Consider the following 72,089-nt stretch of genomic DNA (forward strand, 5'->3'; position numbering starts at 1 on the left):
CTACCTGTACAAACGATAACACATCTTAAGTTATGACAGGCAGGAATTTACACACACCAATTTGCAGCTGAGTCTAATACATTCAGCTACTTTCTTTTTCAAAATTCTTAATCCCAAACAAATCTATCTGTGATCTGCTTCCTATTCACTGCTCTCTCTGAGGGCCCTGTTGCCAGCTTGTCTCTTGCAGCTTGTCAGTGTTTGCTTCTCTAGAGCAGATAACGTAATGTCCAGTCTCTCCTGACTACAGGGACTAATCTGTCTGTAAGGAAGCCTTATGTATTGTATACCAACCAGGCTGTATTGACTTCAGTGCTGTTAGATTAGTCTATGGCACCAGATGGCCTTCTGTCTTTTTGGCACTCTCACAAAATGGCCAATCTTACTCTCCTCCTCCTGGGATGGTGAGTATTTGCACATGGAAGATGATGGCTGCACTCAGAAGTCTTTCCTTCTCTGCTAGATGGTTTTGGATTTAGAGCAGAGAGTCCTGGTAGCATTCTCTGACTCGGTCTGACCCTTTCAAATAAAACAAATATCCTTCATACTACAGTGGAACAATCTAACTTGACTTTTCCACTGCATCTGGAAATGAGGTTGTAAAGAGATCTTTCTCTTCTGGATGAGTACCTACTTATCCAGAGTACCTACTGGAGCTCGGAACGAGCAAAGAATTTGGGAATGTGCAGTTAGCAAAACAAGGAGTAAAACTAGGAAGAAGTTGTTGCAGACAGCTGAGATTTGTTCAGCTTTGTGTGATTTGGCCTGATGGTTAATTACTAGCCAAGACAAATCCGCTGTTGAAAAGCGACTCCAGAATAAGTAGATTCATCCTCCTGGAGATCCTACCAGAAAGGCTGCTCCTATGACAGCTCCCACAGAACTCTAATTGCAACCTCTGTCCAGGAAGATAGAAGCACAGCTCATGACATTGTCCCCTGTGGCTGTCCAGTTGCAGCAGCAGCTCTTTGCAGTTACACCAGCAGGTTACAGCAACTTTGGGCATCTCTATTCCGCAGAAGAAAATGAATTTAGCTCTGAAGAGGACAATAACTCTGCAATTATATGTGACAATTATGGTCTGTCATGGATGTGTTCTTCCTACATTTCTCTAGTGACAACTGCATGTTCTTTTGCAAATGCTGGACATTTCTCCCTAGCCGCCAAACTGGCGAGAGATGAACTCTAGCAAAGAAGATAAATGGGCTAAAAAGGTGGAGATATGACAAGGAATTTGTAAAAATGTAAAAATCAGAGTGCAAACTTCAGTTTTCCCAGGAGGCAAGATCCTGAACTCTTGCACCTTGCCTCTTAAATGACCCTTACCTCAAGAGTCCTCCTTTTTCCAAAATGACCTCACACTCGTTGTCTGGTCACTTTCTGTAGAACCAAAGTGAGAAAATAAGATGGCATTAGATCTATTAACACATTTGCTCAAGTGAAACAGAGAGATGAGGAGTCAAGGCCTTGTTATGTTCTGTGCTGACCTGATGCAACAGGCTCTGCTGGGGCGCTGAGGTCTGGAGCAGTACCTGGCCAGGAACAGTTAAAAGTTTGTTGTCCCTATTTTTGTGCACTGCAGCTAATACAGATCATTTTGTGGCTTCCACAGCATATGACAAGACAAATTATTTGCAGTGAGCTCCTACTGTACAAGTGGTCAACACTTATTTCCTTACAGAACCAACAACTAGCATATCAAAAGTGAAGACCTGGTACTTCATTAATTCACTTTCCTTCATGTTTTTTCTAGCTGTTCTTTTTTCAATATTTAGTCAAATAAATCTCTTTTCTGATTTTACGGAGAGATACCTAAGAAGGGATTCTTGGTCTAAGTGCTCAGTATATTAGTAGGTGACTCATCTTTGGCCTAAGTGTACGGCGTTAGTGGATGACAGTCCTTGTGAGCTTCGCCTCTCCATTTCTGAATGATCTTGAAGAGTTTATGCCAGAAAACCTAACTTGTGGATTTCCAAACCTAGCTCATGGATCTCCTTCTTTAAGATTTTGAGGGAAAAGACTTAAAAAGAAAATCAGATTTTTAGAATAATTTTCATATCACATAGGAGGCAGTAGCTGATTTCTCAGATGAGTTGTCAGAGATAATTCAAATGCTTTTGGAAGGAAAACAGTGAATCCAGAGGACTGTCTAGCCAAATTCATCCATCATCATGCATGGGAACTTCAAAGTGCCCATGGGGTATTCAACACCCAAGTAGAGGGAAGTAACTGTTTAAATCAGCCTTAAGGCTTTCTTAAAAACTGCAGTCTACACACAGTCAATGTCATTAGAACATTTTTTCCTTGAGGGAAAGAGCTAAGCAGAGAGACTGGTGTTCCAATGTTCTGAAAAGTTCACTGAGTTATTTTCCCTCTGCAGGGGCAAAGGTGCTGAAATAACTTTAATTTCCCAATGGTGTTTTCAAGTTCATTTGAACATAAATATTGCTGTTTGCCTTTCTTTCTTTCTTTCTTTCTTTCTTTCTTTCTTTCTTTCTTTCTTTCTTTCTTTCTTTCTTTCTTTCTTTCTTTCTTTCTTTCTTCGTTTCTTTCTTTCTCTTTCTTTCTTTCTCTTTCTTTCTTTCCTTCTTTCTTTCCTTCTTTCTTTCTTTCTTTCTTTCTTTCTTTCTTTCTTTCTTTCTTTCTTTCTTTCTTTCTTTCTTAATGCATGGTAGATCTAATTTCTGTACAACCTGGAAATTCTGCTTTTTCTAATGTGCAAAATTAACTGTTTGAAACTCATTATTACATGGCCTTAGTTTTGGTAGTGTTCCTGAAGAACACACAAAAATAATATGGAGCACTCTTCTGACCATGAGATCTTCAAAAATGGCCAAAAACTTCTCCTATGAAGGAGAACTGCTCATCCACAAATGAAACTTCAGGCTACAGAGAAGGGTAATCCTAATTCTCTTGATTATATGTTTGAATGTGCTCTAAACAAGTCTCTTTCTTCAGCTGTATGTAGAAATAAAAAGATTTTTAGCGACAACAATCTCAAAACAAACAAACAAACAAAACCACTTTCCAAAAATTCCCATTTGTTGCAAAGATTATTTTCAGTTTATTTCCAATTCAGCATATGCTTAATTCAACTCTGGAAGGCAACTTCCCTGCTTATAAGCAAGGATGTTGTTGTGTACTGGACATTTTGGTGGGGAGAGAGGTGGGTTGATACTATGAAGCAGGGATACCGTGTGAAACTGATGTCCTGCATCATTACTGTGAAAATTTACTCCCAGCAAGCTACGCAAGAAATTCAATAAAGATACAGATAGGTTTACACTTAAAATCTGTGGAATAAAGAAATAACTTATTCTTCTGTCAATCAAGTTCTTCCCAGTAAATGCTCCTCTTGACTGACTGAAAGATAAAAGGGAACATGTTACCACGGCCTTCAAATCCCTGTTGCTTAGCTAAAGCATAGTACTGAGTAGAGAGGACAGTGTTTGTGTGTTGTAAGATTATGGAAACTGTGTACAGTGGAAGGCTGGATGTTAACTGGATGAGTGAGTAGACTGAACAATAAAGCATTGGTGTATGACGGTAGAACACAACACCGAAGGGGTATCGTATCACATGGGCTTCTCTAGACCGGAAAGGCATTGTAGGTTAGATAAAGCCAAACAGACAATGTTCTTTGCTTATTGTAGCCTCAGAGGGAAGCTGCTGTTTGAAGAGATTTTTCTGAAATACTCACAACCCGAGTTATTGATTAATGCTAGGTATTCACCTCTTCAGATAAAAGCCCAATTTGTTTTGCCTAATAGTAAGGAAAAATTAAATAAAAAGCCACTTTACCCAAATCTAGATAAATAAATATTTTTTAAACTAAATTAATAATGTTCCTATGCCAAAATTTTCCTTGTTCTTTTGAGCATTATGGCCAGCCAAGGATCACCGTCAATAAGACGACTATCCCTATTTAGATCAACTGGCAAACATAAAACCCATCTGTGTGTTGTTTAACAGGTGCCATTTTAGATCCATGGGGAGCAAAGCAAGCTTTGTACAGATGGACAGTTATTCATTGGACCCTTGCTAGCGGTAGAATATTTATTCAGCCACTGCCTGCTTACAAGCTCAATATGTGAAAGAGACAGTGAAAAATGTTTCTGGTGGAATATATTTTGAGAGGCAAATAGGAGGATAAATAAGAGGAAATTCCACTAAAAATAGTTGTCTTACATTCACCATTTTGATCAAGAAATGCAAGTTCTGGTGAGTGTTCTGGGAGTCACTTGCTGCTACCCAAAGGCTTTATTTAATACCAGAAATACTATTAAACAGTATACTTTTAACGGAAAGGAAGGGAGTTCCTTCTTCTGGCAGCAGTTGTATAAATTGGAATGGAAACAGGCAACTTCCATCCACTGTGCCAGGTAGTGAAGGATCCTTTTCTCCACTTAAGTTATCACTTCTTTTTTTTTCTTTTTTTAATTTTACAGACAGTCTACAGAACTGAGAGAAAGCTATATGAAAGTTTTCATTTATATAAATAATAAAAAATATGTGAAGGAAATTTCCAAAATGTATTCTTCTAGGTCTAGCAAAAAACCAGTTTGCCAGGCTGACTTGCAGAAAAGAGGAATGCCCTTTGCTGTGGAAAATGCTGCAGAAATCCTGAGAGTTACTGTGAGTATTCTGTGCATGCACTGAAGCAATCCTCTTGTCTGCAGACTCACAGAAATGACTGAGTGACTAATGTAGTTTGCAATAGCAGTCTGCTATCTATGAGTTTTTATGGCCATACATACATTTTATGCTGCTTAATCTTAGTAAAGGCATCTCCATGTAAGTGACACTAAGTCTCCAGTACGGCAAGGCAAGCAGTAAGACCTTGGATTAAGACAGCTGAACCTGAAGCTGTTATTAGCACTACCTGCAGTTGGGTGAATAGTGATTCAACCAGAAAGAAACAGTCATTGTGGTTTGGATGTTAAATATAACACCCTTGATGCTAAACAATGTATAGACTCACAAAACCTAACATCATTTGTTGCAAGATACACTTGCAGACCTGCTAACTCTCAAGCACTGTGTTGAGCTTCCTGACCATGGCCACTACTTCTTCTTCCACCACAGCTTCTAACTCAGGTAAAAAAAAGGAGTGCAAGTGCCTTATATATTTGATATTAAAAACTGGCTTATGAGACCTTGGCAACATAACAAGGTATTTATGTTGTCTATTATTGCTTTCAAGCCATAATTGCTTACATAATTGTCATAATTGCTTCAGGTTGACTAAATTTTGAGATGTGGTGAAAAAAAACCATGATGACAGCAATTAAACTTTAAAAAAAGCCAATTGCACTGGACAAAAATACCATTTCTGTTACTACTATCACTAAAGTCTAAATTTTACCAAAGAAGGAAAAAATCAAGTCCTTAGATAAAACAAAAAGAAGAACACTTTCCAATTTTATACTCTTTCTCTAGAATCATAGAATGGTTGAGTTGGAAGAAACCTTTAAAGATCATCTAATCCAACGCCCTGCCAGGGGCAGGGACATCTTTCACTAGATTCAATTCTTTAAAGGTCTATTCAACCTGACCTTGAACATTTGCAAGCATGGAGCATCCACAGCTTCTATGGTTGGCCTGCTCCAGCATCTCACCACACTCTCAGAAAATATTTCTTCCTTATGTCCAATCTAAATCTAACCTCTTTAAACTGTTGCCCCTTGTCATATCACTACATGCCTTGGTAAAAATTCTCTGTCCATCTTTCTTATAAGCCCCCTTTATATACTGAAAGACCACAATAAGGTCTTCCCAGAGCCCTCTCTTCAGATAGGGCAAACTCAGCTCTTTCAGCCTTTCTGCACAGCCATCTGAGCACTTCCATGGCCCTTCTCTGGACCCTCTCCAGAAGGTCAATGCTGCTCCAGTGCTGAGGACCCTGGAGATGGATGCAGGTAAAGTCTCATTAGAGCAGAGTAGAGCAGGAGAATCACCTCCCTAGACCTGTTTGCCACCTTCTGATGGAGCTTAGGATGCAATTGGCTTTCTGCGCTGTAAGTGCACATTGTCAGCTCATGTCCAATTTTTCTCAGAACTTTTTTTTGTGCAAAAATAGGATCCTGATGATTTGGAAAAGAAATATTCTGTATCTACATCAAGCTGGACACAGTTTATAGGGATAGGTAAAGAAAGAGTAAAGAAAAAACCAAATAAACCCAAAAACCCACTTTCTGGCTGCTTAAAAAAAAAGGTAGGAAAAAAATGGTAGCGTATAGTTCCTCATTTAACTTAAAAGAGGTGTTTAGGAAGAGCAAAATATTCATTCTCAGAAGAAAAAATTCAGGACTGAGTTTTGAAAGTGTTCAAGAAAACAGTTCTCACTATGTCATGAAGAGTTGCTTATACTAAAGTCATCATCCAGTCCAGTCACTGGTGTGCATGGAGGGAGTAGACTTTTAGCAGGATGAGCAAATTTTGCCTATGCTTTATTCCAGAGTTTTGAAGAAGACCTTGGTAAGAATTATAGCTGTTTATGTAGGTGGAGCTGTTAAGAAAAGAATGTGAATCAGGTTTTCTTATAGGCCAGCAACTCAGAGCAAGAAGTGGAAAATCAGGTGCAACCAGAGGCATTCGTATTACATTTTAGCAAATTTCTCAAAGTGTCTATAAAGGCCTGGGCTGTTGCTATCATGCTTCTAAAATGAGCCCAGTGGGCTTTTTTAAAACATATGCATTCACTGGTCAGAGACAGAGAGGGGAAAGTTTAACAGCACTAAATCAACACTGTAGCTACAACAGTTGAGTTTTGATGGTGTTAGTCATTACTTTTACTTACATGCTTCTCTATGGCATTCTGATCTGCCAAGGATCATGCCTACAATGCAGATAAAAGGTAAAGATAAATATACAAAAAGTATATTTTCAGGTAGTTCTGTCTTCCTTAATAGAAGGAAGATTGTTGTTTCAGATCAGCAACAGCATCAGCACCAGGTAGCTTGGCTGTGCTCTCACCTTGCTTTTAGTGGCTGCCTCCCCTACTCAGTTCTTCTCTTGTGTCCTAGTGAATATCATCCATGCAATCCTTTTTCTTTGCTGTTTGACAGTCAGACATATCTCTCTGTGTATGCGCTGGGGGAGGTCCTTCTCCTGCTCCCCCTCCTGGAAAGTGTGAGAGAGCCTTGATCTGCTAAATGTTGCTCTTAACTTCTTTTTTCCAGGGCCTACTCCACTTCCTTTTCCTTTGGAGAGTGTATGGAGTCTTTCTCAATATGTTCTATTGTATTTTATATCTAAGTTCACTTCTTGTATTATGAATTCCTTTGTTTTCTTTGGGTTTGCTAAGTGCAGCTAGTCTATGCATGGCTCATTAAGTTACTTCTAAACAGTCACAGCCAAATCTCAGCCAGAAGCCACTCTTGAAGTGGTGGTTTTTTTGCTTGTTCTCTCTGCTCAAGGAAAGTAATTGAGTCTGTATAATTCATGTTTTAAGTTCATCCAATAAAAAAAGAGATTCTTCAACCTGTTTTTTTTATTCCCCAAGTGTGAAAATTAGATTTATCAGTTATTAACTTGTTTATTTTTTTAAGGTATCTAGCTTTGTGTCACTGTTGATTTCACTATTTGCAAACTGGCTTTGTCATTTTATTGATAGCACTTGAGTGAAGAACTCTCTGATAATATATGCAAACTCACAGCTCTCAACAAGCTTTACAGCTCCGTTAATGAGGGGATTAACAAGAGCACTGCAATGTATTTAACCTGCGGCACTAGCTCTGTTTCAATAAGATTTCAACAGGCTATTAAATGGAGTGGGGGCTCAATTAACCCAGACAAAGGCCACTCTACAGAACATGGCAGGGAGGACCACAGTTAGCATCTGCCTAAGCAGCTTGTTCCGAGCTGGAAATAAAGAGGGTGACATGTTCTCGCCCCGAGCTATGATATAACTGAAATGGTGATTCTAGTTCATCTGCGCTGACTGAATAGGTGGCGGCATTGAAACCCACCACTATCTCACCATATGACAGTCTGTAAAATCAGAGTGCACTCAACGGTCACCAGGAGCCTCCTGCCTGGTAGGACCAAGGTATTGTTCTGGTAGAGGTCGGTGGGAGCTTCCACTAGCACGAGGATGCAGTGCCGGCATGGTGTTACGTTTGGACAGTCAGGGAACATCACGTCAGTAGATGTTTCAGGGAATGTTTTAACAATCCCCTGCTGGAGAAGGATTCGGCATAGAGGTGTTACTGGTCTTTGTGTAATCCGATATTTCATTGGAGGTTAAAATAGGAACAGAAAAATGACACTTAAGTAGGGTGGGAGAGAAACAAAATTTTTTTAAAATTCAAATTGTACTACAGCAGCATACCTACACTTCTCAGTTCTTTTTTAAATTTTGAGCGTTTTAAAAGGTGCTACTCATGGTTAAACTTTAGTGGTTAAAGATCCAACTCTTCTCTTGTTTTTGGGATGAGAAGAAACGATCTTGCTATTACCTAGGAAAGACTATCTGCAGAAGTTAGCTAGTTTGTGAATACTGGCTATTATTTTATTTGGTAAGTCTAGGTTCAGGTTTCTCAGTAGACATTGTTACAGACCACATGTCTTTATCAAGAAACGGTCACTGATGAAAGAATAGCATTAAGGTAGCGTTATGTGTCCTGGTGTAAGAATCTAGAGGCCGTGTTGTAATCATTTGTAAGATAATTGAAAATAATAGAAAACAGCTTTTATTTTTTCTATTTGAAAACGTAGAAAATAATGAAAATTTCTAGCTAACAACCAATCAAAACCACAAGAATAATAATATCTACTGAAGAATATGTTAGAAAGACAAAAAAACAGATAGGCGATACGCATTCATAACTAGATTAATTGTAAATTCTTTCAGAAAACACACCTTTTTTTTTTTAACATGTAATGATCTGTAGCACAACTACAGGGTGAGATGGTTTTCTATTAGTGTCCTCTTTTCCTTGAGGAATGCTACATGTTCATTAGAAAAACGTGCTCATGAATGTATACCAAGCAGCAAGCCTTTTAAGGGCACATGCCATCATCTGGTGACATGGGCCAATAAATAAACTTGCATTTTTAGAAAAATAGATGAAGGAGTAAGGTCTACCAAAATAATTTGGAAAAACTGTACAGGCTCTGTAGAGTGAGTAAATGAGTGTCAAGCCCATGGCTTACCTGAGAATAAACGTATATAAATCATTTATCTACCTTGTGTATAGTGATAAGCATGCATCTGCTTTTTCCCATGACCATTTATTCTAGTGTTCTGCACATTTGTTTTCGTGTGAAATTCAAGGCCAAAGAAACATAAGAATCCTTCACTTTTATGCAAGTTGCTTCCAGGTTTATGACTCTTGTGAAGTCTTAGATCTCAAGTCTTCCAAGGCAGAAAACATCTGCATTTCTAATGCAGAAAACAAACAAAAGACAACTTTTTGTATCCCCTCCAGAGATAATTAAGAGACACAAAAGGGCAGAAACCCAATTATTTTTGCTTTGAGGTCAAATTTAAGTATTTCTGATTATCATAGTACAGACACGTGCTGCTAATTTTACGTTTTTATATAGAGGGCAATTTTCCTTCCTTGGATCTGTATGTTATTATGGTTTGAGGATAAAATACGTGATTTACCATTGCAAAGTATTGACTTCCAGCAGAGAAAAATAAAAGGAAGTTATTAAACGGACACTGGTGTTCTGTTGGGATGTATTTGCTTTACCTTTTTAAGTTTAACCTGAGGGTTATAGGGCATTATCACCTCTAATCACATCTAACTCAACATGCCTCATTGGTAGAATACATACATTATAGAAAGTTCTAGATGCAAAGTTGCTGTATTTTAAAAGAGGGGAGAAAATTGGAAGAAATTATGTTGTCAAATAATTAGGAAGTGCATTATGCCTTCAGCAAGCATGTTGTGTAGTTTCTGTAGACTTGTGTGTACCTTCCTAAAGTTTATTTTGATTCCATGAGCGTTTGGCACAGAGAGGTCCCTGGTGTGCTAGGAATGTTACAAGCATATAGAAATTAGGACACAGGTTGAGCATAGAGGATGGTGGGAGAGGTGGTCTAAGCCAAAAGGGCGATTTTTGATCTCCTTTTCCTATCCAATGTATTCTCCCCCATAGTGACAGTAGTAGTTGCTATTTGGGAACACCATGCTATACTAGCTACTCTCTGCAGTCATTTCCTCAGAATTTCCCCAGCATCCACAACTGCTTCATTAAAGATGTTAGGGAATGCATCCCTGCCTATTTATTTCAGTGTCTGCTCATGGATCTGTTGTCCGTGAATTCTCTAGACCTCTTCGAACCTCTTGATATCTTCTGTATATAATTGTCTGTGGCAATAGAGTCCAGAGATTCATTTCTGTTGTTTAAAACCAAACTAATTACTTAAAAAATAATTTCTAGGTGGGTCTCCTGTTTGTTGTCTCCCTTGTTGTTGAATAACCACTCACCTTGTCTATTGCCATCATAAGTTTCTAAACCTGTCCTCTAGTCCTCACCCATCTGCTGTTTAACTTGAGGAATTCCATCCTGTTTAGCCTCACACAAAGGAGTAGCTCCCTCTACTTAATTATTTTATTTGCTGTTCTCCATATTTCCTTAACTTTGCTCTGTCTTTTTTAGGTGTGTAACTGAAAACAGTACTTAGAGAAGTTCCACAGCTACAACAAATTCTTGCCTATCACGTGCATCATTTTCTACCCATTCTTCCCTTTTAAATCATGGTCATTGAATAATTATTTAATCATAAGACAATAATGCATTAGGCAAAGTGATATAATAGGAGAAAAAAATTACTTAGCACACATTGCTATTGATCCTCTTCCAAACCACCTTTTGTCATTAGGATAAGCATATGCAGTATATAAGTAGTGCATAGATCTTTGCTCCCTTACTAGATATACTGGCTTCCAGCCAGGCCAAGTTAAATGGAACTCAATTAGCATCTTTAACACTTTTAAGCAGTTATTTTTTCTACTTTTATTGGCAACTGATTTCCTGTGAGTTTCGCTGCACAAGAATGAAGATGTCTGTTAATTTTTTCAGCTTAATGCATGGTTTTCAGGAGAGGACAAAAATCAGCGTGGTATTGGACATTGATGTGCGAACAGATAATGGATGAGTTTGTGTATAACAAACAGCAATATTTCAAAATGTCAGTAATATACAAATTTTAAAAAGTCTAAATCATAGGAATAGCCATTAGGAAATCCATCAGATTCACTGCTAAGGAAAACTATCAACAGTGTTTGTCTTAAATTCTTACCAATTTGTCTTAAATTCATACCCTGTCAGAGAACAGTGATGCATTGGAGTGTGGGCATTTGAGTGAGGCAAAAAAAGAAAGAGGTGAAAGCAAATGGAGAATGATAGCTGAAAGGAAGTACACAAAAAAACCATAGTCCCTGAGCATTTATCTTACAGACAATTTATCCATACAATTAAGAATTATGTTTTGTGGAATCAAAACCACATCCCCTTATTTGTGTACCTTACGCTGAAAATTGTCTCCTAACAAATCACCAGAACTGGTGAGAGGTTAGATTGTGAGGCTTTTGACTGTCACAATAAACCAGGAGCTCAGGAAGAGACGGGGAAGCATCTGAGCAAAGAAAATGAACATCTTTCTGGGATACTTGGATAGCTGCCAGCTCACACATTAAGCTCTGTTTTCCAAATCAATTGTTCTGTTGTTCCAAGTGAAAATAGTCTTCATCCTCTGCCTGGACTTCTTGCTTTTCACAAGTGAATTTGGCAGCCTAAACATATGGGTTTTTTTTCTATAGCTTCCTGATATATAAGCATATACCATGGTATATGCATTCATATAATTTATATAAATAGGAGAGAAATATGATAGGTAAGCATTACAGAGCTACTGAAAGATACTCAGGAAATGCTGTTTGATCATGTTTTTTGCTTTGTTGTTGTTGTTTATTAAACATTACAATGAACAAAACAGCTATTAATTACTAGCTAATGCTTATAACACTTCAATCTGTTTCAAGGCTAAATACTGCTAAATCTACAATACAAATGTCTGCCCAGAATTAAAGCTATTAGCCAACATGAAAGCTGTAATTATACCATTAATTGTTCATCTCCTGAAAAATATTTGCAACAGATGCCAAAGGTGGGATTAGGTATGTGCCAGTAAAGCCTCACTTACGGATGGTTTTCAAATGCTGTAAATTGCTTTATGATTATCAAAAGGATACACATATGAGAAAATGTGTGAATGAGCTTGAGTTTTTCAGCCAAGTAAAAAATACAGAAATTGCTTTACTAGATCAGACCTACAGTTAGATCACAACATACAGTATCTGACAGTGAATGACACTAAGGTGTATCTTATCCTCTAATAATTAAGTTCTGGTGAATGAGGTTTATAACTCGTTATGATATACATGGATTCTCTTGATGTCAGTATAATAAAGTCCCATCCACTATTGCATCTTCTTGTGGTCTTGCTTTGTTGGCTTCCTGTGACAGTTCCACAGTCCAGCCAAAACCTGTGTGGAAAAAAAAATTGCTCCATTTTTTTTAACTTTTAATATCTTCCAATGTAAATGAATGTTCAACTTGTCTTTGTAGAGTGGAACTTTACCATAATGTGCATTTTTTAAATAGACTTCCACTTTTATTCTATCTTTTCCTGGTTTCTCCAGTAGCAAGGACCTGAATGTCAAATAGATATCTTTCTGCTGGTAAGGAGGATATGTGGCTTGGGCGAGTGTCTTACGCTTGTTTCTGTGATTCTAATCACAGACTTTACTTAGAATTTTATCAATTACTCTTGGAGTTATAGAGAGTTTATGTCAACAGGAGCTAGAATGATAATCATTGACCTTTGCTTTTGTGCTTTTATTTGAGCTGAAAAACTGAGATGGAAGAGGACCGAGAAATATGTTTTTCCTCCTAGCTTCATCAAACTACTTATGATCTTTTGTCCTCATTGAACCTCTATCCAGTTTTTGTTCAGAAAGTTTTCTGAGTATTTCAAAACATGCCAGTTCTGAATGACTATGAAAAGAGACATGAGGTCTGTTGTACTTATGATCACATAAGTGATTTTAATTCTTTTAGCCACTTATCTATTGAATGTGAGAATAGATGCTAGCCTATGTACGTTCAAATTAATACCTTAATTAAGCTTGGGAGCACTGAACATAGTAACAATAAAAACTAATAGCTCACAGCTAGCAATTATCTCAGGTAATCTGATGGAGCCGTGGTAAAATGATCCACTGGGTTTTAATGTTTTCTACATGCTTCATAAATCTGCAGAAGGTGATGTTCATTCTGCAACAGTTATCATGTAAAACAGCACAGCAGGCCCAAGTCTTTTGGTTCCCTCTTCTCTTGTGAGTGTCATGTCATGGCCCAGTTACAGATAAGCATGACTTGCTGGAACCAGCTCCGACTCGGTTAGGCTAAATCAAAGTCTCCCACTGTTTTTAGGTTCACACACTCAACTGCAGTTTGAGATCAGGGTAAAAGGGAGCCGAGACAAGCAACTGCAGGAGGGAAGATGAGAGATGGAAACATTCTGTGATGAAACTGCTGGGCTCAGTCTGGAGAGAGGAATTTGTTCAGATCTGGTACATTTTATTTTGTTTTGGCTTAACTGGTTTGCACTGTTACTACGTATATTGCTGCATTCTCTGCCTTTCTGTGTTGCATGCAACACTGGTGAGAAGTGGAATCTTGTTTTTTTCAAAAGGCTGTCCTGTGGGTCGTATCTGTGCATGGGCTTTTAGAAGCAAAATCTTATCACTTGGATTTAAACTGAGAAAATACAACTGCTACTTCTTTCATTTGAGATAAATTTTCTTGACTCCTGCAGCGAGATTTTGTGGTAACTGTTTTAAAGGTAGTTGCACATATAATGCTACCTCCAATTATTTCTTTCTGGGGAAGATGGATTTGTCCATCCATATTGGCCCCAGAGGCCCTTCTCAGTCCATCTGGAGCTGCTGCCTGACAGTGTAATTTTAAGTGAAATGTCAGAAAGTTAGTCTGCAAGTTCTTGAATTTCAGGCCTAGGGATTTTTTGGTGGAGTTGTTTTGGGGGGTTTTTTTGTTTGTTTGGGGGTTTTTTTGTTTGTTTGGGGTTATTTTGGTGGTTTGTGTTTGTTTGGTTTTGTTTGTTTGGGGGTTTGTGTGTACAAGTTTTTGGTTTTGTTTTTATATAGATATATATATTCACTCTTTTTTTTACCATGGAACATCTGTCCCTGTAAACATCTCAGCAAGGCAGGGTTATCACTGATGCCAGTAGTTCCTTTAATAGAATATGGTTAAAGATCTGTCTGGGGAACTTTGTACTAGGCTTCAACTCATGTTAAAACAGGGGGTTTATTCTTTTTTTAAAAACACTAAATTCATCCCTGTGGACAGCACTTCATAACCTGATACAATAAAGGGGGCTTGTTTTGGATACAGCCTCTACTTCATGCCCCAGCTTTTAGCTCTCTGAACACAAAATGCTGCTTTTCTCTGTCTGTCTTTTGCTACCCTCAGTCCTTTCAGTCAGCTGTAAACAAAGGAAGAAAGGACTTTTCTAGATACTGTTTTAATCAAAAGTGTTAACTGTAGCACTGTTTCTGCTAAGGGGAAATTGTAGTATTCATTTGGCTCAAAGGGGAAAGATAAAGACATAAAGTAAACAGAGTTGCTTTTATTTCCCTTTGCATTTGTGACAACAGAAATGACTGGACCATTGTGATCCTGAAAACACTGAAATACTGACCACAACAGTAGTTTTCATACCCTTTTAGCCTTATTGGGCGGAGAAATGCAGATGTTATTTCTCTGTCATCAAGGGAAAAGAGACTGACACTTCATAATGTTAAGACAAGACTGTCAGACACCACTGGAAATAATGAAGCTTGACAGTTCCTGGGTTAATACTGCAAGTACCAATCCTGTAAATTTCAATTAGTCCTGACAGCAGTAGGGCTTAACGTGATATTTATGTGAAGTGGTATGTTGGTAGCTTTCCTTCACACTTACGAGGAAAAGGATCTCTCTCCTCCTTTCTCTCTCTCCCTCTCTTCTTCCCTTCCTCCCTCTCTCTCTCTCACATACACATACACACACACAGAGTAGGGTTCAGCCTCCAACCTATTCATCTTATTTATTTCCTGAGATGTCATGAAGATACTTTAAGTATCTCAGACTATCTCTGTGTGGATAAACTTGGGAATCCAGCTATTCAGAACATATATATATATCAAACATAGGTGTCTAAAACTTGTCACAAAATATTCCAGTTTCAACTTTCACAAGTGCTCCACTACCTCAGCTCTGTGGAGTTCTGGTAATGGCAAGATATCAAAACCGAGGCCCAATTTCCTGCATAAACCTGATTCTGGTGTAGTCCTACTGTTGCCTTCCCCCCTGGAAGATACAGCTTTGACCAGGAGTAGCTTTGCCAGCAGGATTAACAATGCTTTGTCTCTCCTGTCCTTTCCTCTGCAGTATGAACCGTCCAAGACATGCACCTCTGTGATACAATGTGATCACAGCTGTGCACTCACTTGGTAGAGATCACTATTATGTTCACCCCAACTTCTATCAGCAAAACACCTTTTGCTACATTTTGTATTAGTTCCCTGAATGAAATAAGCTTTTACAGGCAAGAAGTAGTTTTTTAACTGTGTTCGTGCTAGCACTCCTGCTGACGTTAGCGATGCTGCACTAAAATCACACCTCTAACCAACTCTCCGCTACACATTGCTTTACCAGCAGAAGTTTCTAGTGCTGTCCTGCTGTCATGTAGTCCTCCATGTCAATTTGGTGCTAAATATAGGTGATATGTGCAAAGATTTTAGCCTACCTGCTGTGTATAAGAGAAGTCAACAAAAAGCCTCAGTTGGGCAGAGATTCCTCCAACAAAGTGCAAACATGTTACCAACAAACCCCAGCCATATCCACGCTTGAGATGACCACGGGTATTATTTTTTTAAACAACAAGCAAACATGAGACATATAAAAGTGTGGGACAAATAGCACGTAGATGGGCTTAGAAGGCACCAAGCAGTGTACTTCTGTCAGTGGCTTCCCTGTTTACTGTCAGTACAGACATCCTATGCATGCAATCTCAGAGTCCTTGCCAGCACTGACTTCCCTCTGCTCCCACTGAGACTAGAGGGAGATGAAGGTGTTGAGTACATTGGATAAAGGAAAAACAGGTCTGGGGCTGAGTCCTCTCTTAACAATTAAAGATAGCAAAAATATGTATTAAAGATAGCAAGAGCCTAAAAAAGACACCTTATTTTTAAGATATATGATACCACTGAAGCTACCCTATTGGCATACTTTCCACTCTGCACCACCTTTGGTGATCTCCTGATCCCGTAGTGCACCAGCTGAACTCGCTGAACCAACAGATCATTATGCAGCAAAAGTATGAATAGTTTAGTGCTGAATTTGTAAATCTAATTAGCTTCAGAGCTCCTGCCACAGCATGAGAGTGTAAGGCTGGAAGAGGTGACATAGTGTTGGGATGTATTGTTAGTAGTAGAGAAAGGGGGAAGCAGATCTTTTCTTTCAAGTGATGGCAAGCTATTAGAGCATCTCAGACATGAGATTTGCCCATATTTCCAGCAATCTTGCAGTTCCTCTTAAAGCTTATTTCAGCATTCAGTCTTATCAGTCACAAAACCTAGGCTACGTTAGGGAAGTTCCTGCTTTTTCATAGGTCTTGGGCACCAAATGCAGCTGTCAGAGGAAACATATTTGGGTAGTTCAGCAAGTTGAATCCTTATTTAAGTGAAAAGCTTGCCATTCTAGAATGACTTCTGCATGGATGTAAGATAATCAGAATGAGATACTGCTAAGGAATAAATTCTGAATACACACAAATTTGAATAAGTGGGAGATTTAAAACTTTTGGATTTGAAATGAGATTATCTCATATTAAAAGAGAAACTAATTGTAAGACTAATACGGAGCACTTTCTCATTTCAATCAACTGAGCTGCTGGAAAGGTGGAAAGGTTAATCAAAATCACTGCTGCCTTTGGAAACTGTGAAAGAAATACATTCTTCTAGTGGGAAAAGAAAACCCAAATAGCTTAAATATTATTGTACATATTCATTGTGGCATTCTGTGTATGCTTTAATTTATCCTATAGTCTGTCTGTCTTGTATTCTTCCGTTCTTCCTCTTCCCACCTCTCTTGTTACTTGTTGGGTGATTTAGTTAACACTTTGCAAGTGCCTCTTCTGTGCTATGCATATTCAATTTATCAGAGCTTCTCAGAATACGTGTTTTCAGGAGAGGAAGTCTTTTTCTTCCTGGCCACACTTTCTCTACACAAACAGCAAACTGCAGTCATTGTCTCAAAAATTTAGAGAGTCAGACAGCAAAGGCAAAGATCCTCTTTTTTGCCTTGCCTAGTAAATGTGCTGATTCACTGCCATTACCTACTTCAGAGAGCTAATTCCTCTTCAGAAGTAAGAAAATAAAAGTTCCACACTGGCAGTAAGAAAGAGTCTGTTTTTCCTTGCTCTTTGACTGGGGACTCCTACTGCCCTGGCAGTCTCTAATTTGGATTTCTTTTAAGAATCAAATTTTTGGAAGGACACAGTCCTGTTGCAGCTTTGCTCTGCTGAATTAATGGGGGTTTTATAAGAGCTTCAGTGGGATGAAATCAAACCAAAAATGGATACAGTGCAAAATCCAATCCTGTATCTTTTGTATTTTTACTCTTTTTTTCCTGTCTCTCTCATCCCAACCCCATTTCTGCAGACTGTTTTTAGGAAGAGACAGCCATCAGGCAGTGAAGTCATTATTATGTGAGATAAGTCAGAAAGAAATTTTCCTCTCTTTGCTTTTACCAGTTCAAATATATTTTGGTTTTCCAGCCTCTTGCATCAGCACTGTGCTGCTTTGCAGTGCCAGTGTTTTTGCTTTACTCTTTCATGTTTGTGCTTTAGCTTCTGTCTTTGGCACAGCATAATGTAATAAGTGGCAAAATAACTCCTGTAGGTTCCTGATTCAGAAAAGCTTGATCTTCCATCATTTGATTCCTAAGAGTCCAGTGAGTCATTTCATATGAAAACAAAAATCTCTGTTGCTTACTCAGGAGTTTTTGATATGTTTCAACTTTAGATTCCACTGTGGTGTCAAAACTTTGGTACCTGCAGAAATTTGCGTAGAATGGGAGTTCATTGTTTCTCTCCTTTCCTTTTTTTTTCCTTCATTAATTCTTTTTCATCTTTTTTGCACATTGAAAGCAAAGGAATAAAGGTAAATTAAAAGCTAGCATGATGGGAATTAGTTGTGAGTTTTTCACTGCAGTATTTTAATGCAAGAATATTTTTGTAAAAATAGAACTAACAGGAGGAAGACAAGCCTGGAATTTCTTATGTTGGATCATTTTATAAGAAGTCCCTGGTACGTCACAGCCCCCATGTACCCTCTTTCCAAATCATTTCAGGTACTTGCTAGTACGCCATAGTTAGCCTCATGAGATGTCCTTTTGTTCGTGTAACTCATAGTTAGAATGTCCCCTCAGCTTAGTCATAGAAAAAGCAGACACTAAACAATGCTGCTTTGAGAACACACTATAGTGCAAAATATGTGTGTGTGCTTAGCTTGGCACAGTGTGAGTTTGATTCTGCAGAGCAATGAATGCTGCTCCTGATCTAATAAGCCCTGTTCTTAAGCATGTGTATTAATAACATACTTGTTACATACGTGTAGGCTGAGGGCTTAATTCTGGGTGGATGTCTGGACTGAAAATGGGACATGGCAAACAATAGGATTTATATAGCTAGTGGTTCTTCTCAGAGCTACAGTGCACGAGCAGCTTTGAGAAACTAGTCTCCATTTCCACATCTGGGCATACAAAAATTTAGTCACCAAAAATCAGAGATCATTTCTGAAATCATGAACCTTTGCAATGCTGTGGTTTTCAGTGTGCTATCAGAGACGACTGGAAAAACACAAGTTGCATACTGAAAAAGAAATCAGATGTTTCCAAACTCACTGAAACTACTGAAGGGATTTGCCTATCATTACCAGACAAATGTTTAAAGTAAAAATTGGTTGCATTTTCTGTTAGTGATGACCTTTACTAAGAAACAAATACTGAAAGTAACATAACTTGAAGGCAATGAAGCTGTTAAGAAAGGAGGGGATATGGGAAAAGTTTGAGACCTTTTGAGAGGTGGGCTCTGATGGATTTATTTACAGTGATTTAAGACACTATTGACCCAAACACCTATTTGACTCTTTGGCTGGAGTTTGTATCTTCATTTGTAGGTGATAGATAGGAGTCCTTGCTGGTACATCAGCTCTCCTGGGTCTCATTTCAGCGTATGTGTGCCAGCCCACCTTTTCTGGTAAGAGAGTAAATGAGAAAGAATAGGGGAAAATTGAGAAAGAGGTGAGAGGTATGAAGGAAAGCAATTTAAGTCAGTACTATCCTACATCTGTCAAAAAGAAATAGAACAATTATGTGCTGTGAAGATAAACTAAAATGTGTACTTAGTAGTTTTCTTTCAGCATTCAGGGTCAATATCCTTCAAAGTGTAAATGAGCAGTTTAATGGAGAGAATTAAATGAAAGGCCAAGTCCTGTAACATGGCATTATTCTTTCACTCCACCACAGTCCCTTTTTAAAGGTGCTGAATCAATCCCACACAAATCTACTGACTGTTATCAACCTCTATCAGTAAGGAATCAACTTGGTAGTTTCTGTTGCATTCAGTAATTCCCAGCCTTAGAGCAAGGAGGAACTGGTGTGACTGGGGATCAAGACAGTTCCTGCAGTGACTGTCAGCCCCATGTCTGGCCCCTGTGGCTGTAGAAGCAGGGCAAAAATCTCACCAGGACTGTAAATTGTCATGGAAAGAGTTCTGCACGAGAAGCACCCAAAATCAAGTCAAGTGGCATGAGCTTTATCTCCTCTTGAAATGTATGGTTCACTATCTGTTCATTGAGTTTTGGTGGAAGTTTTACTGGAGTTGAGAAGGTGGAAACTGGCTTCTTGAGCCCAATCCTGGTTTGGGGAACACATCTACCTTCACACCATTGCAAAAATTCTTTGTTTCGATTGACCCTGGTGACATTTGTCACATGTGAGTCTTGCAGAATTAATGACAGTAATTTTTTATTGACTTGTCTGTCTTTACCTTGAGTTCTGTTTTTACTGCAGCACAAGCCATGATGAAGTGGCAGGGCTATGAAGCTTTCACCTTTATTTCATGGTGGGACAGAAGAACAGAGAAAGAGATAAAGAGAACACCTGTGGCAAGAGACATTGTGTGGGAGAGAGTGCTTGTGCTAAATGAGGTTTCCCCAGTTGTGTATTTGCTCAGGGTGGAATATCTTCTCTTACACATTTTTCTCATTTGCTTAAGCTCATAAAATGTAATTGGAGTTTCTTCTTTTTTTTTTTTCAGTAAATATTTGGTAAAATGACAGGTTTTGCAATAACCTTCCGTGTCATTACTTCAAAATGTGCCGATTTGGTTTTGAACTGGCCATCTCCTGCCACATATTCATTGTGGTACTTCTCAGTATGATGCTGAAGCCACAGAGTGGCTGCCATGATAGAGTAGCTAGACTACCCTTACTCTTCTCTTACTACTTCTCTTGGTCCATGCCCCTTCCATTATTCCAGCTGTAGCTGTCATTGGGCTTTCCCATGAGCCAATTTAATTCTCTGTATCTATAGAAAACTATCTTGGTGTTTTTACCTATTTTTTTCCTATTTTAGTGAATTAGACTTGCTTACATCAAGTAAGCAAGGATCTGTTGGGTCTGTTCAGAATATCTGGTATAAAGTCATTCCTGTCTCGTAAAACCAAGCCCTAAGAGTGTGTCCTCCTATAACTATCAATGAAATTATGTGCATTATTTTAAGTGGTGGAGTGGGTGTTTTCTAAGTGTGTGAGAGTTAACCCTAATTATTTCAGGTCAAATTTGTTACCACCTCAAGAGCCTTCAAATAAACCCATTCTGCCCTAACAAGGACATTAGAGAGACCTAAGACAAAAGGAAGATAAAGGGACTTACACTGATGTTTCTAATTCCAAACGGCAACATTAACCATCTTGTAGATAGGTCAGTGCCCACTTTTGGCAGTAATCAATTGCCAGTTGGCCAGACAAGTGATCACTGCATACATGCAGAGAAGCATCTGTGGCTTTTCAACATGTCTCAGACACTGGGGATTCAGGGCACATGTGGAACAGTGTGATCTGAGCATGAAGAGCATGTGTGAGAGTGTCAGAGTTCATGCATGCATGCAGCAAAGCTGATCCATGGAAAGCAAAGTAAATCCAGAAAAGTTTTCACCTTAACGAGCAAATCAACAGAGCATGCCTAGTAGCCCTGTGCTGGATGTGGTCAGATTCCCATCACTTTGTTCATGATAGATGTTGGCATGTATGAGTGAGCTCACTCACTCAAATGAAGCTCCAGTTTGACTGTATTTATCTGTACCTGTTATTGACATCCAGGACTAGGGTTACTCTTGGGTGGTGACAAAGTCTTAGTTATCCTCTTACCTCAAGAGACTGTTAGTGAACAAGGAGTGGGAATTAATTGCAACACATTTTCCTGCCATTGGGACAGCTAGGCAATTTGGTTTGTTGGTAATAATGATCAAATGTCCTTTGAAAAATATTTTGTAAAAAAGTGAATGAAAGTTCCCACCGGAGGAGCACATCTAGGTATTTATTCATTGAGAAACAATCAGATGCAGTACGGTGCCTATTTCATTACACAACTGTTGACTACAACAAAAATTTAGGAATTATTCCTCAGCCAGTATTCTGTAGAGACAGACTGAAGGAGAAAGAGCTAAGAATGGGTTGGAAAGTGAGTGACCTGAAATTTCACATTACTGTGAAAACCAACCTTTATTCTGTACAAAAGAAGAACAAAGGAATAGGAACACTGAGGTTAATTTAGGTAATCACCCAGAGAGCTTTAAAAAGCTCAGAATCCTTTCTCTGGATCACTATCTCAAAACCCAGTACTTAAGACCTTGCAAGCCTAGAAAATAGGCAAACATTGGTCCTTTCTCAGTTTGAGATTTTTTTAAAACACAGAATCATAGAATTGCTAATGCTGGAAAAGACCCCTAGATAATCACGTCCAACCTTCTCCCTTTAATTTGTTCAAACTTAAGTAGGTTACAGCACTACCACTATTTTTTTTCTGTTAATGTTTTCTTCCTTTTATGTAGGCAGCTTTTCAGTAGGAAAGAAGGAGAATCATAGAGTCACAGGATGGTTTAGGTTGGAAAAGACCTTTGAGGTCATGAACTACAACCACCAACCCAGCACTGCCAAGTCCACCACTAAACCAGGTCCCCAAGTGCTACATCTGCACATCTTTTAAATACCCCCAGGGACTGTGACTGCACCATTCCCCTGAGCAGCCTGTTCCACTGCTTGGCAACTCTTTCAGTAAAGAAATTTTTCCTAATATTCAATCTAAACTTCCCCTGGCACAACTTGAGGACATTTCCTCTTGTCCTATCCCTTGGTACCTGGGGGAGGAGATTGATTCCCACCTGGCTAAAACCTCCTTTCACATAGAGAGTGATAAGATCCCCCCTGAGCCTCCTTTTCTCCAGGCTAAACTACCCCAGCTCCCTCAGATGCTCCTCATAACACTTGTGTTCCAGACCCTTCACCAGCTCCATTGCCCTTCTTTGAACACATTCTAGTGCCTCAATGTGTTTGCTGTAGTGAGGGGACCAAAACTGAACACAGGATTTGAAGTGCAGCAATTTTATCTTTTTTTTTTTTTCACTTTAGTTCAAGACCCTTCAAATCAGCTCCTATGATGGGAATGGAAACGTCCACATCACCCTTTACTTTGGTGCCATTCAGGTTCAGATCAACATGTGGCATGGAGACCTTTGGAGCTGTGATATGCAACTCGTGCATCTTTGCCTTGAGCTCCTTCATTTTTCCCTCTGGCCCTTTGATGAAGATGTCATAAAGATGACACCTTTATATAAAAGTTGTGCAAGTCTCTCTGAATTTCAGAATCAGGTAACTCAAGGATAATTATTTGTTTATGCAAGTTAAATAAAAAAGCCTGTTCTTGGGCAGTAAGTTTGTCCCACCCACAAATGCCTGTCAGTTTATGTCCTGATCTGTGAGTCTTGTTTCCACACTGCAAACATGTTGATGCAAAAGTTCCTCCTGACACTATTCAGTCCTGCTTGTTTCAGTCTGTGCTGCATGAAAGAGACATTTTCCAGCACCTGTCTTCTCACTGGTGCCTTCAGCAAAGCCCTGCAGATGAACCATTAGAAATACATGCTGACCTTAACAAAGAAGGAGCCGACATACTTCACTCACAAGACCCAGAGAGCAATCAGACGGCATCCCAGTGACATTCATCACAGCTGCTGGCAACAGCCTTTAATTCATCTGGTATTTAACCAGGGTGAAATACCCTGTAGCTATATCATGTTTGTTGGTGTTAGATGAACCCAGCTCATCGCCCGCTCACTAAAGTTCAGGATTTAACACCAATCTATGGTCTGCAGGCAGTTCATCTGCTGCACAAAATACTTGTCTCCTCTTTGTCCTTTGTTATATTTCTTGTTCACCACAGCCTATTTTCTAAACTCCTCTCCGCTCACCTCCAACATGCAATTGAATACTGTTTGCAGTATTCAATTTGAGAGCTATGTTACATTCTGACATGAGTCAGGGATGCAGTTCACCAGTGATATAATTAAGCCCCGTGATTACAGGCAAATTTTCCAGCATTCGTTGTTAAAAATTAAGAATATTCAAGAGCTGAAAACTGCAAGTGGGTTTGCAATATCGAACAGTGAAGTGATGTGGCTGTGGCATCCTTTTAAAAAGACGGATAGGAATAGAAATATTTAGGAACATTCAGATAATGAATAGCTTTATGTCTCATGCACATTGATTCTGAGTCTTTAAATAAATGAATTGGGCTTCTTTCAGTGTGAATCTGATCCAAAGTCAACAGAAACTAATACAGTCATTGAGGGCTAAAGCAAATCTAGTGGGTGTTAAACATGGCCTGTTGGAATCCTATAGGATTATCTCCCCGGATTTTATGAGACTTATGTCCTTCTGTATGTAGGATGTGTTCTAACTGAATGGTCTAATGCCATAAAGCTGAAGAAGTAAAACTTTCTGGACCTATTGAAGTCTAAATACTCCTACTGATTTTAATGAGGCTGGTTTCATGCCCCGTATAAGTCTAGGTACAAACCACACAGTTCACTTATACAGTTTCATCTGCTTTGAATCTCATTTAGCTTTCGATATATCTAACAGACTGTAAAAATACTTTTTTTCTTAAAATTAACCATCTGTATAAAAAAATTATCTCTAAAGACTTCTCCTTCCTCCAAAGGCCAGCTTCATCAACTTCATTAGACAAACTGGGAGCCCTAGACAAGTGGTCCTCTTGACCTAGGGAACAAGAATAGGGACACAATAACTGCATGGAAAACCAAAGGAGGGAGTTGTGAATCTTCCATGAATGATGCCAGAGGCAGAAAAAAATCTGCATCACTCAGAGACAGATCAGTTATTCCAGGCTATCTAGAAAGTTAAAATTAGTGAAGTATATTTCTATGGTTCCCAACATTCAAAAAGCATGAGTGAAGTTTCCCAAATAACTAGATTTTAAATGGTATATCTTGAGTACTTTTTAGGGCAATGGCAAGACTTGGTTTCTGTTTTAGAATTTGTCATCAATTTTCATCACAGTGTTGAAGGGTGGAAATGTTCTTTTGTTCCCTTTCCTTTTTTTTTTTTTTAAGATTAAAGAATACTGAGATTCCCAGATGATCATTTGACACTGGGAATTCAGTACATAGATAGAACACCAGGTACAGTGAAATTTGTGTTAAGTCCATAACAGGTAGCACAAATTAACAGCAGAATTAACTCTGGCAAAGTGCCAAGGAAATACAAAGTGTGAGGTAAAGAGAATAAGCAAATATATCTTTGAATTGACAATGACACTCAACTTAAAATTATTGAACCCGTAGAACTGAGTTTATGAAGATCATGCCCAACTTATTATTCCTAACAAGTTACTGTTCAGAAATTTAGCCCTTTTACCACTTATGCATTGACAGAAAAATTGATTTTCCCAGTTCTGTTTTTTTGGGTTTTTTTTGTTTTTTTTTTTATTTGCTGTGCTGTCCAGCTAAGTGCATTCCTTCTGATGAATGAGTCTTAAACCACACTTCACCTTTACATTTCAGATATATCTTGTGGTTGATTCACTATGTAAGTGTTTGGGGGACTTTAAGAGTCTTGATTATTAAAGGAAGGATCCACAATTGCAAGCTGTGCTCTTTAAATAACTTAAGGAAAGGTGATCAACTTCCAGGACATCTTATAGAAGCATTTCCTCCCTGAAATTGGAAAGCTCTGCATTTGAAACCTCACAGAATGACTTAGGTTCTTTCTGTTTATGGAACTGAGCTTCAGTCTCACTTGCACAGGAAAGCTCAAAGAAGACACATGTCTGCTGCAGTGCAGATTGTTGGCTTCACTGCTGCCACACACTGCTGTTTAGCATAGCTGTGTCTGCTTGTGGTGCAGTTACTTCCAGCATAGACACACAGCCAAGCTTTAACATGGTGCAAAGAGTGTATTTCTGTGTTCACTAACACTGAGTGATCACCTGACAGTGCTGAATCAGGCATTCTCACTTCTGTGTTGAATTAAATGGTGTGCAAGATGTGGACTTGATGCTACTCACAGACATGCAGGATTTAGTTATACTGGGGGCACTGGAATCCCATGTATTGCTTTCTATATTCACTTGGACTGTGTTGAGGCTAAGGGATCTCCAGTGGTTAGCTGGTCTCTGTATACAGCAATATAACCAAGGCCAGGACAAGCAATTAATAAACTGCTACCCCAGGTGAAATACTTACCTGAATATACCATCATTATCAGTAAAACTCTGGTGGTGTAAATGGCCCCTTCTATAGTGCTAAAGGCACAGATTGACACCCCCAAACTGAGTCAGTTGTCATGGGTGAAAGTGTTGTTACCTTTCCCTTTCTATCTGTCTGCTGGATATTGTGACCCAGAGCAGGAAGAGCAAAACAGGGCTTGCTCCTCAGCCTGATTCACAGCCTGGTTGTTAGCCTAAAGCAAAACCAAGAGTGCATTACAGAGTAGCTGATCCACCAGAGATGGAGCAAAATCTTTCAGGCTTCTGCCCTTCAGCTGGAGCGCTCACTCTACCCCTACACTCTGCAAACCCAGATCACTCAACACATCCATAATAAGGAAAGATGGCGCTGTTGCAGGCAAACTCCCTGCATCTATGGATTTGTGCGTTCAAAGAGTCCTGTGCATGACACCCACACAGACAAGTTCAAGCTGATTTGAGTCATGAGATGTGACTATGTAACATTGTGAACATAGAACACATAAAACAGCTTCTTTGCTAGTATCAACCCTCCACTGTCTGTGTGTTGACACTTCTCACACTCCAGGATCAGTGTTTTATTACTGTGATTTCTTCTCAGTCTTGCTGTTCTGTAATTACCCTTTTAAAGCTGATAGGTGCTGCATAAAACAGTAGTGAAAGTATCATGGATTTGAAATACACACACATTTATTCTTTTGTGTGTCTGATAGGTAAATTCAGGATGAGAAAGACCTTCTCAAAATATCTTAAAGTGCACATGTGAAAACTATGTCCAGAACATTGTCCTACAGTGTTTCCTAGGTATTTGATACCATATTCTGAAGGCATCACATAAATGGGTGGGATGTGACTGCAATGAAAGATGCAGTTTTCATGGAGATTTACTGTAGGTACTGTAGGTAAAGTGATGAGTGAAACAATGAAAAACCCCTAAATGTCAGAGCACCTGTCTGGAGTTTCTGAAGCTGTATCTGGTATTTAAAATCGGTGTTGGAGTTCCATTTTTAAGAACCCGAAAATGTTAGGAGTTTGTGTAGGTGGTTCATTGGAAGTTCATGTTAAGATCAACTTCACAACTGTCCTGCTTCATTTTTGTACTGAAAGGTGAATTGTGTGGGTTTGCAATACCAAGAATTATGGATGATCTCTTAGTTTGGAGGATATTACAGGGGATATCAACAGAAAAGATAATAATTATATTTGTCATTCTTATTGTGATTACAGTAATAAAATTTATTCCATGTTATGATAGATTGACACATATTATTTGCCAGTAATTGCTTCTCTTTCACCATTTTTCAGCTTGACTGCTGTAGCTGCTTTAAGTTTTCTCCCATATAGGTCATTATGTAGGTCCAATCATTGCAATGGTACAGAAAAGCTTATGGTCCCCACTCCCACCAAGCACACACACAGATCCAGTTAAATTCAGTGATGACCAGGGATGTTTCCCCTCTGTCTGTCTGCTCAGGTGCAAAATATTGAACGATGCCAGCCCCCATTTCAATATGCAGCCACACAGTCCAGCTTGGCAGTGTGCATCCCGCTGCGGCTGGCCCTGAGCAGGCAGTGCTGTCACTGCTGCCACATCAGTTCTGATCTAGTCTGATTCAGCCTGCTGCTACAGAGTCACTTGAGGGGATCCTTGTGGGGATACCAAAGCAAAAGCACTTTTTGCTTCTAGGATGAATATTTCTATTTTGGACACAAGGATCTCTCCTTTCCTCTTGCGGGATTTGGAGCAAAGACCACTGGCAGTTGTACCACCTGCTGGATGGAGGTGCTGGAGGGTGTCATCTCCCCAAATCCCCTTTTGTGCAGTTCTACTTACAGTCTGGTATAACATATAGACACCAGATGTGTTCTCACAAAACCACAAAATACTAGCTATAATCGTGGGAAAGCAACATTTTACTTCATGCAAAGAAGGTTGGCCAGGTTGTTCCATTATTGAGGAAGCAGTCTTTTTAACCCAGATGTGGCACGTGAATAAATTTTGCTCAAATGCCAGATACATGATGCCTCCTGCATTCTTGCAAGATATCCTGCATTTCTTCCCGGTGTACTGGAGTGCTGAGCCACAGCAGCAGCAGCACAAAGCTACGAAGGCAAAAATGACCCAACAAAGCTGAAGCAAACACGCTACAGCTGCTTCCCAATATTGAAACTTAGGTATTTATACATTAAATAACTTAATCTATAGATTAAGTTAATCTATAGATTAAGTTGCCTAAATTTCCTAATTTTTGATGCAGACTTCATTCCTGGGGCTACATCAGTTGTGCATTTTATAATGGCAGAAAAAAATGTGGGGACATGACACTTCAAAAATTAGTAATTTGTAAGGTTAAACTTCAGGTACTCTCCTTTAAATTGTGATCCTCTTAAAATATCAGGGCTTGGGGTTTTTTTGGTGGTAAACAAGTTAACATTTGTGACTTGACTGCTCAAAGTTTGTTTTTCCCAGATGAATATGCCTCCAAGGGTGGACATTGCCTTTGAGTTAGATTTCGCAATTGTCATTTCTTGATTACTGAAATTAAGAATGGCTCAGACCCTTATCTAAGAAGTACAGGGCGGAGAGGTAGGTAAATGTTTCTTCTCTTGGCCTATCTCCATGATGGGACAGGGAGGGGTTTGTTTGCCTAATCAGCCTGTGATCTGAGGGTTTGTTTTGTAAAGGAGCAGTGTGGGGCTGGTTTCCTTGGGTTCCTGAGCCTGAGGCAGTAGTGCTGGGAAAAATGTAATTGGGGCCCATTCTTAATATTCATAAAGGACATAGACTTTTCTTTTTCTAAGCAAAGCAAGTCATGCAGAAAAGCAAAAGTATGTCAGAAATTATAATTTAAATTTTATTTAAAATTCAGTGCATTAAAACCCAACCAAACAACCCTAAATATAGTCCAGTTATACCTTTGTTTTATGTCACTATGTTGTACTTGCTCTTCCTCTTCTCAAAATGACAGTTCTGGGATCTTGATGTCGACCTGTGGAAGAGTGATTCCCAGACAGAGCATCTGGCTCCTTGTACGAGTCCTGAGGCAGTCAGTTGTGTTGGGGGCCATGGAGTCGCCTCTGGCTCTGACACGTGGTTGTGTGAGTTGCTTGATGGGGCTCTGTGGAGGCTCTGCCCTGCTGAATGCTGCCTTGTTTTGACTTTGCCATCTGAGTCAGTTTGCACTTCTTAATTATTTTTGTAGTGACCATTCCCTTTAGGAGGTATTGCCCTTCCCTCCTAGCCTTTTCTATTCCTATGGCTGGGTGCAGTAAGAGAAATGCTGTAAACAGCGGACTCAGCCTGCTGAGGGGCACAGCCTTTCCCAGTGTTGTGTTCCTGAGCTCGTCTGATAGACAGAATTACTTTGTTTTACCTTCACTTTGTAACTTAAAGCACAATACTTAATGGTACCTTCTTATACGATGAACTTTGAGAAACTACACACAGGAGTAAGGATGTGGATGTTAAAGGCATGAGGGGGGGAGCTTTGTGCAAGTAATGCAAGGAGGATTTAAGGATTTGACCCCTGAAGAGGCTTTAATAACTAGTAAGGCCAGAGGAGGAAAATGCACACTGGGTGCTTTGTGCCCTGACTTCTGCTGCTTCTATGTGGGAGTGGTACACAGCACTGTGCAGAACAGAACCCCTCTGGTTACAGGGCTGGGTACGGCAGATAAATCCACACTGGCACAGAATTAAACACAGACCTTCCCTTTAGTAACTGACATACAACAGTTTTATGTACTCATTAGATTCATGTCAACAGTTTGTCTTTTAGTTATAGATGGGTTCTAGACCAACCCGAAGAACATGAACTTTAATCTCCTTCCCCATCCAGCCTTAGCCAATTTTATAGATCACAGCCATTAAAACTGCAAGTGCACAAGGAGGGTATGTAACTCAGTTACAGGTGAGAAGACTATAACCAGCTGCAACTGAGGTGGAAATTGGGTATGGCTACTGCAAATCACTGTGGAATTATACAAGCTGGCGTTAAACAAGCAACAGGGTAAATTAGCCCTGCACTGAGCTGCATGCTGCTGTGCTTACAGAGCTACTGAGTTAACATGTTTAAATGCAGCACAGTGTCTCTACATATTGCTGCATTTTGCTCGTAGCTATATCCAGTGGGGACCAAAGACTAGGAACTGCTTAAAGTTACCTGTCTGCAATTCTGGAAGTTTAGAATCTTCTCTCGTCTCAAAGCCCCAGAGCCTATTCTGAAGCAGGGGAATATCCTCTTTGCTATTAACCAGCCCTGGCTTGTCTCCCCAAGGCCACTCTTCTGCAGCCTGCTTCCCTGGAGCTAGAGCCAAACAGTGCTGCATTTGTACTTTTAGATAGGGCACACTGTGGTTGCAAATCCTGTATTTTTGTTTGCTAGAGGCCATGCAGCACTGCCCCAGGAGTAGTTGTATGGGACTCAGGAAGAGGCAAGAATTTCTTGGCTGCAGAAAGAGCATAAGAGATATGCGAGAGGTAGCTGGAGAAAGTCTGGTGAGGGATGCAGAAGAGAAAAAGAGTTTACAGGTAAAAGCACCTTTATAAAAATAAGCAAAATACCAGTGTAAAACATTATCATAGGTACTTTTAGCAAGAAGTACATAGACTAACAGAACACCCATTTTCCTCAAGAGAGTACTTACCTTTTGCATAATGCATAGACTTGATGTCTCTTTTTGGCAGTGCAACAGAGATGTACTGAACATTTGTTTTTAGTTATACGCAAAACACCGAGAGTTGGATCTTCCAATTAGGTGTAGACCAGCACAGCCTGTTTGGTGGAAGTTACAACTAATTATTAACTAGTTAATAGCAAAGCTTCTTGCCCTGCTGTAATTAGCACTGTGTGGTTTTCCCTTTTGCTCCTTTCTCAAAAATCAGTTATTTCATAAATAGTTGTAAAAGGTAAAATATAAAAGAAGGGCTAAGGGCCTTTCTGTATGATAATAATTACTGGCACACAAAGACTTTGTCAGGCAGCTACTCTGTGTTGGGCTTGAAAAATGTATTTTGCAAAAGCTTACAAATTCTTTGTCAAATGCTTCATTTTCATACCATTTTTGACTGAGCAGAGAAAGACCATCTTTAAGGGGCTGGATTGCCCACTTGGGGTCAGTGCAAAAGAATGGAACAGATTTTTTTTATAATTATTTATAAGATGTCTGTTTTCATAACGCTGATCCTTGAGTGTCAGACAACCTCGGGGGCCCTTGGCCACCCCCCTCCATGTGTTGGTCATCAGTAATGATTCATTCCTTGAAAAGCATGGAGCAACTCTTAAATCCATGTAGGTTCCCCTCCCTCCCCAAGGACATGGAATTTAAGGCTTGAGGGTATAAGAAGCACAGCATTTCTTCAGGTCTCCCTACAACTTGGATGCTGTTTTTAATGGAAACATCATTTGCAATGTATTTGTATTGTTTCTTTTGATCCTACAGCCTCACCCTGCCAAAAAGCTCTTCAGAGGTGCACTCTGGGCACTGATCCTACCTCACACATAGTCTTGTGACTGCTCCCTTCTCATATAATTCTTATTCATAGTTTGATAACTCTAGTGGCCCCAATCATTGCGCAAGTTGCTGCACAAATCTTTAGGGTTTATCTAGAAAAGATTTTATGTTCCTAGTTTAAATGGCTTGGCTGATTGACTGATAATGTAACAATATCCTGGGCTGGATAGACCATTGATCCTCATTCCAGGATTCAAATGTTATTGGCTCTCTTTACATTTACTGTAAGTGCTCCAGAAATGATTGTGTTCTGGGACAAGAAAAAAAGTGCAGTGTCTACCTCTTTCAAATATATTGGGAACAACAACCTCAGCTGAAAATGTAATCTGAACTGCCAACTTAGCTGTATCTTTGAAGAACTGATAAGGTTTATAGTCTAAGACCATAGTTAAGGCTACCTGAAGTAGTATAAGGCATCACCACCCCATCTCTTTGTTAAAACCCTGTGAATTTGAACAAGCAACTGCACTAACTCTCCTGTTTCACAGTGCCAGCTGAGTCAGGTTCATTTGAAGTGCCTCCATCCTCATTAACTTCTTGAACTGCTACAGCTATACTTGCAAGAGAACACCTCACTATGGTTGGGATAGACAAGACAGGATCAGAAACAGCCACGGAATGACTGGTGGTTTTGTCCTTGGGTTTTAACCATGGTTCCTAAAATTAGTAATTAAGATATTCCAAGAGTCTAAAGCAGCTTCCCTGTAAGGGATGGAAAAGTTGCTTCCTGAACATGTGTTGGTCAATGGAACCTGCCTATAGTAGGTGGAGGAGAGTGGGATTTTTGGCATTTTATCCACTATCATGAAGTGGTAACAAGTTAAATAATGCATCAGATTGGTCTATATATGCCTTTGTGGATAGAACTGTAAATATGTTAAACTACAGTCTGCTCTCTGTTGCTTGGAGTGGATAAATACATTGCTTTGGTTATACTGTTTTCCATATGCTCTACAGGAAAATAGGGACAGACAATAATCCCACCCAGGGGCTGACCTGTAACAAGGACCTGTTGAAAATTTTCCATCAAGTTCCCATCTCTTTTATTAATGCTGTTTGGGCTGGTTGGCATTGTCTGAAGATCTCGAGACCTGTCTTTTTCACAGGGCGGAATGGCTTGTTCCCAATTCTTGGCAAAGTTAGCACCCTCTGGCAGCTAATTGTTGGAGAGTGCTTCTTCTCATGGAGAACCTGTCTGAGGATGGATGTCAATATTAGAAAGAAATGGAATAGGCGAAGGCTTATCCGGGAAGACTGAGATTGACAGGAAAATGCATCCTTTTCTGAGACCTGTAGATGATGTCACATTTGGCGAAGTTGGATGCACTTTTTATATCAGGAGGCCTACTGATCTGAAAGGTCAGCAAGTCTGGAACAGGGCTGTCTGATTCAGTGTCATGCCACAACCTGGGTTTACACACAATTGAGGTTATACATGCTATCTTCTTTCTTTTCCAGCTGCACTGTGATTTGGCTCCCTTACACAGAGAGAGCACTGCAGAGGAGGGCACACGGTGTTCAGTGTGGGAGCACTTTTAGGGTGCAGCAGCAGAAATTTAAAATAAATACACCACTAGAGGGCATCTGCACGTTCTCACAGCTGTAATGTAATCCTGTTCACAACTGCAAAATGTCAGTGAAGCATTTACAGCCAAAGCTGTAAGGTCCCGGAGCTCAGAGCCTGCTGTATATGATATTTTTTTTTTTAAATGAATACATCCTTGTATTTTGTGTCCTCAAAAGAAGAATGCAATGAGATGCATTAATCAGCAAAGCTTAAGATGGTATATCAAGCTCTGAAGGTGACCAAGGTATAAGATTTGACAAAAATCATCCTGAATGGAAAAAAAAATGGATCTTGGCTTATTTTCACTGTGGGTTGAGAGAGAGAAAACGGCCTTTGAGAGAGAAAGAGGGAGGAACTAGGCTTGTCCAGGTCCCCCATGACTACGCCTAGAATTCATCTACACAGAGATGCTGAGGGAAGTTGGGAGAATGTTCTCACTCTCTGATACAGTGGCTTTTTTTGCTATGCATTAATTCTTCCTGAGAGCTAAAGAGTTATATAATTTGCAAATTGTAATTTAGGTGCCCTCACTTCACAGGTTTTCTTGATTTGCCTTTGCTTTTCCAAGTACCAAATGTAGCTGTGGCTTTGCCAGGGTATGCTAGGTTTTAAGAGCTCTGGGGAGCTCATCTGTTAGCTGCAGAGCAATCTCTGAGCCACACTGCTGCAGGAAGACCTACACACAACTGGCCAGAGCTTAGTCGGACACAGCCCACAACACATCAGTGTGGCTATTGATTCATCCACTTTGAGTTGTTTTCCCCTGTGTGTAGACCTTTTCTCCTCCTCTCTGAAAGAGGTCCCAGCACAGGGCACCTCAGTCCTTCTCTTCAACACTACCACCTCCAAAGAGGAGGGAAAGGATTTCGTTTTGACTGTAAAATAAAACTCCAATGGTGTCCACTTGTCAGATCTGATTCCAGGTTAAAGCTGATCCAAACTTTCATGTCCAGACCTCCCCAGGCTTGCTTTCTGCAGCTAAGAGATGATGGAGTCCCACACTAACACAGGCTAAGCCTCCTCCCTCCCTCCACCCATTCTGAGCAGAAATCCTTAGACATGCCATACTGTGCCAAATCCTTTACAGTGGTTTTGTGATGTGAGCTAGTATCTGCTGGAAATGCTGAGCTGAGACGTGAACTCGTTTCACAGAGGGCTTGACCTGAATTCCCTGAAGTGGGAGTCTAGTCCTTTTACTCACTGAGCTCCCTCTTTTTGTACTTAATCAAATCCTAAATCCTCTGAAGTGAAAAAATGCACATTTTGTTTCCAATGACTTGCTGAAGCTGAATGCTTCTCACAACCAGCAAGGCCTATGAAACTAGTATTTATTAAGGATGAGTGATTTCTCACACTTATTCTGTTTCTATCCAAGACTGCCGACTTGGTCCACCTGGGTTTCAGAACTGAGATATCACATTTCCCACGTCTCATGCCTTCTCTATACTTGCCCTGCATTATTTATTAAGGCACTGAGTGCTCCTGGGGTTCACTGTCAGGCAGGGTCAGACTCCTTTGGGCTCACCTCTGCTGCGGCAGCGTAGGAAGACTGCTGCACCAGGCAGTTTGTTGAGCAGGCTGGTCCTGCACCTGATATTGCAAATGAGAACTTAAAAGCTACTCAGTGGAGAAACTCAGAGGAAACTGGGAATCAAAGCAGCAGTGAGGACTTGGAATTCCTACTGACTCGTAGGAAGATAAGTGGGAGATTAATTGGTGTCTCCCTTAGAGCTGTTTTGGCTATTGATTCTTTCAGGGCGGGCAAGGGTGCAACATCCCTGCTTGCAGTAACACCCTTAATGAGTTGATCAAATCAGTGTCATCCATTTGGACCTTCCTTGCCAGGTTGGGAATGCCACTTTTAAAAGAGTTTTGGCAACTTTTCACTTGAGGGGCTTCCCAAACTGGCTCAGAGGGGGAAAAAATGCCATTTAATACTAAAGATTTATTGTCATTTCTAAACTGCTAATTGGATGCCCCCTCTGAATCATTTCAAATCAAACATGTATGTGGTTATTTAAAGCTCTAATTTGGAAATTTGTCGTACCATCTTTTGTCCCTGTGAAACAATATTTGTAGTGGCAGGGCCTGCATGGACACATGTTTTCCCTACACCTGTGATACTTCTGGAACTTGGGAGGAACAGTGGGTGATTACAATAGAAGGAAAAGGTAAACTAAAAGCTCTAGAAAAGATTACAGAGCTGTTAATTTTCATAGTGTTTATTTCAGAATCGTTCTAAGAAATAAGCAGTGTAACCCAAATCTACCTGAGATGGTGAGGAGTGTGATTTGCTCCATTAAAGTTGGTGTTTGGATAAGATATAAAACTATTGCTAGCAGCAAAAAAACATGGGTAGATGTGGCTCACCCTTGGACTTCAGAAGAGGGACAGACACTTACCAGATCTTGCAAGGCAAGTTTCATATTTTAAAATTCTGGGTCACTTCTCTAGTTATACTTTTTGAATTGTGTCTAGTCAAATGCACTGTGGCACGAGGAGTTGCAGTGGTTTTTTTGTCTGAAGCCTGTATCATCTATCAAAACGTGCTTCATGAAAACAGCTGGATCTTGTGTTTGAGTTTTCATAACTGAACTGAATGCTTAGACTGTCTTTTTCCATCAAGTGTGTGATTTAACAGTGCAGCAGTGGATGAATCTAGGACAGTTTCTGAATTGCAGATTTCTGTACTAGCCGTCTGCAAAGCAGGAAGAAAAAGAAATGACAGGCTGCTGGCAGAAAAGTACAATGCTACTACAATAAGCATACACCACATTTTTTCTGATGGACAGCAGTGCCTATTCCCATAGAAAAGGTCTGGGATTCATGTGGATTAGTTTCTCGTGAAATGTGCATAGAAATCCAAATACTCTCTTCTCAAACATGTTGGTTCCCATTCTGTTTTCTTCTGGTCACTTACTAATATTAGAAGCAACAAACTGTGAAACCAAAGTTGCAGGACAGGCATTGTATGTCTGCAAAAAAAAAAAAAAAAGCCTATGTGGGTCCATCCTGTAGTCTTTCCTCCTGCAAAGCCTCCCATAGTCCTGTGTGTCTCTGTGTGCATGCCCACGCACGTGGGTTCCCGTTTGCGACAAATGGCTCTGTCCCTTTTCTTCAGGATCTGTCAGAATGAGCGTCTGTACAATGTTCAGCTCTGCGCTTGACTGAAAGCTTGAGAAGTTAAAAGCTTTTAGAAGAGTCTCAAAAAAAGTCAACAACATGCACACATAACTGAAAACACATGAGAGATGAGAAAAAGGGAAATAATGCGGCATGCAATAACATTTGGAACCTTTCTCTCTTTTTAGCAGTATCAGAGAGGCTGAGTAAGAAAGGGACCCCTGTAATCCACAGGGTGTCTCTCAGAAACACAGCAACAGCTGAACAGTGCATGAGAGCTGAGGCTTCAGGGACAACCTCCATGAAAATTAAAGGAAGGGAAAGAAAAAGAAAAAAAAAACAAGTTTGTTTTTTTTAAACTCTGTACAGATGTGATGACAATTTGATGAGTCCTTCTGGTTTTTTTGCTTTCATGCAAATTGAAAGCCTGCTCTTGGGAAAGGTCTACAGCGGTTGTGAGCATCTTATTGTTTGCTTGAAGTTACAAGCTGACTGAATAAGCTAAGAAAGGCAGCATTGTGGACAAGGGAAAAGGTGTTTGGCAGTGTCAGGAATTATATGTTGCTGGTGGCACATGCACTCAGAAGTAAGGCTCATAGGCAAGTTCACAGTGTTAAGCAAAACTGCAGTGGAAGCTATGTAGTGCCAGTGCCAAGCACTCAAAAGACACTAAGTTTTGCCTCCCAGGTCATGAGACTATTATAATACTGCGTGGCTTTTTCAGGCAATGATATGCTGTTGTGATTTGCTTTCTGGTTTCTTAGCTGCTGTGGGTTGTGTTCTCACGGTTTGCCCTGCAACCACAGGGTTACTTTTTGTATTCTTTAGATGAAAGCTGTTCCTTCAGCTTCTTCAAGAAGAAAATTGAGAGTGTGGCCTTTAAGAAAATGATCAAATGTGACAAGTGTTACAGTAAAGTCACAAACAGTGAAACCATTTTTATTATGATGATTTGGATTCTTATGGATAAGAAGACTCTTTTGCACTTTTGTTTTGCTTGCTTTCTAAGGCCTTGCGTATATAAACCTTTCCTTCCTCTGTCTTTTCAGCTCTTCTCTGACCCCAAAGAGGACAGCTAAACTAGTCAGGCAAGATGTAGCTAGTGTTGCCTCTGTTGTCTTACTGCCTGTCAATATGGGAACAGATTCACTGCAGCATTAATGTGGATGAACATCTGAGCTTAAGCTGTTGCAGGGGGTGAGCAGTCAAAGTGCAAAACTAGTCACAGGCACTGCGTGCATTGCAAGGGCGTATGAGGATTTGTCCCCTGAAATTTATGAGTGTGGTAAGCTGGAGTGTTCTGTGATCCTTTCTTAGTCCGTTGTGAAAGGATTTATCTTTCTTTCCTATCTCATCACAAAATGCTGCAGAAGATGTTGGAGGACTACTGGTCACATTGAACAGTTTTGTGTTCATTGCAAAGTGAGGGGGGTAGGAGACCCCTCACTGAAGCTTTTACTCAGGTGTTCACACCCTAAGGTAGATCAGGGAGGTTGAACTGAGTTACCCCGAGTGTAACGTGGTAGTAACTTTCTTGGCAAGGGAAGATGCAAAATTAGAGAGTGTAGTTAATTCTACAGCTAATCAGTGTGCCTGCAAAAAGTGGTGGTGACCATATTTTACACTTTATTTATGTGGCTTCTTTGTTGGGGAATAACTGTATTAGTAGCAGAATGGTGGGAAATTTATAGAGAAAAACTTTGGTAGGTTGGACTTGAGTACTTTGAGCCTGGCTGTAGAACAAAGTACCGTCACCCGTGTGTTTTGGTCCAGAGCATGTCGGATCTGAACCTCTACTGTCCTGAAACAAACACAGTTTTTTACACCTATGACAAGAAAATAAAAGAGGGCGTAAGACGGGACTGCTCTAATGTGGTAGCATTTCACACCCACAGGTGTATCAGGTATAAGTGACTGTACAAGGTGCAGGACCAGGAAAAACCATGCTGGTTGTTATTAGGTTGAAGCCATGACTTTTGTCAAGCTTGTCTGAGCTTATCTCCTCTTGAAAACCTTCATTGCTAGAAGTATACAATAAAGCCTCAGCTGATATTAGCAAAACAGTTCCTTTACAAAACAACCTCTTTGTAAGAGTTCAGTTTTACAGATAAAAAAGTAAGAATGAGTTTGGTTTGGGGGCCTGAGTGATGGCCCATCCTGATGAAATAAAATCATTTGAGGCTATCAGTTAATCTGCTACTAGGTTTCTCCTATAAGCACTCTAGAGGTAGGGAGTATGAACTATAGTTTTCTAGCACAGAAGATAGATGAAGTATAGATAATATTTTCAAGAGAGTTCCTTCAGGTTTGTAGATGCCCACATTAAATTAAATAAGCTATGGTGGCAAAAGGTGGGGAGTTCTGCTCTTTTATTTTCTAGCTTTTTACCAGCATGGTTTTTCAACTCTGAGCCAGCACAGCTATGCCAGGAAAGCCTTTCAGAGGAACCCAGACATGTTTTCTTAGCCTCTGTAGATAAGACATCAGAGTAAGTCTTGCAGTCTTTTGATCAGCAGTACAGCAATCTGAAATTTCAAAAGGTGAGGAGCACTTCTCACCAAGAACATACACTGCAAACTGTATTTAGAAGTAACATTTTTAATTAAAAACAGCATTTCTGATCCTGTTGGCAGTAGCTATGGGGCATAAGTGAGGATATATATTCTGACAGGAGATGTTTGGAATCTTGATGCAAGAGACTGCAAACCAGTCTCAAGCCTGCTTGAATAATCAAATTAAGAACTTCCCTTCTTAGGCATACATTTTTAAAGTGGCACGTGCAGGTCTGGCACAGAACACTCATTATTGCCGATAACAGCTGACATCAAGGGCTTTCCTATGTTATGGAAATTTGCAAAGATGCAAATACAGACCTTTTGTGTAGATCCTGGCTTTAGTTTCACAATATGCTATTTTTGGTGGCACAACCAGCTTTAAAAGTTCTGATTCCTTCTGGTTCTTAGAGCTTGTTCCTGTCCTTGTGCTGCACTTATCCCTCTGCTGTGCTGCCACACTGCTTTAGGATTCAGGCAAAAAACAAACCAAACACTTTTATTTTGAGTTGGGATGATTTTACTGATCTACTTTGTAGTGCAACCCCCTAAATAATGATAAGGCACGTGTGATAGGTGGTGAACTGAGGCATGAAGGTGGCAATACATCATTAGGAGTGGGGTAGGATGTGGAGGGGATCATCTTTCACCAGCTTTGTGACAGAGGCAGGGTCTTGTGAGACTGCATATTATTGGGGAAACCCACCATGAGATCTCTGCCCTGGGACTTGTGATCCCAGCCCTGAAAACTACTGCACAGAAGTGCCTTACTTGGCCATCCCCAACTGCAAGCCAATTTTATCCAATCTGAGAAACTGGATCTTGGATCCATTGCTTCTCCATGCTCTTTTTGTGAATTCAAGGACCATGGACTACCAGGCCTTTCCCTGTGTAGCTCCTGCTTCTGCTGGGCTCACAGCATCACCTCCAGTGGAAGCAATGGCACTCCTGCTACAGCCACCACATGGTCATCTCTGCCTTGTAGTGTTGCAGCCCAGCTTGGGGCATTGCCTGCACTGAAGTTACTACACAAAGCCGCACACTGTAAAAAACAGAGGACCTACATGGAATCTGAGACAGACTCATTCATGTAGAAGCAGATGGGCCCATGGCCAGGACTTGAGTCTCTGGTAGTGACCAGTGAAAAGCAACAGACCAGGGGCAAGAATCTCTGCACCATCCACAGAGGCATGTGGCTCATCATCTTCCTGTGCTCCAGGGAGATTTGTATAGGAGGCAGAGGGGTATCTCTCAGGCACAATGCAACACTAGAGGAAGGGACAATTCTGGGGAACAGCGCTTGTCCCAGCCCCACTCACTTACCCCACACGTCCCAGCCAGTGCAGAGGAGCACGGAGGCAGCAGCAGGACTGCTCCACCCATGCCACTTGGCAAACACAGATGCTACAGCATTAGCCCTTGCTCCCCCCCACATACCCTGTTTGATGAGGGGACCTTTGTTTGCTCACCCTCCCAACGTTTGGAGGCCCACTTGGTGACTTCACTCCCCTGGTACCCAAGTACCTGGAAGCAGGCACAGCCCCTCTGGCCTGCGCCCCAAGAAAGGGCCATCCAGACCTCCCTGTACATCAGGTGGCAGCTCTGGAAGGAAAAGGCATTATACATCCTTGCCAGTGTGACTTCAGCTTATTTTTACGCTGCTGTTTCATCTCATCCCTTGTCACTCACCACGTAGCACAGTGAAAACTAGAAATTAGGCTGAGTGCAGTAAGTAAAGGCAGTAAAGCAGGATCTTGCACATTGAACTTGCTTCCTCATTGATCTTAGTGCTTCTTGCCTTGACAAAACTAAAGCAAAGCACAATGCAGTGTGGCTCTGAACAAGCTACCAGCATTTTGCCTGTACAGAGGTTTTAATCTCTAATGGGACATCCAGCATTAGGAAGGGGTAATGGAAATGGTCCCCAGTCTAAAGGCATTTTTGGTTCTTTTTTTCATCTCTTACTCCAGCACAGTCACCAGTGGAACAACTGGGTCTGCTGCTTTCATTCAGTGTCACCATCTTTGCTGAGAATTCATCTCACTTCTGTCACTGTAAATTAGAGACAGGTTTATTCCATTCAGCTTCCTATGCCTGATTCAGAAAAGCTACAAGAGTCACAGAGAAACCTGAAGCTCTCGTTGCTCCTTTGGAGTGTGTCACCATAAATCATCCCAACTAAAAGGCCATATGCCACTTTGTGCTACACTCTCTCAGTTAATAAAATGTGTTAGATCTTAATGCCTTGGGGCAAAAAGATGAGTCTAATGGATCATCCTTTATCTATTTCAAGATACCAGGTAAATGGGTAGTTCTGCATTAATGATGATTCCTTTAACTTAGTTCACACTAAAGAGCCACTGAAGAAACAGTTACAATATTTTGATTGCTGTTCAATACCTTCAGTCACTAGCTCAAAAATTTACAGCAGAGGAGGATACTCAGTTAAAAATCATGACGTCTTGCAAATGCATAAGCAGACATATTCCACACAGACACATATCTACAAACTTCAAAGGAGTCTTTCCCTTGGTTTTGTTTTTTTTTTTTTAAGCCTTTCGCATTCACCTTTTCTAGCTACCCTGGGAAAAGGTAGAAAAGTTATTTAATTGAAAAGATAAAAAAAAGGACCAAAATCTTCATTTAATCACAAGACTTGAAAAATCAATAGTAACAAATAACTTTTAAAATCATCCAATAATACTAAAACTATTATAAAAATTGCAAGGTTTGGCAATGCTGATATTGCCAAAATTTTTACATTTTCATTTTGAAAGTCAGTCATGGCAGACCTCATTTGTGTTGGATGCTATAGAAATTTAGAAGAGGGCTGTTGACAATTTAAAAGATTCTCCTAAAAGAGGTAGAAAATGTTATTTTGGCATGATTTAAGGAAAAACAGAAACTCTCTATTAGCTCAAGAAAGGCAATCCAGGGTACAGGAGTGTCACAGATAAGACTTCTCTTTCAGTTATACACTAGTACATAAGGCAAAGTGAAAATTAATGTAGGTTCTCCTGACAGGTTTAAACAATTTTCTTTCTTATAGCAATAGGCTTCTTTTATCCCTGAACTATTAACCAAAATAAGTGACAGAGAACAATTAAACCATTCATCTCAATTTAGGATCCCAATGCACATCCATGGTCAGAAGAGCCCAAGTTCTTCATTTTCATCAGCATTCATTTTCAAATGGTTTAATGCTGCCTCTGATTGTCAAGTGCTAAAATATGAATCTTCACACTTGTGAGTCACTGATGTAACTAAACTGTGACTTCGGCATCAGAGAGTTTCCTGGGAGTAATGCAAGCTGGGGCTATGAAAACATCTGAGTCACGATTTCCAGGGTAATTCAAGCCCACCTTTGTCAAAACTGAACAACCTCCCACGTTCTCCCTCTTTGCCTCACCAGTAACCCCCAGCAGCTCCCTTTGGTGGTGGCTGGGTGGTTAACAACTCGATTCTGGGCTTTTTGTGAGCCTGAAAATTACTCACTGCTCTTGCCTCTTCTGACAGCATTGACACTGGCTTCCACAGAGGCGTTAAAATACATGTATTCCTTAGATAAGCAAATGCCTCTTGACAGAACTTCCTCAACCAATGGATGTACAGGTGAGCGAGTGGTAATAGGAGCAGGTACGGTTTTGCTTCAGGTCTTCAGCCTGATAGCTGTAAACACCTTGTGTCTCACACTCCTCCAGCTAGATGTGTGATGCAAAGGGCTGTAGCTACATCCTCAACTAAACATTTTTAGAAGTAGAAGGGTCTGTAAATAAGAAAAGATAGAAGCTCTAAATCAGCAGACCAAAAATATTGTCTCTGGTGTCAGTGTAATCAGCTAACTACTCATTTTCTCCCAGTAATAGGGAGGAAAATGAGGGGATATTTCGTCACATTGAAACAAACAATAAAAGCATCCTTCATCTCTCTTCCACGCTCTGCAAATTTAGCAAAAAAAAGAAAAATCATCTGTAAAGTTGAAGGAAACAGTTTTCTTTTGTTTTGATTTTCTCAAGTTTCAGCTTCTGGAGTCTTCTCAGATTACCTGGGTTAGATACATGACTATCTAGTTGACTTGTGATAGGTTTTTCTTTGTGTTGGAGGCCTGGAAAACCACAAGAAGGAATGAGATAGGAAGTGAAAGAAGTGTTGTCCTCCCAAGGGCCTGTGAAACCTCACAGTGGGGATGCAACACATCCTTAGCTGTGCACACTTTCTCCAGCAAACTGTTTTTCTGGTACAACTGCTGTTAGCAGCAACTGGGACTGGAGCCCTGATGTCCTGTCTGGCAGCAGACCAAACTGTGGTCCACAGCTTCCTTGGGAGGCACAGCACTTCTGACCCAGGAGGCATTACCAAGGGTAGACAACAGCACCCCATTTTCCTGCTCCTTCCAGCAAATCACAAGTTCCTTTGGAGGGGTACTCACCAAGGTGCCTTCACTAGCTCTCACTGGAAGTTTTCCTTAGGAAAGGCAGATTTGAAATGATTGCTGTCCAACCAGCATTCTTGTGTTCAGACTCTGTTTCATGGCAGGTCTGTGGCTGCAGCCTGGCAAATTAACATTGCTACCAAGTAGGAAAATTAGGGATGAAAATACTTTAGAAAATCCTTCTCCCCTCAACCAAAGATAAGTAATTGTCATTAGCAATTGTAGAACTATTCACTGTCTGCATTACATGAGTTATTTTTGCCATTTTTTTCACAATATACCTTAAATATATCTGTTTACAAAAAGATAATGAGCGTAATCACTCCCACTTTGTGTCCAGCAAGTCAGGCGTAGTACAATTATAATAGTACCAAATCTATGCAAATAATTGTGTTGTTCTTGTTATTAGTATTAGTATTTTGACCAAAGCCTGAAAATTAATTGGGCTGCTTTCAGGAATTAACCAGTACTTCAACTCTGCTGGAGGCCTTTCTGAGGGACTCAGCCCCAGTACTATTGGTTTTGTTTGGGTTTTGCAGAATGGATGGCTAAAGAGAAAAATCTAAAATTAGGATCAGATGAGAAAATAGCCCACAAAGTCATCTATATCTGATGAAGGGTTCTGTACAGTCTTGATGACTGCAGTTACACCATGTATGGGTACAGATATCTGGTTTTGTAATATTAATTATAAGGACCAAAAGATTCAACAAAACTTCCTCTAAGAGTAATTTCTAAAGGACACAGGTAAGTCTGTAAATTGGCTGGTTTCTTGCTTGCACTGAGGTCTTCAGTGGTCAAAATAAATCCTTTTCTTCCTTTCTAAGGATAGTACTTAATTTTTATTTTTTTTTGACTCAACTGCTTGCTTTTGGTCAGTCAATTAATTTTAAAAATCAATCAAACAAATCACGCAAACAACAGCACACCACACCTAGAGGGAACAATTACTCTGTGAGACACCTTTAACATTTTCCATGGTCTGACATCTACACACTGGGCAAAGGACACAAATAAATATTTTTTAATTAATGCTGAGCGAAATCGATGTCTAACATCAAAGCATTTATTTCTCTGCAAGGGTTAGCCATACACCAGAATTGTCCTTTGTATTTTGATTGATGGCAAATTCTAGAGTTAAAAGTCTTTGGGTGGATATGTCAGCCTTCAGCTACAATTAAAAGTGATGCAGGAGAACACCTGGAGACCAGTGGTAGCACCTTTGCATTACACGGGGTTGGGCATTTGCCCTTCAGACTAGGATGAGGTGGTCTCATAGAAAAAAAAAGAGTACTTATTCCTCTGGACCTTTCCTCGTGTTTAGCACTGTGGAACTGCATGAGAAGATAAGCCTGCTTCCAGTGCTGCTGGTGGAAAAACAACTTATACACAGCGTCTTGGCTCATGTGACTGTACCATTGCTCCCTGCTCAGCCTCCCTTGAGAGTTACTTGTATTTAAATGGTTCCAACTTGGCTTTGAAGTTAATATTTCTTTGAGGGGAATTAAGTTGATGTACTTACGTCTTCAATTGTTTGTTTGCTGGCAGTTGTTTGCAAGACTAGCTTAGTAAGGAAATGGAATTCGGGGAGTTTTACTGGGGCGGTAATAACCCATGGGACTTCTACAGCCTCCTCTGTCTTCATACTCCTGTGCAAATACACGCTGATTAATCACACTGATGAGCGCCTGATAGGCCATCGTGTTGGAAATAAAGCGGTTTGTTCTGTACAAAAAAAAAAAAAAAAAAAGTAATGAGGAGCCATTAAAAACACAATATCCATTTCAAAGCTGCATACACTGGTGATTTAAGGAGTTTTGTTCCCTCTCACGGTACCTTCAACGTCAAACTATTTTTCTCATTGTCCTTGAATTTCCTAGCATATGAAAACTTAAAGGGTGTAGAGGCCAAAATCAGCCCAGGAATTCAACTTCTTCTCCACCTGGCTATTAAGGTAATCACCGCGCTGTTGTTTCGAGAGGAGAGCCAGACGGGCTAGAACAATAGCAGCGTGTATAAACTTTGCCCATTCACCTCAAAGGGCTTCGGTGCTAACACCTCATTAAAATGATTTAAATGCTAAAGCTGGCGTTTTGTTGTTGATTATCATATCAGAAACCTCCACCTAACGTATTTAATTAGTACAACTGCAAGACCTGGCATGTCTTCATGGAGGAGTAGGTTTCAAGTTTAAGCTACCTAAACACTGGAATCGCAAGTCAAATTCTCCTTAACGGTGGTGGTCCACGGCTGGCTGTGTCAATGCTTGTAGTGTTTCTCTCTTTTCTACTTTTTTTTTTCATTTTTGTTCCACAGACCTAATTTTGGTTTAGCCCATGTTGAACTCGTATGCACATAACACTTATCATTAGGATCACAGCTGTATCCCTGCAAGAAGTAGTAGTTAACGTTTTCATGCAATTAGGTGTGATGTATGATTTTGAAGAGTGAATTTCTGCCTCTCTCTTTCTTTCCGAAGACTCACTTCTTCCTCTGCATTTTGTTAGGGCGATTTGAGCTCAGATAAAATGAGACTTTATTGGCACGACAAACTACACAAGTGTCATCAAAGTGTTAGGGAGAAAAGAATCATGCTACTCTGAGCATGAACCGATGGCAAGCAGTTCATAATACAACAATCAAAATAATAAAACCATATGAAAATAATACAACCATCAGTCAGGAAATGGAGTGGTGACAAAGGAAAGGTCAGGGAGCTGAACCCAAGTCGGTCCCAGCTCTGTGGATTTGCTGGAGACCAACATGAGGCAGTTTCTCGTGAATACTGAGCTGTGCCCAGCAGTACTGGGATGTAAGGTGGAATGGGAGGAGATGTGTCTGAGCTAGGAAAACGCTAGACCCAAAACACCTGCTTGTGAATTCCCTAAATTGCAGTCAAATACCATCAATGTCAGTGTGTTACAAATATCTAGGTAAGAGAGCTTAGGAGGCTGAAATTCATTTATTGCCTTTAAATAATCAGATGGACAGATAAGATCTCTATGGCACTCAGTTTGCCTGTCCCGTAAGTGCTTTCTTTCTGGATAGCCTGACCGTCTGCATTTCTACAAAACAGCACATCTAAACTAGCATCAGGATGATGTCTGAGAGAAACTATATGAGATAATTCCAGATTTTTTACCACAATAGCTTGCTCTTTTTGCCCTTTGCATCCCCAAATTGTTTAGTTTGCATTTAAATACGGGTAGTACATTACCTCTACCTGCAAATGGCACTTCACTGAAATTCAAACACACCTCCCCGTCTCAGAGAGTCCCCGGACTGTTCATTGCCAGAGAAAGGATGGATGCTTTGTGATGCTTATACACTGCCTTAGGCAAAAACCACTACTACGACTTTTGAAGGGAGGACAGAGGGCTCGGTGGACTAAGGTCTGAGCTGGTGAGACCAATCCTACATTTTGTGTCAAGCTGACCAGCACAGGTGAACAGTCATATCCTACTGTGGCTGACGTTAGTCATGTTTGCCTAATTCCAGTCTGACCGTGCCAACTCCTGCCTAGGCTGCATGTTTGAAACAATGGGTTTAGCTCAGCCTCTTGGGGTTGTGCTCCAGCATAAGCTTTTCCCCATCTACAGGTACTGCGGCCACCTGTTGTTAGCACTGGCTAGTTTATCTAGCGTAAACAGAAAGTAATTCTATTCAATCTAATTGTCAACTAGTCTGTTGACTCTGCTAACAGAGAAACAAAATAGTGTCAGTTACCAAGAATATTTTTAGGGGAGAGATGTGGAAGGGGGAGGAATGAAGCAGATTACGAGGTTCTATACAGGGACCAGTAATCCCTCTGACACTGTACACAACCCAAGCTTCAAATACAAATGATCTTGTATGTAGCTGCTTTCTTACAATGCAAGAGTGCCTCTTGACTGGGTTATCTCATCTTCCTCTTTCCATAGGGACCATGTCAACCAAGCCCAAAAGAAAACCGGCTAATAGGCTAGCTGTTATCATGGTCTTACAGTCATCTCTTCCATTTTTCCAGTTCACAGTGACTGACTATGGGTTGGAGTTTGAGCAATCAAGCACACATGCTTGATTTCACATAGCTGTGAATGCTTGTAGCATGTGCCACTGACATGACTCTCCTTTGAACTGAGTAATGTAGTAGCTGCAGTGCTGAAATGGACTCTCTTAGAATTCTGAGTTCAGAGCTCTACTGAAGTGAACTCTTTTATTTTCCTACTTGAAAATGTTCCTTCAAGCTCACCCGTATCTACAGTCCAGTTTTCTCTGCACTGTTAGATATATTTTTACCTATTGCACTTGAGAAGTAAAACGGTTTGGAGAGAGAAGCTTACTGCAAGCATAAAACAAATTTAAAAAAAAGGCCCAGACAAGCCAAGAAACTTGGTTTGTTCAGCCAGCTGCTGTCACATAGTTTGGAGTTCACCTATGACAGCAGTTGTTGAGGAATAACCCAGGAGAATTTTTTCTTACTACGGGGTATATTTTTACTGAATCCCCACAGACCTCGAAAGAAAGTAAGTTAAAAAGGAACAAGCACTATGAAATAAGAGTTTCATCATGAGTTTTTTAGGATGGACTCAAAGTATGGTAAAACCATGCTTAGGCTAGTTCCTGGTCATTAACACATAAGGTACAAATTTCCAGTCTTTACTCATGTTGGGGAGCATCTGTGTGAGTAATACCTTGTTTGACTAGAAGAGGTCCTTGGGTGACTCAGTATTTGTCAGTTTGACTGAGAGTTACAGTCAGGTCCCCAAACTCTGAGGAAAGGATCTAGTATTCTTTATATTTCAGTTGTGTGCACAACCTTCATTGAATTAAAGATGACCGATTGCTAGTCCTGCAACAAGAACAGTTTGCACTCTGTAGGTGATTTTTAAGAAATTGATTCTCTCATGGAGAATTGCCATTCCCCAGGCACTAACATATGGTTTTCTTAGACTAATCTGAGAAGAAAACCTGCTTCAGGATGATTCAGACTATCACATTAGTGATACAAAGTAGGTATTTAAGGTACATATTTTATGGTATAAAATGTAATTAAGAAGTAGTTGACTGTAAAGTCATGGTTTGCTGAGGAAAGGAGTACCATCAGGGAAGGATAAACATCTTTACATATCACCTTGTTTAAATAATGACTTCTTGTAAAAGAGAGGGAAGGACTAAATTTACAAAGAAACAAAAGAGAAACTAGAGCGAGCAACAAGATGGGGAGGAAGGAGACCTTTGTGGTTATAACACTCAACAAGGACCAGCTCAGAAGATCTGGGTTCAGTTTCTTGATTTCCCAGAGGTTTCTTGTCTTTGAGCAAGTCACATCTTTGTATTTCAGTTCTCTCTTTATGTGAAAGAGTGGAACACTTCATTTGGACTGAAATCTCTTCAGGGCTGGGCTTCTTCTTCATCTATGTGTACCTGTTACATATAGCACGGTTATTTTACAAATAATACATTCTAATGTCCTTAGAGAGTTTTGATGAACTTGCATGTGCTTTTGTAGAATTCTGGCTATAGACTGGCTTTTGATCATCCAATAATAACCTGATGGTGTAATTTTTCCCAAGCCCTCAGAACAACGTCTCTCATGAAAATGGAGAACTTCCACAGAAACAGATGAGGAGACTCAGGAGGAAGTGTAATTATAAACAGATCAGCAAATATATCCAGTTTTTGCCATGTAAAGATTATTTATGCTTCTTCTGCACTTCCTGGAGTAGTTTTTCTAGGTACCAATCAAGCCTTATCATTGTAATAGCTGCAGCTTAGCCTTACAACACCTGTCAAGGTGTAGAAAGGGAAAGCAACACCCTCTGTTAATGAACAGGTGGAGCACAAGCTACATTTAAACTTAAATTACGTGGGAACTTGGCATGAAACCAGGAATAGAGACTAACTCTCTTCAGTCTGTGCATTACTTTACTCCCTAAAAGTTTCCTTCAGCTTGCCTAAATTTAGACAAAAGAACTTAAAAGCAGTAGGAACTTCCTGTGATGGAAGGAGTAATTTACCCTAACATCTAAATCACCATCCCTGGAGGAGTATGTATTTCTCCACTGAGCATACAAAGAACCCCAATGAGATGTTTGAAATTATATCAGTAATTTGCTATACCATTTAATTTTTCATGGCATAATTCTTTCTTCCAGAAACATTTTTTGCCACAGTGCAGTGGTGTTAAATGCCACAATTTTGACACAGACATTGGTGGTATTATTTCTATTATGATAGTTTAAATCACTGTTATAATTAGATAATATATCAAATCCCAGCCAAGAGATATTCTGTACCCAGGATGATGGGCAAAAATTAAGGAAAGGACCCTGAAGTATTTGATTCTTTTTTTCCCCTGTGAATCCTAAAATATTTTTTATGTAGATTGGAAATTATAAACACATTGTTGATTGTGTGAAGCTGTTTTAAAATTCATTAATCATTAACAGAAATAACGTGGTAGGAAAAACACAACACAACAGTGTGAGAGAGGATTTGACCTGATGTTACCAATATGGGGGGGGGGGAACAGAAATTAGGCTGTGTGACACGCACCGTCTCACATGTCCACTGAGTTCTGTAGAGCTCTCTTAGTTTTAAGATGGACAAGTGTTGGTAATTCCCATTTTCTGTTTGTTTATTTGTTTTTCTTACAATTATCTTATTTAAACTACAGTCCACTTGCTATCAAAAGCATTTAATTTCATTTTCACTCTGTGGCATTTTGAACTAGGTGTTAAAAATGACTCTGAATCACTGTGGGTACACACAAATTGTTTTCAGTAGAGTGTAGCTGCTCCATTAAAAAGGAAGGGGGGAAAAAGATATTACAATATTATGTCTTGGTGTAGCCATTGCTGTAGTTTTCATCTTTCACCAGACTGGTTTTATTACTGTGGAAGATCCCTATGCAAAATATAAGAAGAAATTAGTTCACAGTGGAAATCGTGGCATTAATTAGGAAAACTTCATGTAAATGGAGAAAATTCATGATGAGGGAGACCTAAAATATTTGAAGATTGTTTCTTGGAAAGGCAAACTGATCATACACAAAAATGTAAGGAAAAGAAGAAAGCAAATAAATGGAGGGAGGAAAACCAGTGAAAATTATGCAGCACTCAGTATACTTGCATGTTTAATATATTTTCAGTGACAGTAACTTTAGGTGTCAGTTAAGACAAGAATTAGTAAAATAGTACAACTCCATTTTACATTTAATACAGAGAATTTTATGTTTTATTATACAGAGATTTTTCTAACAAATGCTGATGACCAGAACAATAGCCAATAAGATAGCAAACCCATCTCTATGTTGCATCCCTAACAGGAGTAATTTATTGCTCTTTCTTACTGAAAATCCTTCTCCAGATTCTATGTGTTTGTAAGCAATATGTTTTTCATTTATTTATGAACAATCTCCCAGTTGTCCCAAGTGTAGCTTCACAGTGGAACTAACCATGGACAGCTGTGACCCTAATCTGGACACAGGGCTCAACACTGCTCATATATGAGCAGTCACATTAAAATACTCAGATAAATAAGGCACTGCTCCTTGGGATTGCAGTGGACCTGTATGGTCCGGGGGAGCTTATCTCATGCTTCCTGGTCCTACAGGAACCTAGTCTGCTCTGGGAGACTTTGCTAACAAACTGGTGTAAAACATGCCTGATGTTGACACATGGGGAAAGTCATGGGAAGCTGCTGGGGGACTCTTAGCATTCCAGTGGGTTAGCAGGCAGCTTTACTGCCAAGTGAGCAGGTTGCTAACTCGAGTGAGAAAAATAAAAGCAAGTTCCTGAGTGGCATTGTTAGCTGGTAACACCGAAAACATAGCTGTGCTCAGGTCAGAGGTTTCTGTGTGTTGATGGGGTTGCATGAGGGACAACTATGGAGCACTAGACTTGTTTAATTCTGCAATCAAAATGTGTAAATAATGGCCAACAAAACCCTTGAATTGTTTTTAATGACCCAAAGCGTCTTCTGACTCCCCTGAACAGTTCAACAAAAACTGCAAATCCAAATGGTTAGAAAGACATGAGAAACGTAAAAAGGGGAAACAGAATTACTCTACAAACACTGCCACGTGATTCACCTAGTGAAAATAGTGTGTCATGTCAGCACTTTCCTTAATTTAAGAGACAAAAGACCCAGAGGAAAACCTTTGGACTCTGAATTGCGTAATCCAACTCTTGTGGTCCTCTGTTGGTGAAGCTGACTTATCTTGGTTTACATCTAAACATGTTTCTGATATGGTTTCTCTGACAAGCATGAACCTGATTGTGGAGTTTTTGAGAACTGTGTTAATCAAAGGCTGTTAATGAGTCTTTTTATCATACTCTGATTCCAAAGGACAGTAAATCCAGTCACAGGGTTCCAAGTACAAGTGTTGTGGTCACTCTGTAAGGTTTAATTTATTCAAAAGAAGTGGTGAGGGTAACTTTGTCCTGGCAGGCTTTACACCAGATCAGATATTGTCTGTCGTGTTGTATCTGGTGAGGAATCACAGTGATCAACATACCACGTACCCCAGCTTCCTTTGAATTTACCATGGGGTAAGGGTATGGATATATACAGCTGTTGGGGACTAGCTGGTGAGTTTTAAGTCCACATTATTTCATTTGTCCATGTCCTCTATATTACAATGTGTTATTTACATGTCGGTACGTCAAAGGTTTGCATTCAGTGGGAACTATTCTGTTTTAAATCACTACATGAATTTTAACAGATGTAGTTAAAAAGATGTGAACAACTGTATAGATCCGTCCTTAAGGAAGGGATATTTTAGGTTGGTAGAAGTTGACAAGAAGCAACTTTACCTCCAAATACAGTGTAAGCATACATTAGAATACTGTACATCATTCCGTTGCCTGCATGGGGACAACACAAAGGAGATTGGAGAAAGCACCTTCCAGTGAAACAGCTTTAAATCAATATTTTAAGAAAAGAAAAATCAAGAGCTACTTTGCTGTAGTGTGTATATGTATAAGTCTTTAACCTAACAGTCAAATAAATAAAAAGATTCAGTGACTGAAAAGGAAAGCCATGTACATTCATCCTAGAAATAAGATGCATTACTTGGATGATTAAATTATGAAGGGAATAAATGATTGGTGGAAACCACCAGCAGCAGGTGGACTTTCAACTTCTTGGTGTCTTCATACCAAGGTGAATGGCTCTTTAGAAGATTTGTTTAGTCAAGTGAGTGTTCCTGGGGCCAATTTAGGTGTAACTCTGTGACACTGAGTAATATATATAAAAATATATAGCAAATTTTCAGCTGGATGAATAGCCTCATACTAACTTCTGTGTAGCGTAGGAGTGTGTGCAGATGGGTGTTAGGCTGGTTTGGTTGCATCTCTGTGAAAAGACCTCATGACATTTACTTCAGAGTGGGATTTGACCCATGCCTCTCTGCAGTTCTGCTACAAATGAATCTAAATTCTTATCCACAGCATGGAAACTTGAACTGCTGGATCAACTGTGGATGACAAAGGACAGATATTTAGTATGGTCCTGTTTGTGCAGCTGTGACCATTGGAAGACCCTATGAATATCCGGGTAAAAGTGGGAATCGACATTTAATCTATTTGATTGCCATGTGTATCACAATTCGCTATGACCGTGTACAGACCTATTCCTGGTCATTTTGGTCACAGTGATGCCTCAGAATTGCCTTCTGCTCTGACAGGAATATGCCATTATAAGTTGGGGCATCATGGTGTGCACAGCTCTATGTGGGCCTGCATCCGTGTAGGCACTGTATTGGTCAGGATGCTGACTGTGCATTAAGTGCCTGACCTGTGCCATCATTGTAGGCAGATTAGGAACTATAGTTTGTGACAGAAATTTTAGTGATCAAAATACTTTGTCTTCAGTTGCACCAAGGTCTTATCCACTGCTGTCGGTGTACGGATCAGCTCAAAAGGTGTGTAGTGAGGAATAAGGGTCAGGTGTTTGAGCTGGGCAGTGAGAAGAGGGCAAATTTTGTTTCCATGGAGTAGCTCAAAATAGAAGTGAGAGTATGCTGCTCATCTTGGCTGTGTCACTGCCCACTGCTGTACCTTGAGCAGCTGAAGGTACAGGCCCTTAATGCAAGCTGAAGACTTGTGTTCATAGCTTTTCAATCATCTTATTCTTTCTGTTCTGTACAAGACAAAGTGAGCATTGTTCTTATTTTATGATCCCTCTTGTACCTTGAGAAAGCAAACTCCTGGCAAAGGCCGTGGAGATGGAAAATTACAATAATCGTGCCTGGGGAAGACAAAAGTGCAAATAAGACTTTCAGCAGAAGTGTGACTGAGACAGTGTTGAATATAGGGCAATATAGTGAAAGTGTTAATAAGCAGATTTACAAAGACAGGAAATGTGAGAAACAAAGGTAAGCTCAGGATCAAAAAGAGCTGATGGATTTCTTTCTTCAGACATAAAATGGTATCAAAGACTTAAAATTGCCAACACACAAGTTAATGACTTTTCCACAGTGGCCACCACTAAGGTGAAATGGAAAAGAGAAATTAGAATGATAATAAGATTGATCCTTGCAACATGGCAAGCAGAACTGCTTAAAATAATATACAGCTAATGGATATATACCTGCTTATAGTAGATATTGACAAAGACTTCTGGGCAATGAGAGAGTAGAAAGTTTCACTGACCCAGCGGATCTCCGTGGAAAGTTTAATGTCCACAAATTGGCATCTCGTGATGAGGCATTTTCTAAAAAAATTCCTGATTGGCTCTGTTTTCTGGATTTTAAAATATCGTTGTACTTTCTGATCTCTTTGCACTGCTTCGGGTCACAGTGAGGCTGCTGCAGCGTCTAGCAGTGTTGCTGAGGGCAGCCTGTACCTTCAGCAACAGGGACTTCGAATCCCTGTGCTTGGGACTACGCTGGTATGGCTTTGTGTGTAGGAACGCAGTTGCCTGCATAAGGTCCCAATACAACCAGTACAGCATTTTTTTTCTGTGGGATCAGTTTCCCAGTCTGCTTCATGATCTTGCCTTATAAACAATATGTCAGCTCAGGAGTTTGAGGAGAGTTATGGAGCTATATTTCTGAGTTTCTAGCTTTTGCTAAAGCAATTGCTTCTCCCAGCTTCATACCTTACATTTCTAGTGGTCATTTCTTGTAAGGCCTTTGATGTGGTACCCCAAAACATCCTTCTGTCTAAACTGAAGAGAGATGGATTTGATGGGTGGACTGTTTTCTGCATGAGGAATTGGTTGGATGGTCTTATCCAGAGGGCAGTTGTCAAGGGCTTAATGTCCAGATGGAGATACGTGACAGGTGGTGTCCCTCAGAGATCTGTATCGGAACCAGTGCTGTTTAATATCTTAATCAATGACACAGACAGTGGGATCAAGTGCTCCCTCAACAAGTTTGCCAACATCACCAAGATGAGGGTACATTTGACATGTCTGAGTGCCATCCAGAGGGACCTGGAAAAGCATGAGAAGCAGGCCTGCATGAACCTTACAAGGTTCAATAAGACCAAGTGTGGGGTCCTACACCTGGGTCAGGGTAGCCTCTGGTATCAACACAGGCTGGGGAATGAATGGATTGAGAACAGCTCTGCTGAGGACTTGAGAGGTACTGGTAGATGAAAAACTAGACGTGATCCAACAATGTGTTCTTGCAGCCCAGAAGGCCAACTGTATCCTGGGCTACATCAAAAACAGTTTGGCCAGCTGGTGAGGAGAAATGATTCTTCCCCCCTTCTTCACTTTGGTGAGATCCCACCTGGAGTACTTCATCCAGCTCTGGGGCCCCCAACGTAAGGACATGGACCTGCTGAAGAGAGTCCAGAAAAGAGCCACAGAAATGATCACAGGGCTGGAACACCTCTCCTGTGAAGACAAGCTGAGAGAGTTGGGGTTGTTCAGCCTGGAGAAGAGAAGGCTTCATGCAGACTTTATTCCAGCGTTCCAATACTTAAAGGGGACTTTCAAGAAAGATGGAGGCAAACTTCTCAGTTGAGCCTATTGTAATAGGACAAGGGGCAATAGTTTTACACTAAAAAAGAGTCGATTTAGACTAGATATAAGGAAGAAATTTTTTACAGTGAGGGTTGGTGAAACATGGGAACAGTTTACCTGGGGAGGTGGTAGATGCCCCATCCCTGGAAGTGTTCAAGGCCAGGTTGGACAGTGCTCTGAGAAACCTGATCTAGTTGAAGATGTCCCTGCTCATTGCAGGGTGGTTGAAATAGGTGACCTTTAAAGGTCCCCCTCAACCTAAACTATTCTATTTTTCTGTATTTAACCAGGAATATCTGACTTTTTTCATCTAGCAGCAGTGCTACCCAGTATATTCAGGCCAACCAACAGTGATGTGTAGCTACTTTCACAGGCCAAAATAATGCTTCAGGATCTGGCTCATAGGTGGATCAGATGGCTCAACAAACAGTAATGAGGAGTGGACTACTGCGAACAAAACCAGCCCTGGCTATCTAAGCTAAATTTGCTGCCCAAAGTCTGTCATCATTCTCAGAGAAGAATCTATTCCCTGGGGGTCCTTTTAACTGTGGTCATGATGTGGCTATTAAATTGCACTAATTGGTTAGGACACGAAACACTCCTGGGATACCCCAGGTTTTCTTTAACAGAGGGATTGAATGTGGAAAAAGAAGATTTAGAAGACATTAATTGCAAAATTGAGTTATATATGGTATTAGAGCTTTCTTTTGCCCTCTGAGTTTCACCTGTCAAGGTTAAGAGTTTGACAGTCACATTTTCCTATTTTTGATACGTTTTTGTCTCCCCTGTTGCTGTGTGAAGCCACATGAATGGTGGGCAAAGCTGATGGAGTGGTCAGGGTGGGAGAACTTGAAATTGTCGGTACACAGGGTGCTGCCAGGTGCACACACAAATGGAAACCTTGCTTCTAACAGTCCCCCCTGCCAAAGCTCATATTCAGTATTGCCTTTTATTGCCATTAATACAGACTTGCCTGATAGAAAGTGAGTTTCAAGTTTTCATAGTGCTTTTTTTTCAAGTGGCTTGGGTGGAGATCACAGAGGAAGTATGTGACCTTGGCAAGTCCTTCAACCTTATCACCACAAAGTAACAACCCAGATAAAACCTAAAAAAGGCTGAGCCAAGCCTTCCCAAGATTCTCATTCAGAGCAAGATTTCCAAATTCAGAAAAGGGACTTTCAGCTTGGAAAGGGATGAACGAGGAGTATTACTCCACCACAGCCCTTGGTAACCCCATACCTATCCGAGCAAGGAGGGACAGGCAGTTCATGAGGTCCCAGAACTGTAGTATATCAGAGGAAGAGTGAGTGAATTGTGGTTGAACAGAGTAAGAATGAGATAAACCTCCAAGGGTGTTGTGCAAATAATATTTGTCATTGAGTTTAATTATGATGCTAGAACCTATAGAGAGCAAACTCTGAGAAATATTTTCTTTTAAAAGAGGCAAAGAGAGGCCAATACCTTGTTGGGGTCAGTGCAAGGAGAGCCAGTACCATTTCTCACAGATTCCCCTCAAAATATTGTCGTTTGAGACCCATCTCCATACCCACCCAAACCATAGCATTTTTTTTTAGTATCCTTGCTGCAGGCTCCTGATCTTGGGGACAGAAGGGACCTGTGATGCTACGTGGAGTTTTCTGTCCTTTCCAACTTCCAAGCTGCAGCAGTCCCACAGGTGTTTTGTACCAAACCTTGCTGTGTGTGGACATGTGAGTTTTCCCAGAAAACAAACAAATGTATAAATACTTATTTTCTGACTCCATAGGTTGAATTCTTCTACCCATGGATTTCTGGCACCTATGTCTTAGAATGACTATGACAAAAAAAAGTAGTAGCTGCGACAGTTATTAAGAAGAAAAAAATCAAAGCAAGGACAAGGTCTAAGCTTGCTCATGGAGGTCTCCCTTTTGAAGCCTCCTTCCCTTCTTGAGCATGAAAACAAGGGCAGTTTGGTAATCAAGGTTTTGTAGCTCGTCCTGACTTCATACAAATCTCTGAATGCAAAGCAGCAGAGTATTTTATTGATATGGTTTATTCCTGGACCACCGGCATAGCACCTCCCAGTTCCTTCTGTCTAAATTGGCCTTCATCAGTTTCCCATCACTTTATCAGTTGTTTCTGCACTATAGATGTGGGATATGCACCCTGAGCCAACAGGCAAATAGAAATGCTGTTTCCTGTTGAGTTTAACTCAGCTATGATAAGTATGACCACAAAAATGGCTGTGTTCTACACCAAAATAGTAACATTGAGTTTCCTATCTAACCCACAGAAGTCAGGAAATTCACAACCTATTCTAGGTTACAGCATAAAAACACAAAAAGGAGATTGTAAAAAAATATTGGGGAAAAAAATAAAAAGAAGAAGAAGAAAGGAAAATAAAAAGGCACTGCAAATACCAGTATTTGAATGTCAGGACAGAATTTTAGTCAAATTGTATTAACAATAATTAAGGTGGCGGGGTAGGGGGAAGGAGGAAGGATTCCAGATAACCAGACCTGAAAGCTGCAAGAAAGTCCTAGGGCTTGACTGGGGCACCCCAGGGAAAGGCTGGGACTTCTTTGCTCACTAAAGACTTAACGAGGCACAGTCAACACTTAGCTCCCACTTCTGTCTGTTATTTGTTTGGTTTTGACATTTTGTTGTTACAAGGGCTTAAAGAATTTTTTCTGTCTTTCCAATTTTTTCTGTGGGACTGTTGACAGCCTTTGGTGCATACACATTTCCATTGTTTTCTCTGCTTAACCACTTAGTCAGATTTGCCTATTTGTTTGTGGGTTCTTCAACTGGCAGCAAAAAAGATAATTTTAATTTTTTGCTTTTTTTTAACATAGGAAAATGTTATGCAAAACCACAAACGTTAGGGAGGATTCAGGGACAGGTGTAGTGACTGAGGTTGCTGTTAAGTTTTTGAAATGGTCTAGATGTCAGCTGTTTCTCTTTTCTTTAAGTGTTGCTTTAGAGGAAGAACAACGGGGAAGACAGTAATAGCTTTCCACTTTCTAATTACAAATAATGAACAAAGTTCACTAGCACTGAGCAGGAGAAGTAGGAGGCAGGGGAGAGGAGGAAAAGACAGCCAGTGCCCAACTCTTTCCAGCAGAGGTGGAGATTTCCATGAGGGCGGCCCTTCCAGCTCAGTCCTCCCACAGGTTTCTCTGGGAGTGCTGAGCCACCACTGGACTGATCCTGTGTAGACATCGCTTGTTTTGTGGTTTGGGGTGGGACAGTGCCTGGGGACACCTGCCAGTGCTGGTTGGAGACAGTGCTGGGTGAATATATGAGATGATCCTAGAATAAAACTTACACAAGCTGTTTGGCCCTGCTGTGAGAGACAGCCTTGACCTGCATCTCCCTTGGCTCGTGCAACTGCAGCCATCACCTGATCTGCCTGACAGAGAGGAGCAGCTCACCATCTCATGCCTCCCCTTCATGCAGAGGCACTGAAGAAAGTACTGAATTCAGATCGTGGTTTCTTCAGTGACAGCTGGAATATCTGCAGTGGGTGACACTGAGGTCATAGGAGGTCAAAGATCTCTTGCCCAGAGATCTTCATCAAAAGTGAGACCAGAGCTTTGGGACAGTGGCAGAGGCACGCAGCAGACTGAGAACAGTGACCACGTTATTGTACGAAGATGACTGAATTGGCAGGATGACTGAGCATGTCCTGAATTGCCTTGCTTTTGTTTATTGGTTCTCAGAATGTGCAGAACTCAGACAGGCCAGGGCATTAAGTCTCTGGTGTTTGCGATTTCTCAGCTGTGCAAAGCTCTCCATACTGATAATATTCAGAGGAGAGCACGGGGGCAAGATCCATCTCTTTAATACAGATATATGCAGGTGGTTTTGCCTTTGTGCATGTATATTAGGCATAAATGAACTCAACACAAATTTAGGAGAACCTCTAGTGACACACATCCCATTTTATAACTGAGTATGTTAGATAAATATTGTGGGGAAATACAGATACGTGCCAAAATTAATGTGGTATTGGACTTGTACATGCTGAAATAAAACCACATATACTACCACGTCCATTAACTAAAAAATGCAGAAGAAATTGCTACTGAAGCAACTGACCTTTGTGCAAGAGTGCTGGCTGTGTGCCTGCTAGCATAAGACGCAAAGCAAAGAGGGAATAAGAAGCAGAGGTACTAGGGGCATACACAGTCATATGTTCCTCTTTTTAACCTCAGTAACCTCTTTTCTCCCACTCATAGCTGACATATCTCCACCCTCACCCTGAACACCCAATAAGTATATGAAATAAAAACCATGTTTGTTAGTTATATGGTTCATGATGACTAATGGAGACTTGGTTGAATAAACTAGTGGGCTTTTTTTTTTTTTAATTTGTGGTAAAAGTACATTAAAAATTACTCACAAGCTGCAATTGGAGTCTGTTTGAATTTAATACTGGAGAATTTTTATTTATGTGAATGAGTGAGCCAAAATTAAAATGATAACTTGGAATCAGTTTTAATAAGTAGAATTTAAATCTGAATGGCTGTAAGATAGGTTGTGTTACATTGGAGATCAGGTGTAGAGTGGGAGACTTGTTCTCGGAATGAGAGTAGGCAGGGAGAAATGGACAAATTGGGGGGGGAAAAATAAAACAAAAAGAATTTATTTTAAAAAATCAATAAAAACATGCACAGAAACATACAGAGCTTTTAGATTAATTAGTCCTTTTATGTTCATGTAAAGGCATCATGCCTTTTCTTTGTACATATTGCCATCATTTTCTCATGTAAATAATAACCAGTATTCCTTGGAAAAAAGTTTAAAATTATATATATAATAAAGAGAAATGGGAAAGGCTGTTGAAGGTCTTTGAAACTAAACAACTTCATATTTTTTCTTTGCCTTTACCCCTTCCCTGCTGAATCTCACTTATTTTTCCAATTGGTTTTGACTTTCTGCTATTGATAAATTTTGCAAAATAAGTCACAGAAACCAAGGTTCAAGCCCTACCTTGACTGTGTTATAAACATCTGGGTGGGCTGTTTAATTAGCATGAGTGAATATGGATCTGCTTGATTTGCTGTTCACCCTCTGAGGAAAAAAGTCAGCAGAGAACCTGAGCTTGTCATCAAGGGACATGATTTTAGGATACAGTCTTTTAGGAAAGGTGTCACATTCGTGAGAGTTATGGTAATCTGTACAGGCTGGTAACACTTTAAGTCAGCAGGCATTGATTGTGATATGTAGACTCTTATGATCCAAAATGCTCATTTCCAAATTTAGGTTCTTTATCAAAGTATTTATGTTTGCATTTATCTCTAAACCAGTACTTAGATTAATGGGAAATCATAGTAATATGAACATTTGCTTCTAGCACTTCATAATCAAGTGAAAATGGGCTTCCTTGTCTGAAGCCCATACCACGGGGGCCATTAGCTGTCTTCCCTGGAGTCCTAAAAATGTTGATGAACTTGTGTACTGACTGAGCATTTCAATTTAAAGCCTTTCTGTGGAGGACTTCCTTCTGGTCTGGAAGTGGAAACATTGATGTATGTCGAGAAAAACAGTTCTCACAGTGTTTCCTGCCTCTCTCACAGCAACAGCTCACAGAGATTGCGTTCTCTGGTCTTCATATGTTGCTCAGAAGCTGTGAGAGATTCGAGTAGGTCCTTGAGCAAGTGTCTCAGCACTCAGCCAGACTTACCTTAACCTCCTAATTCTATCAGCCCTGACCATCACATCTTTATAGTTAGGTGAGAAAAGAGCAAATGTTTTTCTATTTAATCAAAAACTTAGTGTCCTTGTGCTTCTTTTTTACAAAAGAGTTGATGGCAGGAAAGGGAGGTCGAGTGGGGACTGCGAGCCTTAGAAACAAGTGCAACCAGCGGGGTTTGCATTGCATTTTTCAGTATTGCAGTGGTGCATGAGTGACATTAATTGCATGGACCCAATGGCACCCAGGTGAAGAGCTTTGGTTGTCAAATTGGCATTGGATACAAAGTGATCTTAGGTTCCATCATACCGCTCCAAGGTGTTGGCCTGGGGAGCACAGTGCTCACTTTTATCTGTGTTCTTTTCCACTTTTGAGGCTTGGAGTCGTGCTTTTGATGTATTCATCAGATGCTGGGCTAATCTGGAAATGGTCAGCATTTCTGGAAACCAGGCAGTGACTGTGGGGGCAAGGGCCTTGCTGACTCATTTCTAGGTAACGAGTGTTAACCCTTGTGTCACATCCAGCTCAGACAGGCGTTGCTGCTCCCCGGGAAGGAGGAGGAGGAGGTGGTGGTGGTGCACGGGCAGGAGCTGATACTGGAGGGTTGAGATTGCAGCAGGGAGAGGTACTGAACTCTTGGCAGGGAGGCCGGTGGTAGATGCAGCTTTGGCATAGCCAGAGCGGTCTGCAAGCAAGGATGGGCTCCATACGTGCTAGACAAAAGGGCTGGCGGGTGGCCAGGGGCTCTGCGAGGCAGCAGCGTGTGCTTGTCGTTGGGGGTGAGTGTCCTTGGCACAGGGCCGGAGGGGCCCTGCCATTGTCATCCTCCTCTTGATTGCTCTGCGGGCCTGGAGGGGGATCTGTTGTGTGTTTTGTTTGTCATCTTTTGTTTGCAACTTGAAGCAATCCGGCAGAGGGTAATTGTGCTGTTTGTTTCTGACAGCCCTAGCAGAGCATCCCCTGTTGTTTCTCAGGCCTTCCTAGAGCGGATGGGAACCTGCGGTGGGAGGACAAGCCCAACACGGGTCACTTTGCCCACTGCATTCGCAGCCTGGCACTGTGCCTGCACCAAGGGGAGTTGCGGCAATGGCTCGCCGTGACTGTGCCGTCTGCCAAAGCACCGCTCTGCAACCGGAGTTGGCTCCGTCCCCTGAAACCACCTTGCTAGGTGGTGGCCGGGGAATGGCAGGGGAGGATCCTGTCAGCCTGGTGCATATGAGCCCGAGCTGCTGCGGGAGTTGTGAGGGCACCAGAGGAGCAGCAGCCCAGGGAGGATACAACTCACCACCCCAGCATTGCCACCAAACATATCATACCATGAAATCACAGCTACAGGAAAGTTGAGACCAGCTCTGGGTCATCTCTCAGGGCTGAGCCTTTGCAGTGGCTCTGCCCATCCCTGGCTTTATACCCAGACAAGGGACACGTTCTTGCTGGGAGTAACTTTTAGGGACAAAAAGGGGCACAATGAGAAAAGCCAACACTTCCATATAGCCCAAATAGCATGCACTGGCGCCCTGGGTCTGCTGTGGGGCTACATCATCCTGTTGCATGCCCCTGGGCTGCTACAGCCCTGCCTGAAATGGGAGGGGTGTTGAGGTCACCGTCCACTGCCAAAAAAAATCCATCTCCTGAACATCTCATTGCTGACAAGGAGGAGAGCCACCATGTTGCTGGGCACTGCATGGTTGAAAGCTCGTGCTGGATTTCTGCGTGTCACTGCAGACCCCACTGCAATCGGGCCGCAGGGACTGGTCCTGGCTGTGTCAATTGGCAGAGACCTCTAACTCAGGCTCATGTAGGAAGTGTGCTGACCCACAAAAGGGTCAAAATCAGTCATGCCCTGAGAAGTACAAGCCGCTTTCCAGTTTGCGAACAGCAGGGTCCCCTTAGTGGTTTGCACCTCTCTGATTATTTTTAAAAGCATTTTGATACACTGCCAGTTTTAAAGAGAAGTGGTTTCCGTCAGCCGCCTGCTCTTTTTAACAACGGGATGTTTAACATATTGATGTATAAATGGCTTGCATTTTGATTTAATTTTCTTTTTCTTCCCCCCCTCCCCCCGCCCTTGATTTTGCCTTGCCTGTTTGGCACAGAACAGAGCAGTTTTCTGCCACACACCCAGCCCTTGTGGCTTTTACTCTGCATGGAAGGCATGAGAAGCATTGCTGACTTGCCAGTTGAAGGGGTTCTCCGGTGCTCAGTTCATGCAGTGACTGTGCGGGCCTGGTCCTGTTCACATCACCTGGTCACAAAGACCAAATCTAATTTAGAGGGTTCAGGGAGTAACAGGTTTGATATCCATCATCTGGAGCTTGAAAATCCCTTTTGAACTTAATTTTTCATGCCACAGAGCTCACTACTTCTTTCTGTCTTTTTTTTTTTTTCCGGTGTGATAATCTTCATCCCGTAAAAATCAACTGTGAAGATCTGAGTTATGTGGTCTTTCTGTGCCACCACTGTGTGATACATTAAGATGACTTGCAGTTTTGCCTATTTACCTGTTGCTTTTTTCTCTGTAGAAAGACTGAGGATGCACTGATTTTACTTAAAAACATGTTTTACTGTGATCTCTCTCACCTTAAAGTGTTTAAACTGATATATTTCTAAGAACAATATCCCTTCTCTGAAGTGCTAATCTAGCATTAAAGCTACACTAGTATAAAAATAAAAACATGCTAGACTGTAGACTTTATAATTAAGGTCCTGTCCACAGGGCTCAGGTGTCTCCTTTCTCCTGTGTCTCCTGTATGAATGTTAGCAATTTTCTAGAATCGGAGGTTAGAAAAATGTACTTTGAATGCAAAAAACAATGAGAAGCCTTACTGTCTGCCTTTATGTATATATTTTTTAAATTTAAAACCCCTCCAGGCACTCTCATTGAGTAAAGAGAAGCTCCATCTTTCATAGAGTATATTGCCTGATAACGACTCACACTAGGTTTGTAATTTAACTCTCTTTATTTTTAGCAGACTAGGACAGAAAATTAAAAGGTAAAAGAAGAATAATAGGAAATGTTGTGAATACATGAAATTATATGGTTTTACAATTACGTTATATGTGAGATTAACTATCAGATCAAACTATGTTCCAAGATGTATAAGTGGTGATAAAACTAGACATATTTGGAAAAAAAAGTGAACTATTACTGACAAACTTATATTCTAGCTGATACATCAGAATCTAATTACTTTAAAGTTACTTTAAACAGCTGTGGAGGTTTTTATGTTCCTAATTTTTTTGTGGAAAAAGTCACACTTTTGGCATGGTCTGTATTTAAAGTGGACAGAGACAAAATGAGAAACAGTGCTCTGAAATTCTTCAGATTTCAAAGCACTGCCTCTGTGAGAAAGTGGCAAACTGGTTTTGAAACTTTCAAACAGTTTAGGAATATCAAGGATCTACTTTGGTTTAAAATCCTTTAGACTGACAATGGGGTTTTTTACTGGTTTAATTCTGGTCTCCACATCTGTTTGGGTCATGTTTTGAAATTTCTGTGAGCTGAAAACATTGTAAAATAATTTTTTTTCACTGTGGTTTGATTCTGTTTAAATGTAGACCAAAAAAAAAAAAAAAAAAAGAAAACCAAACAAATCCCAAACCAAACATTTTGCAGATTTTCCTTGAGATACAGTCTTGACTGAAATTGTTTGGATATTGCATTTTTGTTTTCCAAGGCAACTACTTTACTGGTTTCACTGTCTTTTGAGTCTGAGAACTTGTGGGAACAGCTGATTTTCCTAGACCCAAGCTTGTGGGTTCAATCCCCATGTGGGCCATTCACTTAAGGTTTGGACTGAGCGATCCTTGTGGGTCCATTCCAACTCAGAGTATTCTGTGGTAACTGTCTGTGATAACTGATTTTTTGAATACAGATTCTAATTTAATGCTAATCCTGCTATCCTTGCAGTCTGTCATCATGTTTCATTTTGCCTGGATATGCTTTTTGAGCATCCTTGAGGAGGGGCTGATGATTGAAGATATACATGGCTCTGAAGAGCTTTTGTAATGCCATTAAAGCTTCGTTTTCTTTTGATAAAAACTTAACTTTGGTGCAAAAGCAATCTTTTCAGACTTAATCGAGGAAACTTCCACTAAGCAGATCAATGAGGAGAAATCATGGGACGTGGAAAGATGGCTTTTGAAACAACTAAATGCTTGCTATTGTACAAACCCATCACTGTACTTGATGCCATCAGAAAGGACTTATTTGGTACGGGATCTCAGAGTTTGCAAGGGCGAGGTGAGGAGCAAAGGGGAATGGCTGGGACTTACCCAGAGAAGTGAGCAAAGACCGGTGCAAATTATCTCAAAGAGAAAGGAGGGCTCAATTCAGTCCTTTTGTTTCACCTCCTTGCTGGTCTTTTTGCATTACTGCTCTTTTACAGCTGCAAAATTCTTACAAGTTTCAGAATCTTCTATAAAGCAATATATTCCTACTGGTTATTGGTAGCCTGAACAACAAAAGAAAAGAGAAAAAAACAAATTTTACTGAAGTCTACGTTCTACACCCACTTGCAACCTTTTGACTGAAACTGATAACCTCTGAAAAATCCTGCTGTATGCAGGATGTTCCTCTATGCCACCCCACACAAATTGCCAGGGTAGTTCAACTTCTGAACACTGTGCAAGTAATTTTGTGCAGTCTTTAATCACTTGAGCTTTCTGCTGAGCTCTGGGTTAGAAGTCAAGTTCAGAAATTAGTATGGAGGGGCTGAGTGGGATCTAAAATGGGAAAAGTTGCACATCAGCTGTCCGGTTTCTTCTGAAGGGGCAAGTTAGAACAGCATTACGCTCACTGCACTTCACATTTTCTGCCACGGATGTAGGGTGGACCTCCTCAGTCATCACCATCCTCATCATCATCTTGCTTTTCTCAAGACTTCTTCAACAAACGCACTTTCAGTGTTGCAGTAACTGGTCTAGCACAAGAGCAGTAAGATTTCCCCATACCTGCCAGTAACATCTAGATTAATGCATCAGAAGGACATTACTTAGAGGAGATTTCTAATATTTGTTTGAACTAGAGCATATTTTTCAGGCATTTTGTCTATTGCCTGGGGAAAGAAAAAAAGGCAAAACCAAAACTTGACTAGAGTGCTGCTTCTTCTCCCAGCCTTTCACAATTAGCTTTTACCTCTTTAGATAACATGTGGCCCTGCAGTGGGTCAAAGTGGGATCTGCCTCCAGCAGACTAGCTGGAGTTGGAGTAAGAAACCTCCTCCATGGACAGCAGATCTGATGTAATCCCCACACTATGCCCCCAGTTCTAAATGAGGAACGGAGGGGAGTGCATGGCCAGAAGACTCTTAAAACTATAATAAATTAGCAAATGAAGCATATATTGGTAAGTGGACATTGGTAATCCAGGCTTGTTTAGTGGGTGTTATCCAAAAGCACCTTCCCTCAGTTGTTAGCCATAGCACGGTGTCATGCCTTTGCAAACTACATTAAAGAGCCCTCTGCTGCTAAAAATCTAGTTGACAAGGTGCTTAAGCTGCTGAAGTGTATTGAGGATAATAAGGTCAATTTGTCTTGCTGAGCTAATGTGCCTCCCTGCCCAGGCTCAGGTCAGATTAAAAATTGTAGTAATTTTGTAGCAACTTCAGTTGAGGAGGGGAAAAAACATGAACATCATAAAGTGCATTTATATTGCCATACCTGCTTTTGCATATTATATCTTCCTGATATATCTGTCTGTGAAAAACAAGGCTCCTCTCCAGCATGGTTACCTCTTCCAGGTTTAGAACAGGCTTCACAGGAACTGAGAGGAGACATGGCTGCTGTGCTGTGTGTCACATGGAAGGACATCGACCTGTTGGAGCGAGTCTAGAGGAGGGCCACCAAATTGATTAGAGGGATGGAGCTCCGCTCCTATGAGGAAAGGCTGAGAGAATTGGGTTTGTTCAGGCTGAAGAAGAAAAGGCTTTGGGGTGACTTAATTGTAGCCTTCCAGCACCTGAAGGGAGCCTACAAGAGAGATGGAGAGAGACTACAAGAGCATGTGGTGACAGGACAAGGGGTGATGGCTGTAAAGTGAAATAGGATAGGTTTAGATTAGATGTTAGAAAAAATTCTTTACTGTGAGGGAGGTGAGGCACTGGAAGAGGTTGCCCAGGGAAGTTGTGGATGCCTAAACCCTGGAAATGCTCAAAGCCAGGATGGAGTTCTGAGCAACCTGGTCAAGTGGTTTTGGAACAAGATGATCCTATGGTTCTATGCCACTATCTGTCTCTAGACCCTGGTCAGTTTTTCTGTTGTGTTTTGCTCTCTTTTTCCCTAGATTTTGCATCCTTGTAAGGAAATGGCTTCAAACAACTGTGAAATACCTTCTATTAAAACTATGTGAGAGCACAGCACAGGGTCAGTTTCAGGATGCTTTTCTTGTAAGTGTAAACCACTCAAAGCAGCACCATCAGTCTAGAGCTTAGATCTGCTGTGATCTTATTTCAGCTCGCCAGTGATAGACAATAAATATGCCATTCGTAGTCACTTAATTTACTTAGGATCAGGCTGATGCCCCTCTTGTGCTTTAGTTATGCCACCAGAGTTCAAAAGCCACAGTTGAGACAAAACAGCCTAAATCAGAGCTGTTGTGACTCGAATCACCAGTCTGCTGCTCCGAAACCTAGTGGTTGGTAACCTCACCTGAGGCAAAATAAAGAAAACCTGTTTCCTGCCACCATGGGCGTGTAAGGCAAAGCACTTACCTTGAAGCAGGAATAAAAGCAAAAACTGTTCCTAATAATGTCTCCCAGGAGAAGTCGTGTCTGTACTTATTGAGGCTCAAGGGCTGCTGCTGTTAGGTGGAGACCAAGGAAAACAGCTGAGGTAGAGCGCCCAGGCTGCCTCATGTCTGCTAGGGCCTGTCAGACTGCTTTAGCTGTGTTTCTAACACATTATAGCTTAAAACTTTTCACTTGTGCCTTTTAAATCTTGTATCTGAAATCCTCTGCCCACTCACTGGAAGTAATCTCTGTAGTTTCTATTAACAATAGTTATGCCAAATTTCAAGATGACCGTATGTTATCTCTGTATCTGCACTTCTGTCTTTGCTGCTATTCATCAGTGCATCAGGGTCTGTACACAGAATAGATGGTGGAGGGAAGCATCTGGCCACAGTATTTCACCAGCACACATGAAAACAGTTAAATACATCTCAATAAATATTTTTCCTTTTATCCAAGAGAATGTGAGAGGTGCAGACAAAGATAAGTCCATGGAAATGCAGATTAATATTCAATTCCTAAAAATACGACTAGCACCAGTCAAAATGAGATAAGGATGACAGAGCTGTATGCAGGTTATATCTGGTGGATGTGAACCACACTGTGCAGGGCAGGAGGAGGGCATGGGAGGGAATCCAAAGGAAGCTTCTTAATGTTACTCACAAGCTCAGTATGGTAGTGTCCTGAATTATGTCCACCGTGACATTCCTCTTCCATCTCTTTTTCATGAGTGGATGAATTGTTTAGAAAGGTAGAAAACCACTGTGGTTCTGTGGTGGATTTTAAGAGACAGCCCAAGGAGGGTTGTCTTCAGGTGTGCCATCCCAGCTATGAGTTCTCTGAAATGTGACTGAGTGATGATGCAGTCTGCCTCATCCATCTCAAAATTAATAAATGGTGAAGGAGCACTGCAAACAAATAAAGTGCAGAAGGAAAGCCAAGAATACCTTAAATTTGGTTCAGCTTTTTTTCCTGTTATTAGGTTGAACCATTCTTAGGACACAAATATGGATGTACCCTTGCATTTAAAACTCACTTAAATATCTGTGGTTGTGACCATGGGTTTCCTAGAACACAGAAAAACATCTTGTACTGTGCAGTTAACTTTTCAAACAATGGAAGAGAAGCACCTCCCCCCCTTCAAAAGAGAAGTCTCAGCTTCAACATAGCCTAATTCCCCTGTTCCCTATAAGAAATCTGTGAAAACCAATGATAGTTAGGAAGCTGATTGGATCTGATATGCCTTCAGGATAAACCTGAGGCCGCTGATAACTAGATTGAATGGGTCCACCTCTGTACATCAGTGGTATTTGGAGAATTTATTTTGCTTTTGTCTTTTAAGTGACAGCTAAGTTGTTTCTGTGATGCCCTCTGTAGACAGTGAGGAGCCTGAGAAACTTCGGAGAACTTTCCAGCCCTTTCCTTCATTCCACTTTTCTGCACGTGCATCTAATAGCCATGTCTCCTGGTACAGATAGTACTTTGTGAATGAACCTTAAAGTTATTCCCTATTTAACTCTGGAAAAAACTTTTGAGAAATGAGGAGATAAGGAAAGCACAAGAGTTGAAGTTATTTTCTGTGTAGATGTGGCAAATAAAAAATTTTAGCTGTATAAGAATATAAGGCAAATTTCTTTGCGAAAGTTCAGTGTTCCTACTTCCCCTGATGAGAAGTGTCCAGTTTGCCATTTCCCTCAACTCTTCATTGAATTCTCCCATGCAAAAACTAGAAGGATGGCATTTCCCCTCATAGGTACAGAGAGGAGTGAGAACCTAGAGGCCTGCTGAGAACTGAAGGTGTCTGGACTTGAGCCCTTATTTCAACAGAAAAAAATGAGAGCAAGAGGAGGCTGAGGAACCCTGTCAGTGAGTAAGAACTTATCACTTAATCTGCACAATGCTAAACATAGGGTAAGTTTCCTGTAGTTCACTGGTGCATCCAGACTTTTAGGATATGCAAAAGTTTAGTCTAACAAAAGAACAGAAAGTGTAGCAGTTATTTCAAGTTGGGGACATTACATTGCTGTTGGTTTTGTACTGTGCAACTGTATTCTGAGAGAGGAATCATTGTGTTCAGAAGGTATTCATTTTTTACTGTGAGAATCTTTAAACATGCTGTGTTTATTTATCCTTTAAATGGCAAGTGCATCTCTCCTTCCCAGCTAAAAATTGTCCACGTGACATTGTCATTTAGCACTTCCAACAATGTTGGTAATACAATGCATCTGTCATGAACAGGATTACAATTTGGTAACACCTTAGTCAGCTCTTAAATCTTTAGCATTAACAAAATCACAAATTGTGGACAGAATGCAAACGTATTTAAAATTTCTAACCATTCAGGATGTTTCATGGCTTCCTAAAATCTCAGCATCAGAGCAAGAACCCTGTCAAGAGATAAGGCACCCATCCTGAATTAATTCTGATCTAATCAAATCTGATTTGATCTGACCTAATGTAATCTCATGTCTATCCAACCAGTAGGACTTTATCTACAGACATGATGCTCACATAATGGATTGGGAAGTTACTCCTTGCTTTGGCCATGGGTCTTTTGATGGCTGGGCTGGTTAGCCCTCAAGTCCCGGTTTCACGGGATTATTCCCTGGAAAGGGAGGCAGATTGCTCAGGCAACGGAATGAAATGGTTGCATCATGTCTAGAAACAGCAGGTATGGCTCTTTTGGGTGATCCACTCCTCTGCAGAGAGCAAGAGTAATTTTAATAGCTGCACTGGTCCAAGGAAAAGAGCAAGGGGGAGAGAATACCTGTTACCAGGACAAGTGGTAGTCAAAAAAAAAGGGATAATCTTTTGGAAACATCAATTTATTTTTTTTAAGTCTGTTATTGCCAGCTGTCTTAATTAGTCTAGTAAAAATAATTATTTGTTCCTGTGCTTTGCTGAACTGTTCTTTGTGAAGACTGTTTTCTGACCCCAGCCTATAGAGTCCTAATCCTTCTGTGCAATAACCTAAGTGAAGATCTTCAGCACAAGCTGGAGTCTGTGCAGACACCTTGTCTGCATCCATCTGAGTCAAAAAACAGAGGCAGGGAAAATCCCTGGGACGGGAACTCAGTCATCTGTGCTGGTACCTGGTCCAAGCAGGCAGCAGCCCTCTCAGTGGGTTGCAGGCAGTGCTTGGGAGCCAGCATGGGCCATTCCCAGTGACCAGACCGGAGGCAGGTTTTGGAAGAGAAGGCCAGCCGGTAGCATAGACGCAGGCTGTACTGTGCTGGCTGGTCTCAGTGGCCAAAAGCTATCCCCAATAGCTTTAACTTAAAGCTGTATGGGTGCAAGTTTAATTTAAACATGTACAAATACAGCTTTAAAGCTGAAATGTCTTTGGGTGACAGTGGGATGGCAAATAGTTTCCTCATGCCAAATATTGATGAGCATTTAATATACACTCTGGGCACATGCTGTGACCAGGGAAGATTCCCTACTGATGTTATGTGAGTGCTCCTGATTCCTGCAGTGCTGCAGTGTGGGATGAGCACAACAGAGGAGAATCACAAGTGTAAAGTGCTTTAAAGATCACACTCTAGCAACTCTTACCAGAAAAATACTCTCGATTTGAAGTGTGATTTTTTTTAACAGCAGTTCTACCAAAAGACCTTTGTGGATGCAGTTACACTAAGGGAAAAGTAAAAGCTTTGACCAGTACAGCTGGTGCATCCTTGTGAGCTGCACTGTCAGAAGCCTGCTGTTGCAGGCAGAAGCAGTTCCTCATGTGGAGGGCACAACCAACGTTGCCTGATGTTCTTCTAGTGCAGATTTATCCACCCTTTGAAGCACTACTTAATTTTTAAGTGATTATTAGCTATTTTTGCATTAATTTTTCCATGGGTAGTTGTAAAGAGTTGACTCTTCCCAAACTGGTGTCAATTCCGGTGACCCTTCCTGCCTGCGGCAGCGATGGATCTGGTCTGAGCACAGGGAGGAGCTGAGGACTGCCACCTGCCTCTCCATACCTCAGCTCATGACCACTGACACTTGGCCACATGATGAAATCCCTCTGCCATGGGTGGACAGGATCAAATCCCTCACTAAGCCTGTCCCAGGGGGTCAGGTACTACAAGTTGGCATTGCAGCGAAATTGCATTGCTTGATTTTTCACTCTGAACTCAGGTATAATAGTTATTCTGTGATCAGGCTGGAGTGAGGACAAAATAAATCAAATTAAGAGTATTTCATAAAGAGAATTTAGGGCAGGCAGCTTAGAAGTCTCAGTAAGATGCCTGACATCAAGTAGGCAAATCCTGCTCCTTCTCCAAGGAAGTCCTGTGTGCAATGGAAGAACTTTTGGAAATGCACCATATACAGTATAAAAAAGGAAAAAGACAAATCCAAAGAGACACAATGACTGACTGGTACCATATTCTGTTATGGATTACACAGTGTTTACTATGCAAGCATCATTCATCTATAGACATGTACACTTCCTTGTACTGCTATTAGCAGTAGAAACTCATATGCTCCTACATATCTAGTACCAAGTACATGGGGTTTAAGAGGAAAACTTACCTGTAAGCAAATTTGTAAGTGTTTGGATTGGGCATTAACAATGCTGTAGGGCTATCAGTAGGTAGGTGGTCCCAGGAAGAAAAATAACATGACCATTATAT

This window comes from Manacus vitellinus, unplaced genomic scaffold (assembly GCF_001715985.3).
Source record: "Manacus vitellinus isolate BGI_N305 unplaced genomic scaffold, ASM171598v3 scaffold_3_pilon, whole genome shotgun sequence".
In the NCBI taxonomy this organism is placed as follows: Eukaryota; Metazoa; Chordata; class Aves; order Passeriformes; family Pipridae; genus Manacus; species Manacus vitellinus.